Genomic DNA, 72,089 nt, shown 5'->3' on the forward strand with positions numbered 1-72,089 from the left:
CATAGTTTCTATTAATTAATTTAAAAAATAAAAGAAATTGCATGAAACAACTGTACAAAAATGACCACACATTTCCCCCAGGAGTTTCAGTTACATTCTTTGAAATCAGGTCTTAAGGGATGTTCCATGCTTATTCTTCCCTTTTAGAGTTAGCTGATGCCATTTGACAGAAACTGAGAACAAAGGGGTTAACCCAATTTCAAGTTTGTCTTTGATGCACTCCCAAATCTCCTCCTGTGAGAAATGAAAGTGAATTGCCTTAAGTGGTTAAAGAGTGGAAATAGATCAGAGCAGTCGATAGCTGGCCTTGGTAAGAGGATGGTTTAGCTTCTTTCTTCTTTAGAACAATGTGTCTTGGTTATTGTCAGTATCTTTTTGAAATAAAATGACCAGACTGATCTCTGAAGCAAGTTCATCTTTCAAGAAGTATAGTTTTTTCCAAGGAAAACTATTAATGGGAGATTATATGTTAATCACAATGCCATAAAGCTTTTAAGTTTACTTGAGAGGGTTCTTTTTATTTAGTACTTTCTGTTTCATGTGCTTCTTTAACACTAACAGAGGCTAGAAAAGGCAACAAAATTGTCAAATCAAATTAATTATGCAAAGTTATAATTGGAAAATACCCAAGAATATTTCACAGTTGAAAGAAAACTCCTGTTTTGCTTCTGAAAGTAATAAATATTGACTTCTCATAAAAACGGCTTCCTATTAGGTATAAACAAAAGTTTATTAAGATACCCAAAGAGTCCCTAAAGACCATTTAACTCAATCTCTTATAAATACAACCTCTCTTTATCACAAAAGAGGCTTAGATAGCATGATAGGTAATTATTTCCAGCAGGCGTATTTTGGTGCAAACTACAATGATGGGGGTTATGGCACACACTACTGCCCTATAAATCACTATCATACTGCCTGATTTTTCACATTTGTTCACATGGCAAATAACTTCAAAGACATGCAGCAATTGGAACAATTAATGTAAGTACTATCAACACTGATTTATTCAAAAAGCTTGAATGAAAATGTTTAAAGGCAACAATAATAGAGTAGTTACTACATTCCCCATTTCCCTTCAAAAAGTATAGTACAACCAAAACCATTAGGTAAAATCTACAACTAAACTGAGAACAAGGTATCTCCATGAACTCTAAAGCATGAGCGAAAGATGAAAAACCATTGGAAGTTACAATACCCCTATGGCAACGGTATCTGTTTAGAAGGAAACAAAGGTAAGGCAACTGGGCTACTGTTGGCTTGAAAACAGGATTTTAAGTTCCATACATTAAAACATTTATGGGGCGCTGGGTGGCTCAGTCAGTTAAGCATCTGTCTTTGCCTTGGGTTATGATTTCAGGGTCCTGGGATCAAGCCCCATATGGGGCTCCCTGCTTAGCAGGAAGCCTGCTTCTCCCTTTCCCTCTGCTGCTCACTCTACTTGTGCTCTCTCCCTCTCTCTCTCTCTCTCTAATAAATAAATAAAATCTTTTAAAAAATTAAACATTTAAAATATGTCTAGATTCCAGAGTTCTTAAGTCTACCTTAAAATGTTCAACCTTGAAAAAAACAAACAAACAAAAAATGTTCAACCTTGGAAAATGCTAGGGAACAACTTTGTTATTTTGAAAGGTAATAAGTAAATGTCAAAAAAATCTAGCATATTATTGTCTTCTCTTCATGAATTTTACTTCATGGAACCAGATGATGTGAGCTATTTCAATTCTTAAAAGTAGTGCAGCTAACAAAATAATACAGCATGACAGAATTATACCATCACCATTTTGCAACCACAATGAAGAAATGAATAATTATTACTATTTTAAAACATTGCAAAAGAAAAAAAAAACATTATTATTTGCTTTTTAAAATATATATCACCTATAAAGTATTCTTGACTTTCACTCCCCCCAGAAAACCATAGCCTTAATTTCATCAAAACTCTTTACAAAACATATAAGGAACTGAAGGAAATGCCTTTTGCCACTGAATAGATGCTATCAGAAATATCAAGACTATGAGTAGTTTTATAGGATAAATGATCTGGAAAACGTTCTGTAAAACTTCAATCTACAGATCCAAGAGGCTAAGGATACCCCAGCAGGATAAATCTAAACTGTGCATACCATAATTACACTGTCAAAATCAATAGCAAAATTTCTAGAGCAATCAGAGAGGTTAGAAACACATTATACACAAAGGAAAACAATTATAGGAATTATGGCTTACTACTCATAACCTTGGATGCCAGAGGCAAACAAAGGATATTTTTTAAAAGTTTATGAGTAGAGTTGGGGCGGGGGGGAAGAAAGAGGTAGTTAATTTCAGAATACTATTTATAATGAATCAATTAAAAAAAAATAAGGGTGAAACAAAGACATTTTATGATAAGAAAAGATAAGTGAATTCATTGCCAATAGATCTGCACTATAAGAAATGCTAAATCAAGTTCAAGAAAAAAATTACTAGATGGAAACACATCTATAGAAAAATGAAAAATTTCACAAATTATAAATATATGAATAAATTTCCATTTTCTTTTCTTCAGTTCATTAAAAGTAACTGAATCATTAAAAATAATTTGTACTGTGGGTACTTTACATATTTAGAAGTGAAATATATGACAATAATAGTATCAAGTATAGTAAGGGGTACATGAGAATTGCATTGCAATAGTTTGTGTGTGGGGGGAATATAAAGGCATTTTTTCTTGTGTCAAAAAAAATGGTATAGTATTGAAGTGGTATAGTATTAACTGTCAGTAGATTGTGACAAATTAAAGAAATATGTTTTAGTTTCTAAATCAGCCACTAAACAATATTTGAAAGGTCATTCTAAAAAGCAAATTGCAAAAAATAACATGGAATGCTCAAATAACTAAAGAAAAGAAAAGATGTAAAAGTAGAGCAAAAGAACAAAAGAAGCAGATGTAGAAAGAGGAAACAAATAGAAACAATTTTATTGAACATAAAGAACTTGAATTTAAAGTAAAACAATACCAGATAGGCCTATTACTTGCACAGATAGATGAAATGTAAAAAGAGGAAGAAAATAAAACAAAGAAAATGTAAGCACAAGAAATGTACTGACTTGGGATGCCCAGGTGGCTTAGTGGTTGAGTGCCTGCCTTCAACCCAGGACATGATCCTGGAGTCCTGGGATTAAGTCCCACATTGGGCTCCCTGCATGGAGTCTGCTTCTCTCTGCCTGTGTCTCTGCCTCTCTCTCTCTGTCTCTCATGAATAAATAAATAAAATCTTAAAAAAAAAAAAAAGAAAAGAAATGTATTGACTCTATTAATATCATCAAAGAGAAATATGGACTTTAAGACAAGGCCATAGATAAAAAGATGATGCCATGTATTAAAGAGTTGATTTTATCTTTAGGAAAACAATGCAAAATGAATATGTGCTTAATAATAGAATCCTAAAACATATGAACAAGTAATAGAACCAAAGAAAAAGAGAATACTATAATAAATTTAGAGGTTTTTTAACACTTCTCCTTCAGTAATTGATAAAACAATTCCATACACACAAAAAACTGAGAAATATTTATGTTTATAAACAATGCTATCAACATGAATTAAATTAAATTAAATTTATGACAATGCTCCCATTTATGCAGAACATACATTAGTTTCACACAAAAAAACCGAGAAATATTTATGTTTTTAAACAATGCTATCAACATGAATTAAATTAAATTAAATTTATAAGACAATGCTCCCATTTATGCAGAACATACATTAGTTTCTAGTGCATATGGAGCATTCACTAAACTACACCAAAATTGGGGGCGCAAAACTAGACTCAATTTCAAATAATGAAATCTTACAAACTATTGTCCTTTGTTGACAATGAGATTAAATTAAAAATCAATAATAATAATAATTTTACAAAGCATCAAGTATTTGAAAATTAAACAAAACACATATAAGTAACCTGTTTGTTTTTTTAAAAAAACACAAGAAAATTAGAAATTATTTTAAAATATAAATGAAAACTACACTTATCAAACTGGGTGAGATGCACTGACAAAGCAGTTAGAAGTAAATTTATCATTCAAATACTTATGTTAGAAAAAAAGAAAAGTTTAAAATCAATGAACTAACATCTATATTAGGAAGCTAAAAATTATTTGACCAACCTGAATATTTTAAGAAAAATCATTTGAAAAAAAATTCAACATCCAATAATGATAGAGCCATTCAGCCAAAAATAATTGAAGAAAATTTTCTCAAACTGAATAAAAGCACCTGTGAAAATAGCTAACATCATACTTAACAATGAAACATTTTCCTTCTGAGATAGGAAAAAAGGCAAAGATGTCTTCTCTCAAGGCTCCCATTCAACGCTGTCCTTTTTAGCACCAGAAAGTAAGACAAATAAATAAAGGGTATAATGACTGGAAAGGAGAAAAGAGAAGTGTTTTCCTACAGAAGGTATGATAGAGTGTGTGCATATATATATATATATACATATGTATATATATACACACTCTATGTAATTATATGAGATATATAAGTATCTGTAGAATTAAAAAATAAAGAGATTATAAGGTAGAACGTCTATAAAGAAAAATCTGTTGTATTTCTATATACTTGTGAAAATTAATAGGAAAATTAAATTTAAAAAATACCATTTATAATATCTAATACCCAGAAATATTTAGAAATTATTTTTAAAAGATGAGCAAGACCTCCACATTTAAAATTTCAAAATAGGTATACCTGAGTGGTTCAGTGATTGAGCATCTGCTTTCTGCTCATGTCTTGATCCCAGGGTCCTGGGATTGAATCCTGGATCGGGCTCCCAACAGGGTCCCTGCTTCTTCCTCTGCTTATGTCTTTGCCTCTCTCCCTGTGTCTCTCATGAATAAATAAATAAAATATTAAAAAAAGGTTTAAAATATTACTGAGAGAAATTAAGGAAGGAAAATGGATAATTACATACAGTAATTATCATAGACAGGAAGATGTATATAACATTGTTTAGATCTTAATTCTCTCAAAATAAAGCTACAGAGTCTACACAATCCCAACCAAAATAACAACATATTTTTGAAGAAACTGACAGACTGCTGTTAAAATGTATAAAAAAATCAAAAGGACGTAGAATAGCCAGATATCTTGACAGAAAAAAAAAAAATTAAGTTTTTTCCTGATTTTCTGACTTTCCATAAGGCTATAGTAATCAGGGAAATGTGTGACTGATATGAAAATTGACAACACAATTAATAGAATAGAATGGAGAATCAAGAAATTAGCCCACATATAACATCAATTAAACCTTGATAGAACCACCAGAGCAATTCAATCGGGAAAGAAGTATCTTTTTAAAACCTAATGCTATGGATGAACATTACAAAAAAGTAATCTTGATCCTTACTGCACAACATAACAAATACTAATTTGGAATTTCCACAGATCTAATGGTAAAAGTTTAAATATTAAATCTTCTAAAAGAAAATATACTAGAATATCTTTCCTAGCTTTTAGCCATCAGTGATTTCTTAGAAACTATAAAAAACGCTAACCATAAACACAAAAATATATAAATTTGGCATCAACAAAACTTAATTATTTTCTCATCAAATAATACCATTAAAAAAAAAAGCAAGCCACAAATTGGGAAAAAACATTTTCATATCTCTAGTAGGCATAATTCTTACAAGGTATTTGTATCCTAACATGTAACTTAATACAGAACATAGAAATATATATATATATATGTAATATCATATATTTAATATTGTATTATACTAGGCTATATTATGATATACATTATACTTTATATATTATACTTTATGGTATATTATAGTTCATATTATACTTTATATAATGTATAATACATTGTATTATATTAACAACTATATAGGTATGTATATATATATATAATCCTATTTTTATTATACCTTACTGTGTTATATATTTTACATTTTATGTTTAATATATTACATCTACATTTCTTTAATATATGCATTATATATTATGTATCATAGAAAATCAATACATAAGATATATGACCTATATATCAAAAATAAAAAGCCAAAAACCCAAATTAATTTGGCCATAATATGAAGGAAATGAGATGTTTATACATTGCTGATGAGAATAAAAAGTGAAAAATCCACATTGGCAGTTTAAGATTTCATTCATTTATTCATTTTAGACAGAGAGACAGAGGGAGAACACACAAATGGGGGCAGGGGCAGAAAAAAGAGGGAAAGAATCTCAAGCTGACTCTACACAATGTGACATAAGACTCGATCTCACAGCCCGAGATCATGACCTGAACCAAAATCAAGAGTCGGCACCAAACCAACTGAGCCACCCAGGTACCCCAACAGTTTTGTTTTTAAAGTCAAATTTTATGACCAAGCAATTCCAACTCTCTACCCAAGAGAAATGAAAGTGTAAGAACAAAAAAGTAACTTTACATGTAACATGTTTATAGAAGCTTTATTATAGTAAAACATCAAAAACAACTCAGATGCCCATCAACAGTAGAAAGGAAAACACTGTGAGACAAGTCATATAATGAAATATTACTCGCAATAAAAAACTGATAATATGGGAAAATGTAGCTGAAGTTCATAAACATTTTGTTTGGAGAAAATATCACAAAAGACAACATTATGCATGGTATCATATTATGAATTTCTACATGAGACAAATTCAAAGTATTGTAGAAAAATCAGAACAATGGGGTGATGGCAAGTGACTAGAAGAAGGCACGAAGAAAGTTTCTGGGGTCATGAAAACATCTATGTTGACTGGAGTATTGTTTACATGGATGTATACACTAGCCAAAACTCAAAAAACTGTGACATTTGTGCATTTTATGTATATATTACTTCATTTGAAAAAAAGAGAAGATAAACATTAGGAAGACATGCAATTGCAATATATGGTCCTTCTTTGTATTCAGATAAAGAAATTTTATAGTCACTTAATAGGACACTTGGAGAAATGTGAATATTGAGCAAAAATTGTGAAGTTATTGTTCATTTTTAGTGTGCAAGTGATATTGTGTTGTAACTTTTTTAAGTCTATATATTTTAGGAAAATATACTGACATATTTATAGTGTCTGATATTTGGGAAGACTCAGTGCATTGAATAAAAATAAACTATTTGCAAGGTATAAATATCAGCTGTCATGAGTGCATTATACTGTATAATTTTATGCTTAAAAAGTTGTATAACATTTTTAAAAGGTATTCCTTATTGATTACTTACATTTAGTTCAATGTTGTCATTACAGATATTTAGAAGGTCTAATTATTTTCAAAAAATTCATGATCTACATAAAACACCAAATAAAATTAAAGCCAACTGAAATGATTTCATAACAATTATTGCTGTATGATATGAGATTTTTGTGAGAAGACTAAAGATTCCTTATTAATTGAAATCTGAGCAAAAGAGAGAGCACATCTGGAGTTGAAACTGGATGGGATAAGGATGTTAGGGAGTATGAGCAGCACAGCCATAAATAAAGGGAAGTCAGACAAATGACAGGAAAGCCCAAGTTTCAAACTTCGTATTTTGCCTTAGCCTAGCCTTGCCAATAGGGAACCAGCTATGGGCAAGCCTTGCATTGTTCATGACTGCACACATTTTGTTCAGGATTCATGCTCCATAACATGACTTAATGAAAAAGAAACAACAGTATGGCCCTGGAAAAAAATGCATGAGAAAGCAAAGAATACTTTTTAATAGGAGAAGGCTATTTTATCCTATTTTTTTTAACAGGATTGGAAAGGCTACAGAAAAAAAACAAACAAACAAACAAAAAACAAAAAACAAAAAAAAAACCCCTCTATTATAAACAAATGGAGGAAATTTGGCCTTGGGAACAAAGAAAGGAGATCAGCCATTAGTAGTGAAGTCACTGTCTAGTTTTACCTTTGTCCTTATTCGGAGCTCTGTTTGCTCAGCAGATAGACATTAGCCCTGATACATTTCTAAGAAATAATTTCTCCTACCAATTTATTGTGATATGCTGAGAAACCATGAGTGAGTTACTGGTGTCCCAAGACTGCAAACCACTCTATCCATGGGATCATTCAACAAATCTCAAGTACTGTCATGTTCTATCTTGCCACAACATAAAACACACTGTGAAAGCATTTTTCTAATCTAAGGCATATAAAGAGTTCCAAAGGAGACCTGGACTACTACTTTATCTTTTGTACGCTAAAGAGAAGTATCAGAGGCACTCATGCAAGTGTGACCAAGAAAGAATCAGCTCAAGTCCTATTCAGTTTTATTCTCCTTTGACCAGATTTCTCAATTCAATTTTGGTTGCTGCAAATTAATGTAAATACTCCTTTACCAGCCTCTAGTTTTGTATCTAGTGCTGGTATTTGAGTGATTTCTCCAAAGAAACACAAAATATATAAAAATTTCATATTGGTAACAATTATGTATTGTGTGAGGGTATTCCTATTTTTCATATTCTCCTAAGTGTGCCAGTCTTTCAGCATATCAGTGAAGCAAAGCCAAGCAAATCACCAGCAGATTTCTGAATTCTTAATAACACTTTCTATAATACTATATAGAAAAGCACCATACAAAAGACATTCTAAGAAAACTGAACACATAATTATAGTTATTTAATCTTTTTCTTTTCTCTCTTGTATCACTTGTTTTTTAAGCAAAAACAGTGGGAGGCACTGTTGGTTGGCTGACTAATCCTATCTACAACCACGTTTTCCAAAGTTACCTTCTAAGCATTGGTCTAAGGGTACCCATGTAACTCTGTCCTGGCCAATGGGATATACAAAGATGTCATGGGGTAAGGCTTCTAGGAAGATTTAGAGGGGGCAAATAGGCCATAGAGATATCATGTCCTCTCATCCTTTATTTTTCTCCTGAAACAGGATGCCCTAAAAGATTCTGAAGGTGAGGCAGGCATCTTACAACCACAGGAAAGAAACCTATATTCAAAAATGACATAGAAAGAAATTGTAAGAGATCCCCAAGTACCTAATAGCACTTCCAAATATTTCATAAATTCCTCTACATATATACCTCAATCATAGGCAGGGATAATTTAAAACAGATAGAAAATGCATCATTTTATCTACTAAAAAATCTATCCAAATTGTATTTTAATAGTTCAAGGAATTTAATGAACTTTTTGTGCATGTTCTATATTTTCATCCTCAAAAAAGAGTAGAGTACTACCATTATCCATTACTTACCAAATACGTATCAGTATGTTTAATATAATGGTTGTTACAAGCGGTTTATGTCTTTATGTGTCTAACATTTCACTTTTTTATTGATTTTGTAAATGGGCTCATTCTCCCATTACTGCTATTACTGCTGTCATGATACCTTCAGGGTATGCATACCTTACAAATTACAAAATAAGGCTTTGAACTAGAGGAAGAATTTTCTTCCCAGCAATTGTTGATTCAGATGCTATTATACCAGGCAAAATTTTGAGTTAATGTATAGTTTAACTGTTTTTCAGTCCACTCTACTGAACTACATTGAAATCATATTTAACAGTTGAGATTATAACAATTTGCACATTCCCTTCAATAGAGCAAATGGATTAAAGGGCAAATAAATAAGGATAAATGGATTCATTTCTAATAGCAAGATGCATGCAGAAATGCACATTGTTTATGCTCTTATTTATTATTTAAAAAATGGAGATCTAATAAGGGCCAGGAAATATGTTCAGTTCAGGCAATGAAATGAAAAAGGAAAAATATCAAATATAATAAGAAATTGTTTCAGGGCTGTACATTTTTCCCCAGGTTCACAAGTGTTGCAAAATCTAACAACACAACGTAAAAAGTGTTAAGACAGAGGTATACATTTTGTGCCATGGAGGTACTTGATGACAAAGTATTAAATGTGCTGAAGCTAGGAGGAGAGGCAAGGGTAATGAGTTGTACCATTAAACAATTCTCTAAAGAAGTGACAAAAGCAACCTTGGCTTTTACTAGACTAAAACCGTCCTGAATTTATGGCTTAATATCTGTCTGTGTGTGCTCAACAAGGAAATTAAGAAGTAAAATAAATGTCACATACATCCATACAAACACAAAGAACCATTTTAAAAAATATGCAAGAACTAGAAGATATTGGGGTTTAGTTAAAACAACTTTTTTCACTAGTGACAATACTGTAGAATTTATCATATAGTACTGGGTAGCACCCAAGTTGCATCAAAGTTCAATTAAGTTGATTACCTTTGGTGATCACTGGTGTTTGTAACTTTCTTCCCATTATCCTGACATACTATTGCCAATAATACTATAAAATCTTTTGAAATAGCTGGGTTTAAACAGTATCACATTAAGGTACTCAAGTTCGAATATATCATTTCCTGTATTTCCTGGTTATTGCTATTTACTCCCTAGTATGAACCAGATTCTTGCTTCGTGATTTTTGACTTTATAGCAGCCATGGTTTAAGAGAAATCAGATGTACTACTACATGTTTTTTTGGCTTGACTTAAAGTTTTGTTTTTGTTTTGTTTTTTATAGTTCTGATTTCTCACAGAATATTTTATGACAGTGTATTTTCCTTAGCCAAAACCTAATAATTGAGACTTAAAATATATGATATTTTTATATAGTAAGAGAGGTAACACCCTTCTCAGTTAATGTCATATTTATTCATAAAGAACTCATAGATTCTAGAAGAATTTGAGATTGATCAAAGATAATCAAGTTCACTATTAATGTTAATGATTATAGTAAAACACCAGTAAGAACTGCAAAAATATTTCTGATAACAAACAGGTAACTTTGTTTGAAATGATTTAGGATTAACATTACTTTATATTCAAAACCTCTCATAGTGTAAAAATAGATTTTTATGGACTGATTGATTTTGAAATGTATGAAGTCCTTACTTTAGGTTCCCTGTTAAGACAAGAGAAGAAAGGAAACTTGGTTAAACCAAAGGGAATGTTAAAAACCATGGCTGGGTAAGTTTTATTTTGAAGATTTTTATAAAATATTTACCCACAAATAAATACAATAAAGGGATCACAGAGTTACAACACTCAGAACCTTCAGTTGCCAATCTCCATCAGAGTTGCCTTCTGCCTCTCAAGAGAAAGTTACACTTCAAAGAAAAGGTGATGAAGTTCTCATCAAACAGTTAAAAACCCTTGCAACTCTCCTTGACTTTCTTTTCTCAAGATGGTTTAGTAGTGATTGAAGTAGGTAACATCTGTCAAAATAGTGTTATCTGAAAGCAATATCTTAAGAAAACCTAGCCGCTACACGTAATTTTCCCTCATAGTTTCCATCAGCCTTTGTACATAGCACTATTTATTCAAGCAGGATTTATTGAATTATGAACATGTTTAATTGGCAAGGTTCCCTGTGAGTTATAATTTAAAAAACTATAGTATTTGTTATTAAAAAAATTCTGAAACCAAACCAGACCCATGTTAAATTTCAGATTTTTAAAAATATGTAATTTTCAATAATTGTCAGATAATTATTATTCATTATTTGCCTTCAAGAGTTTAGCATTAAGAAAAGAAACAAATGTTTCACTGCTTCAATTTTAATTTTTTGATATTTTCAAAGGCTAAAAAATAATGTATATTACATGGTTGACTGGCTATTTTATTCAAACACTCAAGGTATTTGTTTATCATACACACCTCCTCTATTAGTTCAGGAAGTTCGTACAGCTTTTCTCTTCCTGGAGAGAGATGCCAGTAGACTGTTGATTATGACAAACACATTTGTGTGGGAAATTAGGTATTATTCTTCTATTGAAAATTGTGTTTTTCTCCCCTAACTCTAGCTAAGTACTGATTTCTAAGATAGGTTTATTGTTGCTCTTGAGTTTGGAATAGAAGCTATAAGAGACTTAGAACTTTAAGCTTCACCTTTGTAATTTTTTGAATCTAGTTATTGTACTATCCTTACAGGATAAATAAAAGCAGCAAAACAGTCTATCTATTATGCTCTTACAATGCCTCTTTTCAAATATACTAGTTCTTTTTGTTATTATATCCAATTCTAGCATCCTCCTTTAAAATAAAATCCTCTATAGTGGCTCTTGAAAGAGAAACTCCATATACTGGGATTTTAGACTAGAACTTAAAATACATTCAGAATTACCTGAATAACATGTTGAATAGCATGTACTAATATCTCACTGCTGGCCTGAGTGTTATCTCAAAGAGAAATGCCTCTTTGAGAAGTAGATTTTCATGGTAGCAAACCCACACATTTTTTACCTTGGAGAACTGTGAAATCTGAAAATGCAAACTTTATTCATGTTGTAGTTCAGGAACAGATAAATGAAGACTCAAAATTTAATTTCTGATATCAATAGAAGTTTAAGAAGTAAAAAACTAATTATACCCTTAGAAGTAAAAATACCTTTATCAATTTTAGGATGATAACATCAATTAATAATGGGGGTTCAATTCTTTCAGCTACCCTCTAGAGGCACTGACAAAACTCTTACTAGGAAACCATGGGGGGAAAAAAGTGTATTTCCATCCACTCAAGAGATTTACTTGGCTGCTGCCAAGACTTTGTCCTAGGCTGTGTCAGAAGTTAATGAAAGAAGTTATTTCTATATACTGAAATTCAGTGTGTTACCTGGGCCTCATATTACTAGTCAATTGTTGATAGAGACTTGCAAGCATCTTATATATTGTGAGCAAACAAAGCTGAAGGCTAAGTTAAGATAAAGGTGATCCTTCCAAAAAATACAATTTTTTTTAAGTCACTGCCCCTAGTATTCCCTGTCAGTGCTATTTATATTCACTGTGGTTTCCTGTTCTCTTCCTTTCTCAGATCCTAGTGAGCATCTGGATTAATTTGCAAGATACAAGATCTCACTTAAGAAGATGTCTTACACAAGGAGCATGTCTCATTATTAGGTAATCTCCTTCCATGTCTTTCTCTCTTGACTCTGTGGTCTCCCTTTTCTGTTCAGTCTTATTTTCACATACTTTTCTCTAAGCAAGCCTTTCTGTAATAATCTTAGCTCCTGCTCAGTCATAATGATTTCTTCAGATAGATTTGAATTTTTATACCTCCAATTGTGGCTTTATTTATAAATGATCTTTAAATTTATTGAGTACTGATGATATTTACTTACATCTCCCAAACCACCTCAAACTCCAGGACAGCTCTCCCTCAGGAGTCAATGGTCTTCCAGTGTCTTGGTAACTTTTCTCTAAAGATAATGAGCACCTCATTCAGATTAATACATTAGATACCAACTCCACAATGTCTCACTTCTCTTTTTATTGAAGTCTCCACCAGAAATCCAACTTTTCAGGTCCTTCTGTAAAAATGAATTCTAAAGTCTATGAAGCTTTATAAGTGCCAAATATAGGTGATCATAAGCAACTCCAAGTAAGCTTATCCAGCTCTCTCAATGTTCATATTCTTTCACTAAGTAAATGAGTTTCTTTCTACTGAAAACACCATGTCTCTTTAGCTTTCTCAAATAGACACTTTTTTTTTTTTTTTCCCTCTCCTAATGTACTAGCGGATGTCTTAGTGGAGAGGAATACAGAACATACTATCCTAGGGCAATTATTGACTATCACAAAGACAATGGGGGTTTCAGATGTTTTAACTTGGGGCTATTCCTATCACTCCCTCCTTCTCCAACTCAATGGCTCAGTAGCTAATAGTCAGCAGCACTGCAGACAATGGAAAAGTCTGATCTCTTTTGGAGCTCCCTTAAAAAGCACCACACTCAGAACAGAGTTAATATTTTGTCCAGACTTGCAACTTTGTACAAAACCTCTATTCTCTATCTCTGATGATTTTAAAAAATTTAACTCAGCAAGTTGTGCTCAGTTGGGGAGTGGAGGCAGATCATTCAACAATAATAATTAGAGATTTCAATACTCCACTTTTAATAATGGAATAACTATGGAGAAGATCAACAGGGAAACACAAGACTTGAACAACATTTTTTAAAATATTATTTATTTATTTATTCATGAGAGACACAGAGCATGAGAGAGAGAGGCAGAGACACAGGCAGAGGGAGAAGCAGGCTCCCCATAGGGAGCCTGATGTGGGACTTGATCCTGGGTCTCCAGGATCACAACCCAGGCTGAAGGCAGCACTAAACTGCTGAGCCACCCGGGCTGCCCAAGACTTGAACAACATTATAAACCAACTATACCTAGCAGACATATATAGAACCCTCCAGGCTACAACGGCAGGGTATACATTCTTCTCAAGAATACATGATTATACAAATGTACCAAAAACAACAATAATCAAGGCTGTGTGGTACTGGCATAAGAAGAGATTAATAATTTATTTGTTTCACTTTATAAACTATTAAATTTGACATATAATTTAAAATACCATGCATCCATCTATTTTTCAGTATGCTTGTACTTTTTTTTTTTAACTTTATTTCTGCCTTGATTATTATTTTACCAGGCTGCAAACCATTACTGTTACTGGGCCTTATTTTATTATCATTAAACATAAAAAAAATCATATACATAAAATTAATACAACAAAGAAACCAACTTAAACATAATGATTACACTTCATGCATCTATTTATTGGTAGTATTGGAGGAACAAAATTTTTCACGTAAGTATATGCTTTTTTATATGCCATATTCCCTAGGAATCTTTGTTTTTGACTAAATATGAAAAAATCATTTCCAAACATTTCCCAAGAAGTACTTTTACTCTTGCTTACTCTTTTACATATCTGCAACAGGTTTGCAGTGATGCTTAGAGAAAATTATAAGACATGAATTGTATTCTTTCTGAATTAAGTGATCTCCTAATCACTTAATCCCCCCTAAACTAGAGCTCTAGTTTTTTTGTTATCTACAAAATCTCTATTGTTACAGGAACTTTAAAGGATAAAAGTTCCAGGTTATACCTACAGTGTTCTTTCTCTGACCAGCCTGATTGATTCCATGTGAGACTTCTGATCTACTGTCCCTCTAAGACAGCTATTCAATCAATAAATTTAATTTTATGAACAATTCTAAAATCCTATATATCTGAAAGGGAGTTCTGTTATTCTCCCTCCAAGTGTGTAAACTGTAGGGCAGACAGTGCCTTACCAGGCCACTTTCCTTTATTTCTGGACATGTACCTGAGCTATAAATACCAAATTTAAAGGCAATCTTGTATTTGGTGAAGTGGAAGACATACTTTTTTTTAATTAGCAAAATAAAAATAATACCCAAAAGGTATTTAAAATATGTAAAATATCATAATGATTTTAAAGGAGAAAATTAAGGCAGTACTAGGTGTTTTTCTGACTAATAATCTAGCACTTATGAAAATCCATGTCTTTGAGAACTTTGAATGAATAAAATGCAGAAATCCAAAATGATAATATAAATCAGATTCACATAAAATATATACAGAATGATATCTCACAAGTCTCTCATTTTTTTTAAGTCTCTCATTTTTAGAATAGGAAGTGAAAAAGCATTTTTGCTTGAGAAAAAAAAGCCAGAAAACAAACTTAGAGGAAAAAATATAAAGCTAGTTATAAGGAGATAATAATATATCCTTATATTATAATTATATTCCAATTATAGAAGTATTATATAATTATAATTATATTCCAATAATATAATTTCTTGGAATAACCACTGTGTTTAAGATAAACTATTTTAATTTTAAAATAAACAACAACAAAGAAAAAACTTAACACCTAGGAAGGAAAATATCTTAGTTACATAAATTTGAAAACTGCTGTAACCATAAGTACACCTAATGTGATTCCTTGAGTCAAAGTATTCTAAGATGATTCCCCTTAGTTTGATTGGAGGTACAATGAATCACTGAAAAAAAGTTTAAATACAAATTAATAGTCTTATTTTATACAAGAATCATATATTAAAAAAAATCTTAAGACCATATATTATCAATAACAATACTTTAAAAACAATTGATTCCATTAGAATTTTCAGTCGTTTTTTTCCTCTGTTTAAGTTTGTTTTGTGGGGGGGATGCCTAGGTGGCTCAGTGGGTTGAGCATCTGCTCAGGGCATTATCCCGGGTCTGGGGATCGAGTCCCACATTGGGCTTCCTGAATGGAGCCTGCTTCTCCCTCTGCCTATATCTCTTCCTCTCTGTGTGTCTCTTATGAATAAATAAACAAAATCTTAAAAAAAAAGTTTGTGTTTTGGTTTTATATATATATATATATATAAACCTCTGTGTGTATATATATATATACACACACACACACCAAACTAACTTGATTCTAAACTCTCTTAAATGGACATACATATGACTATTTTAAAGAATTTCTATTTTCCTAAAGGTACTTACCATTTGCAATCACCTATAAAAGTAGGCCATTGCCATCACTGATACCTAGGGTTCATTTAAGTTCTTAACTTGTCTTGCTATGCCAAACCTTCCTGAAATGTAAGTCAATTTTTTTCTTTCTGTCATTTTTCTTTGTCTTTTATTTTTTTGTCCTGTTATCAGTGACGATGAAGAACAGCTGCCACAATCCTTTTCTTAAAATGTATTTTTTAGCCTGAGAAGGGCCTTGGGAAATCATCGATCCTTTCCACTTATGGAGAAGGTGCAGGGTAACAGTGAAGGTCATCTGGCAAATCCATGGCGAAGCTTGCACTGAAGAAGCATTCTTGTGACAAGCCTGTGCTCTCTTCAGTCTTCAGTGCTTAAGCACATTATCAGATCACCACAGAGCTTTTTTCTTTCTAGTCTTAAGACAAAAACATATTTTATGATTTTCCTTAAAGCTAATTTATAGAACCCCTGGACAGACATGCAGAAAATAAGTCAATGTAGTCAAACTTCTTAAATTGGTAAAAAGAAAAGTTTAACCCTTTATAAGTTGGTTACCTCAGTTTAAGTCTAATAGGGAAATATAATTAAATATCATCTAAGAATTTCTTTCAGAATAAAGAGTTTGCATTGGTACTGTAGTTCATGTATATAAGGTTTATTGAAATAAAGCCATTATAAAATAAGTGATCAGGAAATTACTGAATCATTTGTGTACTTGGTGTGGGTTGGTGTTATAAGATAAGTCTTACCACTAGTAAAAGTATTTACTATTACTTAAACAGAGTTCCTAGAATTAAACAAAGATAAACATAATTAATGCATTTTTAGTAAGTGGGTATACTTAGAACCTTGCATTTATACTAAGCTACTAGATAGTAAGTAATTATGATAACAACAAAAATCACTAGTTTTATATATGGGCATATCTTGGTAATAATTGTGGTTCAGTTCTAGACCACCATAATAAAGTAAATATCAAAATAAAGTGAGTCAAATGAATTTTTGGCATCCCAGTGCATATAAAAGTTATGTTTATACTATACTGTAGTATGTTAAGCATGCAATAGCATTATGTCTAAAAAAATAATGTGCATACTTTAATTAAAAATGCTTTATTGCTAAAAAATGCTATCATCTGAACTTTCAAAGAGTCATAATCTTTTTTTGGTAGTGAAAGGCTTACCTCATTGCTGATGCCTGCTGACTGATCAAGGTGCTCTTTCAGGTGGCTGTGGGAAATTTCTTAAAATAAGACAATGAAGTTTGCTGGGACTCCTGGGTGGCTCAGTTGGTTAAGTGTCTGCCTCAGTTCAGGTCATGATTTCAGGGTCCTGCAATCAAACTCTGCATCAGGCTTCCTGCTCATCGGGGAGTCTGCTTCTCCCTCTTTCTCTCTCCCTTCTGCCAGCTCTTGCTCTCTCACTTGCTCTCTCTCTCAAATAAATAAATAAAATCTTAAAAAAAAAGAAGTTTCCAGATTGACTGACTTGCTTTCATGAATAAGTACTCTGTAGCATATGATGGTGTTTGATAGGATTTTACTCACAATAGAACCTCTTCCAAATTGGAGTCAGTCCTCTCAAACCCTGTCACTGCTTTAGCAATTAGGTTTATGTATTATTCTAAATCCTTTGTGTCATTTCAACAATCTTCCCAGTACCTTCACCAGTAGTAGATTCCATCTCACAAAACCACCTTCTTTGATTATCCATAAGCAACTCCTCATCCATTAGTTTCATCATGAGATTGTAAAAATTCACACACATCTTCAGACTCCACTTTCAACTTTAGTTTTCTTGGTAATTCCATATCAGTAGTGACTTCCTCCCATGAAGTCTTAAATCCCCCTAAGTCATTCTTGAAGGCTGGAATCAACTTCTTCCAAACTCCTCTTAATGTTGATGTTTTGACCAGTTCCCCAAATCACATGTTCTTAATGTCATCTAAAATGATGAATCCTTTCCATAGTTTTCAATAGACTCATCAGAGGAATCACTATCTATGGCAGTTACAGCCTTACAAAATGCATTTCTTAAATAATAAGGCTTGAAAATCAAAATTAATCCTTCATCTATAAACCGCAGAACAGATATTATGTTAGTGGACATGAAAGTAACACTAATCTCATTGTATATCTTCATCAGGACTCTCAGGTGACCAGATGCATTGTCAATAAACAGTAGTATCTTGAAAGGAATCTTTTTAAATTATCTAAGCTATGTTGTCTGGATAACTTGCTGCAGCTTCTACATCAGCACTTGTTGCTCCACTTTGCACTTTTATGTTATGGAGAGGGCTTCTTTTCTCAAACTCATGAACTAACTAACCTCTGCTAACTTCAAACTTTTCTTCTATAGCTTGCTCATCTCTCTCAGCCTTCATAGAATTGAAGAGAGTTAGGGCCTTGCTCTGGCTTTGGCTTTGGCTTAAGGAAATATCATAGCTGGTGTGCTCTCCCCCCCGGACTACTGAAATTTTCTCCATATCAGCAATATGGCTACTTCACTTACTTACTCATGTGAACAATTATAGCACTTTATAGCTCCTTTAAGAACTTTTCTTTTGCATTCACAACTTGGCTAACTGTTTGGCGTAAGTGGCCTAGCTTTCAGCTTATTTCAGCTTTTGTCTGACATGTCTTCTTCATCAAATTTAATCATTTCTAGCTTTTTTTTTTTTTTTAAGATTTTAAAGATTTATTCATGAAAGACACACAGAGAGAGAGGCAGAGACACAGGCAGAGGGAGAAGCAGGCTCCATGCAGGAAGCCTGATGCAGGACTCAATCCTGGGACTCCAGGATCATGCCCTGGGCCGAAGGCAGGCGTTAAACCTCTGAGCCACCCAGGGATTCCCTCATTTCTAGCTTTTGATTTAAAGTGAGAAACATGTAACTATTCCTTTCACTTGATTACTTAGAGGCCTTAAAAGGGTTATTAATTGGTCTTAATTTCAATATTGTTGTGTCTTAGGGAATAGAAAGGCCTGAGGAGAGGGAGAGAGATGGAAGAATTGTCAATCAGTTGAACAATCCAAAGAGTCCATTTATTGACTAAGTTTGCTGTGTTATAAGAGTGGTTTGTGCTCCAAAACAATTATGATAGTAATGTCAAAGATCACTGATCACAGATAACCATGACAAATATAATAATGATGAAAATGTCTGAAATACTATAAGAATTAACAAGGTAACATGAATACATAAAATGGGCATACTCTGTTAGAAAAACAGTGTTGATAGACTTACTCAACACAGGGATGGCACAAACTTTCAATTTGTAAAAAGCACAATATATAAGAAGTAAAATAAAGTGAAGTGCAATAAAATAAAGTAGACTTTTTTTTTTCCTTATGCTAAGACATATGTATTGAATCTGATTACTTAACACATTTTCTGGTTAGGGATTTATTTCAATGCTATGCACAATGCGATATTTTTAGATACATCTTCATTCATAATTTTTTCATAATTACAATAATTTATCACATTATGTACATTTGAGGTGATTTATCTGCAAATATTATATCAGTTAGACACCTGATCCTTCCAGAAGTTAACTATAAACCATAGGGAGAATATATCACCATCTAGATTTTCTTAAAACAGAACAACAAAATGATGCTAAGATCCATTGTTTTTTAATTAAAATAGTAATAGGTTAAAATTTTCAAGTCTACTAACAGAAATCTATAAAAGAATCATAGGTAAGATGAATAAGTAACACTTTGCTACATATAAAGAGTAGATTTAATTTAGTTGACTTTTTGGTTTTAAATTTATGAAATCTTCCTAGATTTCCATAACTCTCTCCTTCCTTTCTCACTCTCTCTCTTTCCTGACACATATAGACAATTTTAAATATGCATATATAATTATACACATACATACACAAATAGATAATACACATATACATATGTATACTTTGTAATATTCTTAATGTCCTGCTTATAAGGTTTTCTTGTGTGTCCCAATACTTATATCCTAGAAGAAACCAATCTGAACTGTGAAAATCCTCATTTCCACTGGGAATTTTATTTTTAGATTTTCACTCTCCATCCATCTGCCTTTGAGCAATTTTCTGTGCTTCAAGCATGAGCAAGCAGTATTAATCCAATTTCTAGTTTCTGTGAAGCACATTATGTTAGATCATATGCACTTCAGTGCTTCTTCTTAGAAACTTTGTGTTTACTTAACTATTTCACTATCAACCTTTATAGACAGACTTAACTATTTCACTATCAACCTTTATAGACAGGAGTAGAAAAGAAATATAAAATCTAGGTAAAAATGTTAATTTTATTTTCCATCTAAGAAAAGAATCCACTGATTCAAAAACAATGGAATCTTATGATATAAAAAATGCTGCCTGACACAGCAAAATTACACATTGACAGGTGAACAAATATCAATAAACTACAAAAAAATTGTTTATTGTTCTAATGGTCAGATACTCCAATTATGTTTGACAAAGCCTATGAAAACTTTTTCAGTATTAAGACAATATCATTTTATATGAATCCATTATGATTTATATGAATTTATTTCCTCGGCTTCAAAATTATTTTGAAATATCAGAAAATGCAGTACGTCCACTGAATATATGAATATATAAAATGAAATATGAATATATAAAATTAAATATATAAAATTATCATAGAAATTAGGTAATGTGAATTTAAAAGCCATATTAACTATCAAAAGTCAAATGAAAACATTGTGCAATTCATCCTTTGTTATTTTCCAAGTGTAGTCACTGCACTCCAAAACAGATTCATTATGTATGACTCAAAATTTTGAATAAACATTGAAAATTTGATTAAACATTAGATTGCATTGATGAAAAATTTACAATGAATGAACCTTTCAATATTCCCCCAAATTCCGGAGATATTAACAATACAAGGTTTCTTGTATTATCTAAAGAGAATACAATTTGAGCATATGGCATCAATCTATCAATATATTTAGTAGAGCTACATATAAACAGTTGGTCCTGAAAATTTCATGTTAGAAAGTATTAGAACATATGTTTTCCAACTGAAAACAAGCTGTAGAAAATTTAATTCAATTTCACACATTCTAGGTAACAAGTAATAGGCACTGTATTATAAGCTGTGTTAGTCAACGCTTTCAAAATTTAAAAAAAAAAATCACTGCATGGTAATAAAAAGATATTTTTTTAAATTAAAGCCTAATACAGGAGAGAATAAAATCAAATCAAATGCTCCTTTTCCCCACTTTATTGCTCTTTATACAAAAAAAAACTATATATATCTAGGCATGCAATTCATGTTTTGATATACATATGCGTTGTGAAATGAATACAACAATCAAACTAATTAATATCTATCATCTCATATAGTTATATTTGTCCCCTGTGGCAAGAATACTTAAGATCTACCCTCTTAGCAAGTGTGAAGTATACAATACAGTATTATTAACTATAGTTCCTGCTTTCTATATTAGATCTCCAAAACATATTCACCTTGCATAAATAAAACAGTATACTCTTTGACCAAGATCTTCTCATTTCTCCCTTCCCAGACCCTGGTAACCACCTTTCTAGTCTCTGCTTCTATGAATTTGACTATATTAGATCTCATATATAAGTGAGATCATACAGTATTTATCTTTCTGTGTCTGGCTTATTGTACTTAGCATAATGTCCTCCAGGTTCATTCATGTTATTGTAAAAGACAAAATTTCCTTCATTTTTAAGACTGAATAATATGATTTCATTGTGTATATATCTGTATACCGTTTCTCTTTATAAATTAATCTGTCATCAAACATTTGGGCTGTCCACATTTTGGCTATTGCAAATAATACAGCAATGAACACAGGATATCTCAGGTATCTGAGATACTGATTTCATTTCCTTTGGGTATAAACCAAGAACTGTAATTTCCCAATCATGTGGTACTTCTATTTAAATATTTTTGAGGAGCTTCCATATTGTTTTCCATAATAGGTATCCACATTCTTATCAATTCTGAACAAGGATTCCCTTTTCTTCACATTCTTACCAACATTTGTTATCACTTTTCTTTTTGATAACAGCCATTCTAACAGGCGTGCAGTAATATCTCATTATTATTTTGATTTGCATTTCTCTGATGATTAGTAATATTGGAGCTCTTTTCATATACTTGTTGGACATCTATATGTCTTCCTTTTAGAAATATCTATTCAGGTCCACTACCCATTTTTTTTAAATGGGGTTAATTGATTTTGTTTTGCTAATGAGCTGTATGAGTTCCTTATGTATTTTAGATATAATGCCCTTAAATATGTATGGTTTGCAAGTATTTTCTCCAATTCCATAGGCTGCTTTTTCATTCTTGATTTTTTTTCTTTGCTGGGTGGGCATAAGTTTTTTAGTTTCATATAATTCCATTTGTCTATTTTTGTTTTTCTTGCCTGTGTTTTTGAGGGTCATAACCAAAAACGTGTTGCCCAAACCAATGTCAAAAAGCCTCTGGCAGCCCGGGTGGCTCAGCGGTTTAGCGCTGCCTTCTGCCCAGGGCGTGATCCTGGAGACCCGGGATGAGTTCCCTATGGGGTTCCCTGCATGGAGCCTGCTTCTCCCTGGCCTGTGTGTGTCTCTGCCTCTGTCTCTGTATCTATCATGAATAAATAAATAAAATCTTTAAAAAAAAAAAAAGCCTCTAGCAGTGTAATGGTTTCAGGTCTTGCATTAAATTCTTTAATCCATTTTGAGTTGATGTTTTTTTATATGATGTTAGATAGGGATCCTATTTTATTCTTCTGTAAGTGAATACTACTAAATTTTCCTGGCACCATGAGTTGAAGAGATTATCCTTTCCCCATTGTGTGTTCTTGACACACTTCTTGAAGATCAGTTAAATGTAAATGTATAGATTTATTTCTGGGCTCTCTATTCTGTTCCACTGGTTTATATGTCTGCTTTGTTTTCTCAGTACCATACTGTTTTTATAACTTAGCTGTGTAATATATTTTGGAATCAGGAAGTGTGATGCCTCTCACTTCATTCTTCCTGCTCAAGATTGTTTTGGTTTTATGGAGTTGTTTGTGGTTCCATATGAATTTTAGAATTGTTTTCTCTATTTCTGTATTGAGATTTTGATAGAGATTGCACTGAGTCTGCAGATAGTTTTAGGTAGTATAGATGTTTTGACAATATTAATTATTCCAATCCATGAAATTGAGGTGTCTTCCATTTACCTATATCCTTTTTTTTATAATAAATTTATTTTTATTGGTGTTCAATTTACCAACAGACAGAATAATACCCAGTGCTCATCCCGTCAAGTGCCCCCCTCAGTGCCCGTCACCCATTCACCACCCCCCCCTCCCCTTCCACCACCCCTAGTTCGTTTCCCAGAGTTAGGAGTCTTTATGTTCTGTCTCCCTTTCTGATATTTCCCACACATTTCTTCTCCCTTCCCTTATATCGCTACCTATATGTTTTTTTTGTTTGTTTGTTTTTTTATTCATGACAGACACACACAGAGGCAGAGACACAGGCAGAGTACCTATATCTTTTTAATTCTTTCATCAAAGTCCATAATTTTCAGTTACAGGTCTTTCACTTCCATTAATTCTAAGTATTTTATTATTCTCATTGTGACTATGATTAGAATTATCTGCTTTTTCAGATTCTTCATTGTTTGTATACAGAACTGCCAAGTTTTTATAAGGTGATTTTATAGCTTACAACTTTACTGAATTCATTTATTAGTTCTAACAGTTTTTGTTGTTGAGTCTTTAGGACTTTCTAAAAATTCTCTTTAGTAATTAGAAACTACTTGCTTTCTCTTCACAACAACTTTAATCTGCTATGTATTATCCATTCAAAGTATACTCTGAATTAAGGTGATTAATCATTTTTGATGTCTTGGATCAATAAGTGCCTGTACTTGACATAAAGGCACAGGCCTTTACTAGATCTTTGCAATATGAAATAATTAAGGCCAGAGCTTAGCTCCAGTGCTGATCTTCCTTAAATTGCAGGCCTCTTCCCAGCACATCACTACTGCTAGTAGAAATATAAGAATATCATCTAGGAGGGAGTACTCTGATCTATTATCAGCTATTGTCACTCATTTTAATTCTGTGGTATATTAGTAAAACAGATAAGATTAAGATAATTTCTATAGAAAACCACTTTTAAAGTGGAAGAAGGAAGAGATGAAGAAGGACAAACTAGATACAGCATCCTTGACAACCAAGGATAGAGTATGAACTAGAGGTGCAAAACCCAGGGCGTTAAAACAAACTAATTTATAAGCATACAGAAAAAAAAATAATACTAATACCACCAAAACCAAGGGCATAATTTGAACTGGTGATATTCCTGGAAGGAAATAAAATTTGTCCCATATGGCTAATACAAAGAGACTACTGAGAATTGTAGACAGGACTAATGGAGCAAATAAGGTTTAGTGAGACATCCAGACACTAGTAATGTTGGGGAACAATTACCATCTGTACACTTGAGGGAAAAGACAAATATTATTAAATTCCTCAGTGATCCTTGAACTAGTAAGGAAGGACTACCCACCCCCTCACTGTGCAGAGAAGCCCCTGCAGACAAAAATGCATCCCCAAAGCAAAGGAGAATAGAGAAACTCTCTCTACCCCTGCCCTCTCATGCTGGTGCTTTCCATTCTTAAACCTAATCAGAAGCCAGCCAGCATGAAGTTCCTGGTAATACTTTCCATAGGGGTTGGCCCCTAATGTTTAAGGGGCAAGGAAACCAAAAATAGATTACCTAATCTATTAGGTAATATAATAGGCAAGTAAAAAGAACAATCACATAATTCATCTACTGCTCGCAGTCTAAAGGTTCACCCTGAAGAAAAAAACTAGCTGGCCTTTTACATTTTTATGAATTCACTTAAGTTACTGCAAGTGGTCAACAATGCCCATTTCTAGTTTGGTAAATCACTAGCGCTCCATGTCAAAAGTCCAGTCTATGGAAGACAGAATCACAGCACCAATGGCATTGTTGGTTGAAAACCAAAAATCACTATAATTTGGAGAATTTACATTGTCCCACTTTTCTCAGTTGGCATTTAATTTCATCTCTTAGTTCTTATTTCACTTAATATGGTAACTTATAGGCCCTACTTACCTTAGTAACTTACTAGTAAATACATTTTATTTTGTAAAACCTTTGCTTATAGATGAAAATTTTAAAGCAACTAAATATATATTTTTCTCCTTTGGGGAAGTTTACATATAACTTGAATTTTTAAAAATATGACTATTGCCTAAAAGGGAATAACTATCTGAACTCAGGAACAGATATTTCATTTTCTTAGCTACATAGTCAAATGTGTGTGTATGTTTAAACTCATAAAAAACCTTTAGATATAAAATGAGAAACTATCTCTTGAGAATGAAGGAAGCAGAGGACTGACTCCTTTCCAACTTCTGCCCTGTTGTTAATACATTTTAATTGGCATTATTTATTTAAGGGACTTAATTTAAACTATTTCTTGAGTCTCTTCTTTCAGTGACATCTGGCATTAATAACACACTCATCAAAATGTATATTAATTCATTTTTCAAATTTTTGAAAAATGTATATTAATTCTTTTTTCAAGTTTTAAAGTTAAATTAATGGTATGATAGAAATAGCATTCTATTTGAGAATAAGGCATATCTGAGCTCAAATCCCAACCATCCCTCTCTTTCAGCTCTCTCCCCACACTCACAAATAAACACATCCACATACTTATAGTTTTCCATTCCAACTGGATTTGTGCAATGATAACAATCACCTCCCTTCTGAGAGTAAAGCAAATATTGCTAATCCATGAGGATTCTTTCTTACTGATTAGAGATATAGCCAAAGGTTTTCTTTTTTCTCCACATCCGCACCAACACTTCTATCTACTCTTTTTGATAACAGTCTTTTAACATGTGTGGGGTGATATCTCATTGTGGTTGTTATTTGTATTTCCCTCATATTAATGATGTAGAGTATCTTTTTACATACTTATTGGCCATCTATATGTCTTTGGAAAAATGTCTATTCAGATCTACTGCACATTTTTAAAAAACATTTTAAAATAGTTGGGGTGTTTTTGTTTGTTTCTTTTGCTATTGAGTTGTAATAAATAGCTATTTTTGATGGTTTTGATGATGGCAGGGGGAGAAAGTAAGACCTAAACTAATGTTTATTAAGTGTGTATAAAATGTCAGACACTTTATATACACCATCATATGAAATATAAATAAATGATCTGAGATATAGGTATTTCAAAACACCACTGAAGAATCCAAAATTTGTGTACTATTGGCAAAAATACAAATTGGTGCAGCCACTATGAAAAACAATATGTGACGTTCCTCAAAAATTTTAAAATAAAACTACCATATAATTCAGCAAATCCACTTCTGGGTATTTATCTAAAGAAAATGAAAACACTAACTCTAACAGGCCAATAACCAGGGAGGAAATTGAAGCAGTCATCAAAAACCTCCCAAGACACAAGAGTCCAGGGCCAGATGGCTTCCCAGGGGAATTTTATCAAACGTTTAAAGAAGAAATCATACCTATTCTCCTAAAGCTGTTTGGAAAGATAGAAAGAGATGGAGTACTTCCAAATTCGTTCTATGAAGCCAGCATCACCTTAATTCCAAAGCCAGACAAAGACCCCGCCAAAAAGGAGAATTACAGACCAATATCCCTGATGAACATGGATGCAAAAATTCTCAACAAGATACTGGCCAATAGGATCCAACAGTACATTAAGAAAATTATTCACCATGACCAAGTAGGATTTATCCCTGGGACACAAGGCTGGTTCAACACCCGTAAAACAATCAATGTGATTCATCATATCAGCAAGAGAAAAACCAAGAACCATATGATCCTCTCATTGGATGCAGAGAAAGCATTTGACAAAATACAGCATCCATTCCTGATCAAAACTCTTCAAAGTGTAGGGATAGAGGGAACATTCCTCGACATCTTAAAAGCCATCTATGAAAAGCCCACAGCAAATATCATTCTCAATGGGGAAGCACTAGGAGCCTTTCCCCTAAGATCAGGAACAAGACAGGGATGTCCACTCTCACCACTGCTGTTCAACATAGTACTGGAAGTCCTAGCCTCAGCAATCAGACAACAAAAAGACATTAAAGGCATTCAAATTGGCAAAGAAGAAGTCAAACTCTCCCTCTTCGCCGATGACATGATACTCTACATAGAAAACCCAAAAGCCTCCACCCCAAGATTGCTAGAACTCATACAGCAATTCGGTAGCGTGGCAGGATACAAAATCAATGCCCAGAAGTCAGTGGCATTTCTATACACTAACAATGAGACTGAAGAAAGAGAAATTAAGGAGTCAATCCCATTTACAATTGCACCCAAAAGCATAAGATACCTAGGAATAAACCTCACCAAAGATGTAAAGGATCTATACCCTCAAAACTATAGAACACTTCTGAAAGAAATTGAGGAAGACACAAAGAGATGGAAAAATATTCCATGCTCATGGATTGGCAGAATTAATATTGTGAAAATGTCAATGTTACCCAGGGCAATATACACGTTTAATGCAATCCCTATCAAAATACCATGGACTTTCTTCAGAGAGTTAGAACAAATTATTTTAAGATTTGTGTGGAATCAGAAAAGACCCCGAATAGCCAGGGGAATTTTAAAAAAGAAAACCATATCTGGGGGCATCACAATGCCAGATTTCAGGTTGTACTACAAAGCTGTGGTCATCAAGACAGTGTGGTACTGGCACAAAAACAGACACATAGATCAGTGGAACAGAATAGAGAATCCAGAAGTGGACCCTGAACTTTATGGGCAACTAATATTCGATAAAGGAGGAAAGACTATCCATTGGAAGAAAGACAGTCTCTTCAATAAATGGTGCTGGGAAAATTGGACATCCACATGCAGAAGAATGAAACTAGACCACTCTCTTTCACCATACACCAAGATAAACTCAAAATGGATGAAAGATCTAAATGTGAGACAAGATTCCATCAAAATCCTAGAGAAGAACACAGGCAACACCCTTTTTGAACTCGGCCATAGTAACTTCTTGCAAGATACATCCACAAAGGCAAAAGAAACAAAAGCAAAAATGAACTATTGGGACTTCATCAAGATAAGAAGCTTTTGCACAGCAAAGGATACAGTCAACAAAACTCAAAGACAACCTACAGAATGGGAGAAGATATTTGCAAATGACATATCAGATAAAGGGCTAGTTTCCAAGATCTATAAAGAACTTATTAAACTCAACACCAAAGAAACAAACAATCCAATCATGAAATGGGCAAAAGACATGAACAGAAATCTCACAGAGGAAGACATAGACACGGCCAACATGCATATGAGAAAATGTTCTGCATCACTTGCCATCAGGGAAATACAAATCAAAACTACAATGAGATACCACCTCACACCAGTGAGAATGGGGAAAATTAACAAGGCAGGAAACAACAAATGTTGGAGAGGATGCGGAGAAAAGGGAACCCTCTTACACTGTTGGTGGGAATGTGAACTGGTGCAGCCACTCTGGAAAACTGTATGGAGGTTCCTCAAACAGTTAAAAATATACCTGCCCTACGACCCAGCAATTGCACTGTTGGGGATTTACCCCAAAGATACAAATGCAATGAAACGCCGGGACACCTGCACCCCGATGTTTATAGCAGCAATGGCCACGATAGCCAAACTGTGGAAGGAGCCTCGGTGTCCAACGAAAGATGAATGGATAAAGAAGATGTGGTTTATGTATACAATGGAATATTACTCAGCCATTAGAAATGACAAATACCCACCATTTGCTTCAACGTGGATGGAACTGGAGGGTATTATGCTGAGTGAAGTAAGTCAGTCGGAGAAGGACAAACATTATATGTTCTCATTCATTTGGGGAATATAAATAATAGTGAAAGGGAATATAAGGGAAGGGAGAAGAAATGTGTGGGAAATATCAGAAAGGGAGACAGAACGTAAAGACTGCTAACTCTGGGAAACGAACTAGGGGTGGTAGAAGGGGAGGAGGGCGGGGGGTGAGAGTGAATGGGTGACGGGCACTGGGTGTTATTCTGTATGTTAGTAAATTGAACACCAATAAAAAATAAATTAAAAAAATAAAATAAAATAAAATAAAATAAAAAGATAAAAAAAAAAAAAAAAAAGAAAACACTAACTCAGTAAGACATATCCCCCATGTTCACTAAAGTCTTAATTACAGCAGTCAAGATATGGAAACAATGTAAATGTTCTCTAACAGATGAATAAAGATTATATACGTGTGTGTGTGTATATATATGTATGTATGTACACAAACACACACATACACATATACACCATGAAATATTATTCAGCCATTAAAACAAAATGAAATTTTACCATTTGTGACAAAATGGATGTACCTCAAGAGCATTATGCTAAATGAAATAAATCAGAGAAAGACAATCTAATGATTTCTCTTACAAGTACAATCTACAATTAAGTAAATAAATAAATAAATAAATAAATAAATAACCATGGCCATAGATAGAGAGAAAGGAGTAGTGGTTGACAGAGGTAGAAGGTAAGGGGTTTGAGAAATGAATGAATTGTTCTTGTTTTTGTTTTAGTTAATTGAATAAAAACTAGCTATGAAAAAAAAAAGATAGCTACTTACACTATTTCATTAGTTCCTTATTGGGTTACTACATAATTTTTGTATATTTCATAGTAATGAATTCCATACTATCTATTTTTCATATTTATTTCATTTTACATAATTAAATTTATCTAAATTAATATAAAATTTAGTAAATGGCTAATTCACTGCATATACCTGTATGTTTAGTTCAACAATCAAGTCTGAAATATTTATAGAGTAATAACCATATAAACAATATCAGACTTCCCTGGAAGAGACAATGAAGTTAAGAGGACTAAGGCAAAATGTTTGCATTCCAAGAGTTCAAAAATTGAATGAGAAAAGAGACAAATATCTAAATTAAATATACTTCACATCTTTATTGATGTCCTCATTGTTTTTTTACACTGGTTTCTGCAAAAATTTCTCCTTCTCCAGTCAATCTATAGAGACTGATCTCATCTCAGATTAAATGTCACTACCTTAGTCATATTCAGGCTAGAATAACATGTGGGCCTTAACAGAATACTCAGGAATCTCCTATTTATCAGAGTTCCTTCATGTAACTCAGGAGTGGCCCTGAGCACTTTACTGTACCCTTCAGTTGTTTCCCAAAGGTCAGATGGTATCACAAACATTTTGTTCTTCCAATTTTCCAATTGTAATATGTTGAAAATTTCTGGGTATCTCTCTCTCATATGCATCCATATACATGTGCAGTCTTTTGGAAGAGTGCCAAATCTAAACAGAAAAAATAAACAATTTTCCACTTGCCTCATAACTCACAAATTCACATAGTTGTAATGGAGTTAGATGGTCTCATTATTATGCAGTGCTGTGATGCTTTCTTTCCTTCATCTTCCCATCCCCCTTTTTAAATGTGCTATTTCAGGTCTACCTGGAATAATAAATGAGCTAATGGTGACCCATATATCTCTTACAGCCTGCTAACTTAGCTACACTAAGACCAGGTAGAGCCTTTGAAATTACTTCTTATAGGTACTTGATTAAATTCTTAGCCAAGGGCCATTCTTCTCCCAAATCTCTCCATGGGGAAGAAATAGTCATTTTCTTCTTCCACTTATAAGAGCTTTTCAAGAAGGAACAAGTGGTCTGTGATTTTGATTGCCGTGGAGAGAACCAGTCGAGTAAGGACTTTAGAAGAGACCATTGAATTTGTTAATTAGTAGGTCATTGGTGAACTGATCTCGCAAAGACAGTAGTTTCAGCAAATTGGTAGGAGGAAGAATAACAAAGAGTAAGTTGAGACTGGAAGAAATGGTAGTGAAGGCAATAGTACTACTTCAAGAATTTTGACAGTGAACAAATTAAAAGAGAATAGATTGGGGAAATACTGGTTTTAAACAGTAACATTTTAACTTTCAAATTTGAGAATGTTTGGTATTCATAACTAGTAAAACATTATAGTTGTTTTAAAGCCTGAACTTCTAGAAAAACATAAACAGAGCAGTTTGTGGAGAAACCAACTTCTCTTCTGAGATAGTTAGATAACTGGTATATTTTTGTTGGAGCGTGTGTACAAAGTATTTTGAATGTTGGCCTGATTTTTTCTCAGGATTTGTTCCATGTCAAAACCATAATCAAACTCCTGGAACTGCTTGGGATATCTGCCATATCATTATTCCTTCACTCTTAAGGTTCGAAGAAGTATTCCTTAAGTATCTGTGAGTATACCAGGGTAGCACTGCAGAGGGCATGGAAAAATTAGAGCTTTCACAGTTCTGGCAATGTTCCAATAGCCTGAGAGCTGAGGCTGTTAAAAGGCCACCCCAAATCTCATAGAATGTGGACTTTATGTTCATCTTAATCTCTACCCTAGCTCCATTCCACATAACAAGAATCTTCATGGACAGGACATGGAAGCAAACTGGTAACCCAGGAGAGCTTCTTTTCCTCATATCAAGGATGGTGGCAGTGAATTAGGCAATAGGCATCTTCTCTCATCTCTTCAGTGGTTTTCCACCAGACTTGAACTTCTCTAAAACCTAACTCACTACCGAGGTCCTAAATCAATCATTCCTGCCTCTAAGCAAGGCTGCTGTGAAGCAACCCAGCCACTGTTCACCAGGGAATGTGGGCACTAGGGTCAGTTCACCTCAGTTCCAGTTCTGTTCTATTGATTACTAGAAAGCTACAGTCAAATCACCTAATCTATAGAATTTTAAGACTCCTCATCTAACAACATGAAGGTAATAGTGGGTGGCATCTTAGCCCAGGATTCTTAACAATAATAAATAAGATCATATAAGTGATGCACTTAACATGGCCAATAACACAGAATAAATATTCAATAAATTAAAATTTATTAATACTATTTGTCCTCAAACATAACAGAAATGGAGTTGTGCTCCTTTGAAAAGCACATATTAAGTAATCTAATTTTTTTTATTTTTTTTAAAGAATTTATTTATTTATTCATGAGAGACACACAGAGAGAGAGAGGCAGAGACACACAGAGGGAGAAGCAGGCTCTATGCATGGAGCCTGACGTGGGACTAGATACCGGGTCTCCAGGATCACACCCTGGGCTGAAGGTGGCGCTAAACCACTGAGCCACCTGGGCTGCTCTAAAAATTTTTTTTAAAAGGAACATGCTTAATTTTATCTAAAATTTCCCCCCAAATACTGAAATCTTACAATTCTAATGTTTTATACAATGTGCCGCATAAAATGCTGATGTAGTCTGAAACAGTATTTCTTATTCCATCTTTGACTTAGTTTGATCAATGTCTAAGTGTACAAAACCTATCCTCCTGCTGAAAGTTCACAAGGATGAAGAACTTGATAAAATTAGCAAATATAATGAAGAATAGGACAAAGAAAAAATCAGTCAAACTGTGCTTTGTGCAGGACAATAATCAGACCTATGGGGAAAAGCCAACTCGTTAAAAAGTCTTTCTTTCTTCTTTCTTCTTTCTTTCTTTCTTTCTTTCTTTCTTTCTTTCTTTCTTTCTTTCTTCTTTCTTTCTTTCTTTCTTTTCTTTCTTTCTTTCTTTCTTTCTTTCTTTCTTTCTTCTTTTCATAAAACACAAATATGCTCTGCCTCAGAAAATATTTCACTTTCTGTAAAATTTGTTTATACTTTTCACTCTTCCCACAATCTAAGAGAAGTGGGTTAGGCAGAGCCAAAGTGCTCAGCTAACTCTTACAGCTCTGACTCCTCAACCTTGGTGAAACTTAGCATCAGAGATGTTTCTCTGCTGTTATTACACTGCAATTTGATACTATGTTGAAAAAAATAAACCATTTGACTGTACTGTTTAGAAAATACTATTTCCAGGTAAAATTTCCTTTGATGGCTTCTATTCCACAGTGATTGAAACATTTACTATATCCATTTTAAGCCAAAGGCTGTTGGTCATGGTTTGGTACCAATTACAACCTTGAACTCCATATATGTTCTTCTTTCATCATTATGGTTTTTGAGATTGAAAGCATTTTTTGAGATTTCAATAAATTAAGGTTAAGTTTTATTTTCCTACTAGCATATCATCCTATAAAGGAGACTGTTTTAGGCTCCAACAAAAGGTAAATCTAGGTAGTTCTCTTTTTAAAAAGTAAGAGAAATTGGTTTATTTATACCATTATAGTATTCATTCTTCTACTGCTTTGTGGCAGTGTTAGCAAACTGAGTTTCAAAGACAAAAGGTATAAGGTTCCTATATTCTGGAATCTTACAGATTACTAAAGGAAACAGACCTTTAATCAAAATAATTCCAGTGAAAAATGTGAAGTACCATAGTAGGATAATGTGCCAAGTGCCAAATACTGTGGTAGTACAAAGGTTGAAATAAGTTATTCCCTTTAGTGTGGAAGGGGAGTAAAGAGTGGAATAGACCAGAGTTGACCTAAAACAATCTTTACAGAGGAGATTACTGAGGCTTTATTTATTTATTTAGGTTAACATATTTAGATATGGAGACTTAGAGGAATTGTTTCTATTTAATCCAAGAAACAGAAGGCAGAGTCATGTCTTAAGAGTAAGGACTCTACCAGAGTCCTCACAGTTTGAAAGAAGTACAGAAAATTAAAACAGATACTGTGAAAACTATGAGAGTGAGGAAAAATATGAATAATGTGTGACATTGCTGACATCTAGTTGAGATTGGTGATGATTATGGATCCTATGCTGCAAGTTATATTAATTACTCTCACCACTGCCAACCTGTCTGGGTGCCATCACAATAGCAGCTGATAACCAGATACGTATGATTTGGGAATTTCACCAATGAAATGTAACACAAGGAAAATCATGGGAGTAAGTTTAGGATATTAGAAAGAAAAGAATTGAAATGATTCACCATTGGTCTCAACATTTTAGAGGAGGTAATATTAGAAGTATTCAATAAGGAGAAAGTTGAGAGATCCACATATAGATGAGGCTAAGAAGGCCAAAGGACAGGTGAAAAGGGAGAGATTGAGCAGACAGGCTGGTCGCAGAAATTATTTATGAATTAGTAAATTAAGATACAGGAGTTTCTGATGAAAAAAGAAAGTTTGCTGAGTTCAGTAACTACTCACATTCCGCAACTCACTACCTACATGGAATTGAGCCATTTGCTTACTTTTTCTGACCTTTCTCCTTAACAGTACAATGGTAAAAACCAGTGTTTCTCAAAATTTAGTTTTTTAAGACTCACTAGATAACTTGTTAAGCCATATATTCGAGAGTTTCTAGCTTTTGCTTTGTTTAGCTTTTTGTGTTTTTCTTCAATTTGGGATGTGGCCTGAAAATATACATTTTCTACCAGTTTACAAAAATAACTGAGGTCACTATTTGAGTTACACTGCTAAGGGCAATGTGATCTCACAGAGATAATGAGATAATGTATATAAATGTTATGTGGTATACAGTATGCAGGCAATCAAATATCAGTTTTTCTCATCTCAATGAATATTTGCTTGTTGCTCACATCTGAACAACTGTAAAAGTGTGAGGTACCATACTAGAATTTTAGAAGGAATTCCAATTATCTGAGTAAGTTACCTTTGGGTCATTTTGAAATTCTAACATTTAACATTCCCTCTCCCTAAATCGAGTGATGAGAAAACAGATTAAGACAATAATGTGAAAGGAGACTCCATAAACATTTCTGAGAAGGGGCACACCAGGTGGCTCAGTGGTTTAGCACCGCCTTCAGCCCAGGATGTGATCCTGGAGACCCGGGATCGAGTCCCACGTCGGGCTCCCTGCATGGAGCCTGCTTCTCCCTCTGCCTGTGTCTCTGCCCCCCTCTCTCTCTGTCTCTCATGAATAAATAAATAAAATCTAAAAAAAAAAAAAAATTTCTGAGAAATTTTGATCTAAGCACTGATGTTACATATCATTAAAATGAGATGGTCTTTGTAATTATTCCCTGTAAATACCTAACAATTCATCTTGTGATTCCTTTACCAAATACCTATTCAGTCTGATAATTCCTATATAACCATTTTCACCAATAACTATATTATCCTTGTTCTGCCACCATGATCCCTACAGACTCACTTCAAAATTCTTTAGTTCATCAATTATTTCAACAAATATGCGCTAGTCTTTAAAGAAATAACAGAAGAGGCTGATTAATCTTTGTTTTCATTGAGCTAAGTGTATTGCTTCCATGTTGCTTCCTTCCAAAAAAGATCTGAGGGATGTTTAAAAATATGTTCAAACAATAAAACTGGTAATATAGAATGTTTATAATAACACTGTAAATAATGGGGAACCGTACATAACATCATATATATGAGTCATATATATGTATGAGCCTATATATATATATATATATATAGTCACTGTAACTGAGCATTCAGTTTAGCTGTCAATTTAGATACAGATAAAATGGTTTTATAATATTTTTATTGTGTAATAAAAGACAAAAATCAATTCCTCAGGATAATTAGTATTATTTCTTAAAATTAGTTTTTAAAAGGAATTTATCACTTGGGACCGTATTCAATGGATACTGAACAAAACAACAGACAATACAGTTAAAGTTACTTCTGCAGCTAAATAGAATTCAGTGGTCATATAATGTGATGAATTTTTAATTTAACTTGGGCTCTGTGCTACCAGACATTAGTGATGGTTAAGAACATCCCCTTCCACACTTTCTGTTCTAGAAAGAGCTAATGTCAAAAAACCCCCTTCATATAATTTACTGTCCATGGACTCCCATAAGATTTGAAGATAACTCCCTTGCTTATCTGTCTCTATAAAACCTCCACTTCCTTTTTTTTTCTTTGCTCATTAAAGAGCATTCTTCCTATGTAATAAGGCTGAACAAAATCATCCTCTTAATCATGCAGGGCATTTTATCTTTCACATTATTTTGATGCTGCATAGAAATTCAGGGGGACAACATTAAAGTATTTTTCTTTTCAAGGTCTCAACCTTTTTCACTTGGCTAACTTCTTTTCCCTATTAGAGAAAGTTTAGAAAATAGGTCAGACTCCCCATTCCCATTACTTATTTAAAAGTTTAATTTTTATACATTTATTTTGCAAGTCTCAAGGCTTTAAGCATTCCCAAGTCCTGATGTTTCTTTCCATACATACTTAGTGTTCTAAATCAGAGAGAATAGCAAAGTAATTTTTGTAAAGGTGAAGGGATAATGAGGTAAAATTGAAAGAAAAAAGAAAAAGGATAGCTTCAGGGTTTTATTCTCTTCAAGTCTTTAGTCTGACTTGCTAATTTTTTTCAGAATCTTCCATCTATGAGCTAAACATTTTACGGTGGCCATTTCCAAAGAAAAGAGTTCATTGTGACACATCTATTTGCATATCCTGGTTTACTGCCTGAACTGCCAGTCCTTTTCTGGTGATAATGAACCAAGAAGTTCTGCTTTTTACGTGTATAAATTTGGGCGTTGGCACTTTCTGTCCTAGAGTTTAATTTTCAATTCCCTTCTTTACTCATTGTTCAACTTACATATTTTAAAACTTTTCTTCTCTTCAGAAAATAACAAAGATTTTCTTCACTCTATTTTCCTTCCAATTTGAAACAGAACTATTCTAGAAAACAGAGGAAGTACTCTATTAACATGAGAACCATTTTAGCCTATTGTCTTAGCTGGAATTCTACTCTGGTGCCTTAATTAGGATTTCTGCAGACTCAATCCTAAATAGTCCACATGTTTTCTCAGAATTTGGCCTTCTAATCCAACTACTAAATATTTGATAAATGTTACATAAAATTTTACACAGTAACCATACAGGCTAAGTGATTGATGAACTATTCTGAGGCACCTGGGTGGCTCAGTTGGTTAATTATCTGCCTTCGGCTCAGGTGGTGAATTTAGAGAATCCTGGGATCTCTACTCAGCAGGAAGTCTGCTTCTCCCTCTCCCTCTGCCCCTACCCCCCCCACCTCACTCTTTGTCTCTTAAATAAATAAAATCTTTGAAAAAAAGAGTATGACCTGTTTCACTTGTTTACAGATACAGAAATTAATTTGTCACCAACACATAAAGCTGTTTGGTATAGAAGTCAGAACTTTTGTTTTTACTTCCTATATTAACTATTAATCATTATTATACACTCTTATTCTCATAACTTGTTGCATGGCAGCAGGTTTATTTCTTATAATAACCTTATAATAACCTAAATACAGTTGGTGAACTGTATTTACTAAGATCAAAGGAGACATGGCCTCTGTTTTATCCTAACACATTCTTTATCTGCCATAGTGTCTATAGTTATTGTAAGTGATCCTTAAACACAATTGAAACAAAAAAATACATTTTGAAATATCGTTTCCATTTACATTACAACTAGATCTCAAAAACACCATTTGTTGTGCCCAAGATTGCGAATCTGAGAAACCACCAAGGAGCCGAACACCTATGCAAACACAGGAGGGTTTATTTACAAGCTAAAGCTTGGGTCCAAGCATACCCTACACAGAGGAGCAGGGACTTGGACCCCGAGGTGAGTTCCAGCTTAGTTTTAAGGGCTGGTCTAGGGGACCTCCAGAAGGGATGGAGGAATTTCTCAAGTTCTGTTTACATTCTGATATGGGGCTTTCAAGGGCATTAAGCTGTAAGTTGTTTTTTTCTTATAACTGAAGTAATGTAAATTTGAGCTTTTATTCACAGGGGCCTGGGATAGCTGTACTTGTGCTAATGCTGAACTTAAAGTGGAATGGCCTTAATTTTCTCGGCCTCCACACATTCTCACCTTGCTTATATTATGAATGATGATGCAGAAAAAAGGAGACAAAAATTTCAGTAAAATATTTCAAATCAAGCACTTATAAAACTGCATATAAATATCCTCATGAAAATTGCTATATTTCACATAAACTTTTCAACAAAATGCTATTAGAAATATGAAAATAGTATCTCCATTCTAACTACGGGAATTTTTGTTAGCCACTTTACTAAAATGAACATAAACAGATATTCATTTTAGGTCTAATATTTACTTGTCAAGTTGATAACAAATAGAAATTACTCGAGTAAAATACATCATCATCTTACAAATATTTATTTAAGTTTGAGTTTATCATAGTCTTGATGTTCACACTGATGTAGGAAGAAGCACATGGAACATCAGATAGTTGCCAGTTATAGGTATTCCTTTAAATGTGAATTTTTACTGAAGTTAAATTAGATGCTTGTGCTGAGAACCTATTGTTCAAGGTGTTCATAGTTAATCTCCTTAGAAAATATTATTTGGGCTGCTAAAGTTTAAATTAAGAAAAAAAAAAAAGATATGTTATTAGTAAAATGGCCTAGAGGAAATAAGGACTATTATGAATAGAAATCTGTCATTAGGGAACTCTATTGATGATGGGCTTATTAGTTGCCTTAATTTTAGAACTCAAGAATTAAAAAAAGACCAAAAAATTAACTATTAAAACAGAGCACAGTATGTAAAAATAGTCTTATTTTACCCTTATTTTACCTAAAATTAAAAATAATTTTCTCCATGTATAACTTGGTTCAGATTTCACATAAGTTATTTTTGACTACAGAAAAATTAGTAAAAATGAATGTTCTCAATAAATTTTGAAAAATAATCATCAGTTGTTTATTGAATCTAGTAGACTACTTGGTAGTCATGAATGCATATTCCCTTTGACCAGTAATCCACTTTTCCTATAGAAATAAAACAAGCAGTTAGTAAGCATCTCATATTGTTTGTGATAATAAAAATAGGAAATGCTCCTAATACCCATCACTAAAGAGATTGTTAGATAAAATATATCTATGCTATAAAATACTTGGAACCATTTCAAAAGAATGATGTAGATTTATATGTACTAAAATGGAAATGGGAAGATGATGATTTAAGTGAAAAAACAAATGATATAAATATTATATTCAATATTTATAAGAAAAGTAAGTATATGTGTAGTATGAATACAAATTTCTACTTCGAACTCAAGTGTCCAAAAATATAACTTTTAAAATCTTTTCTAGGGATCCCTGGGTGGCGCAGCGGTTTGGCGCCTGCCTTTGGCCCAGGGCGTGATCCTGGAGACCTGGGATCGAATCCCACATCAGGCTCCCAGTGCATGGAGCCTGCTTCTCCCTCTGCCTGTGTCTCTGCCTCTCTCTCTCTCTCTGTGACTATCATAAATAAATAAAAAAAAATTTAAAAAAAAAAATAAAAAAAATAAATAAAATCTTTTCTATATTTCAATTTAATCTTTAAATTATCAGTTGGTGGAAATTTAATCATCTCAAGGATTTTAGTTCATCAGTCAATTTAGCATAAATTTTCTCTCCTCAGGGGTTCCATGTAATCCTGAGATCTTCCACAGTCCTGAGGCACTGATGAAGAGTGAACATCTAGCCATTGTTTCTTGGCATGTATACATGCTGGCATCTGCTAGCATTGATTCATCATTTATTTGATCTTTTGTTGTCACTACACACAGCTGGAATGTATGGTTCCCTTGACCAGTGAGAACAAAACTCTTATGAATAAACAGCTTTTAAGTAAGAAAGTTTAGGGATGCTTATGTAGTAAAGTTAACCATGGAAGATGTGTCCAGGTAGTCACTCTTCTCCCAGGATTAAGGAACAAACCAGAGTAGGGGATAAGATATAAAATTACTCTTCTGTACAACTTAATATCACCCAAAATTGGTTCAAGCCAACATGGGCTCAGAATAAAAATACAGACAATTCCATCTAAATTTGCTAGTGAAAAACCCTTTGTAATGAATACACCTTTTAACATAAGGCAGGATTTTTTTTTTTTTCCATTTAGAGCTCAAGACAAAATGTGAAAGGAATTCTTTCAAAGCATTTGCCAAATTTAAGTGGGAGCTGGAAAGTCCAGAAGAAAGTAGCTAATCATAGGCTAAGAATCTGAGCATAAATTTTGGCTGTCACAGATTATGGGCTACAGTGACAAAAATTAAAGAACATTGCAACCAGATTAAATAACAAAACCTGAATAGTCCTATATCTACTAAAATATAAATATGTAACTAATTTTTCTAAATTATCAAATCCCAGATGTCTTCTCTGCCAAATTATACACACCTGTATGTTTCTTTCCCACTTGGTTTTATGAGGTCAGCAAATTCTTGATTCCAAAATTTGACAAGGATATTAAGAGAATGACAGCAGGCAACCTCTTATTTTTTTTTTTTAAGATTTTATTTATTTATTCATGAGAGACACAGAGAGAGAGAGAGGCAGAGACACAGGCAGAGGGAGAAGAAGGCTCCACACAGGGGCCCAATATGGGACTTGATCCTGGGACCCCGGGAGATCATGCTCTGACCCAAAGCCAGACGCCCAACTGCTGAGCCACCCAGGTTGTACCCAGACAACCTCTTATAATCATAGATGAAAAATCCTAACCTATATCCTATGAAAAGAAAAATGTAAGTACCATGACCAAGTGAAGTTTTTTCCAAGAGAATGTAAGAGTCCAGATAATTCACCCCATAAACTGAAAATGAAACAAAAGATTATTTTGATACAGATAACTAACCTGATAAAATTTAACACTAAGTGATTAAATCTGTTAGCAAACTAGACTAAAACTAAGGACTCTTAAAAAAAAAAAAAAAAAAAAAAAAGGAGGTGTATGTATATTGGAACCAGAAATCTTAGGGCCATTTTAGAATTCTGCCTACCATGGGTAACTACCTGCAATTGTCAGCATTCAATATAATCAGTGTTAAAGTATTTGTTCCCTAAGACTGGAAAGGAAACAAAATGTCCATTCTCATAACTTCTATTCAAAACTAACTCTTATAAAGTGCAATAATGCAAGACTAAGTAATTGAGAACACAAAGATTAAAGAGGAAGAGATAAAAATGTGATTTTTGTAGACTCAAGAGAGTATATATAAAAATTTCAAAATAATTTCCCCAAAACAATTAGTATCAATAGCTGAATTTCTGAAGTGCGTTGAATGAATTGTCAATATACAAAATCCAAAGGTAGCTCAATATATCATTAAAAATAATTAAATATGAAATAAGTGAAACCATTTATTATAGCTTCAAAAATCTTCAATACCTATAAAAAAACCTAGTGAACATGTTTCAAACATTCAATTACCAAAACTACAAAATACTGAAAATAAGTGAAACCTAAGTGCTTTCACTATCCATGTTCATAGATTGGAATATTGAATGTTTATAAATGTCAATTCTTCTAAAATTTCTCTATAGATTTAAGGCATTCTCAAGATCTCAGATTTTTGTTTTGTTTTGTAATCTGGCACATAGATTCTAAAGTTCATATGGAAATCCAAACCTTTTGAAATCCAAGAAGCATCAGCAATGAAGGCAATATGAAACTGACACTTGAGAAAAAAAGAATATGTAAATATCCTTGAGAGATGAAAAAGTTGCTCAAACTCATTAGCCATCAAAAAATTCAATTAAAATCCCAGTAATAGCTGAGTGAAGTAAGCCAGTCGGAGAAGGACAAACATTATATGTTCTCATTCATTTGGGGAATATAAATAATAGTGAAAGGGAATATAAGGGAAGGGGGAAGAAATGTGTGGGAAATATCAGAAAGGGAGACAGAACGTAAAGACTGCTAACTCTGGGAAACGAACTGGGGGTGGCTGGAAGGGGAGGAGGGCGGGGGGTGGGAGTGAATGGGTGACGGGCACTGGGGGTTATTCTGTATGTTAGTAAATTGAACTCCAATAAAAAATAAATTAAAAAAAAAATCCCAGTAATAAACCACACCAAGAGAAATCACTAAAATTAAGAAGCCTAACAGATAAATTACAGAGATAGTGGTAATACTTATGCCAAACCTGGGGGCATTCTACATTTACACAAACATTATGAAAAACTATTTAGCAATGTCAATCTTAAATAAAACAAATGGTAATTAAATAATTAAACAATTATTATAAAGGGGAGTTTAATTAAATAAAGGGGAGTTTATTTAGGAATAGCACAGGAAGGGGCACGTGGGTCGCTCAGTGGTTGAGCATCTCAGGTCGTGGGATCAAGTCCTGGAATGGGCTCCCTGCAGGTAGCTTGCTTCTCTCGCTCTGCTTATGTCTCTGCTTCTCTCTGTGCGTCTCTCAAGAATAAATAAAATCTTTAAAATAAATAAATAAATTGCAAAGTTAGAATATTTAATGAAATATGAGAAGATGAACAAGATAAAGAAGATTAATGTTAGTGAAGGTCTGCCGTTAGCAGTGGGCAAGAGAAAAGCCAAACAGTTAATATACAGGAAGCCTTCTCTCTCTGACTATGTCTCTGCCTCCTTCTCTGTGTCTCTCATGAATAAATAATCTTAAAAAAAAAAAAAAAAAAAGGAAGAGCAGAGGAATTGCGATTTGGAACAAGCAAACTATGGCAAACCATAGGACAAGTTCAAAGGGACAAAGTAGATGCTAGATTTTATTAGGTTCTGGGAGGAAAGTATGGAGAGTTGTTTTGAACATGAGTTCATTGGAGGAGAACAAGAGTTTGATGTTACAGCAGCTTCTCACTGGCTGCAAGTGGTGGGCAGTTTGCTTACTGAGGCATGTAGTAATCTTCCATTTTCCTGCTGGTCATGTAAGTTCAAACAAGTGTTACCTGCATAAGACCTCTCCCTTCACGGCTTCTTGACTCCACTTTAAATCAAGACTCATTTACTCATTTTCATAGCAGTATCTTATAAATAGGATGATTTTTACCTTCTAGAACCAGTAGTTCCATGCCCTGACATGTATAAACTATATGTAAGTAAAAGTGTGACAAAATAATATATATGTATGTTTATAGAAGTGTTATTTGTTATAGCCCCAAGATGGATATGAGCACTCTCCTGCAATAGTAGAGCACATATACTCTGGTATGAGGACACAATGCAATATTATATAATAATATAAAGGAAAAAAGAAAACAAAACATGTTATAGACAGTAATGTGGTTAATCACACACACAATATTGTCTGAAAGAAGCCAGACAAAAAAAGTAAATACTGTAAAATTTCATATATGTAAGTTTCAAAAAAAAATAGTAAAAACTAACACATGTGCTAGAAATTAGGATAGTGATTACCTTTGGATATGAGTGTGGATACAACTGGGACAGACCCTGGGGGCCACCTGGGGTTCTTGATCACTGTGTTGATTATATGGACATGTTTACTTTGGAAAAATAAACTCCACACTTAGGATTTCTATAATTTTTAATTTTTTGTTCTTCAATTAAAAACTTAAAAATTCAGGTTATTGTTACCTAGACATCATCAGAATCCTCTTTCTACTTTTGAAGGTAAAGTTCAAATTTAATGTATTAGCTTTATTCTGCTACATCCTGTTACTTAAAAAATAGGCATCTGCCATTGAACACCTCCTATACTTGTATGACACCCAACCATACAGGTTCTCTGGGATCCCATGCAGGAGGAACAGTATTCCAGCTGTTCTCTGTCTGTCTGAAATCTATTCCTGAATAACTTTCAGCTGGCTTAAATGCAAATCTAATTTTACACAGGTAATGCTTAGAAGCAAACATTAAGGTCTTAAAATAGTGGTTGGTAGAGACACCCAACTAATAGAGGCTTACTTTACAAATCATCTACACTCAAATTAGTGACAATCTGGACATATATAACACAAATTGTTTTCAAGAGATTACAGCACTGTATCCGAGATGCTTATAATCAAATCTGCACTGTGATCAAAATCAAAAGACCTACACCTGTACTACATTGTTTGACATATTCATAATAACTCTCTCATAGTAATAAATTAAGGGCAGCAAAATGTTTGTAGGGATGGCGGCAATATACTCTGGAAGGAAGAATGTGTATACCAAAATTTCAGAACAATTTGCCAAGGACTATATTCACAGATAATTCCACCTCACCCCATTCTCCACACATCCAGTATTCCTAAGTCTATTGATTTTGTATATAAATCCCTCTCATTAATAAGCAATTATTTCACTGATTTCAAGTTGGTAGATGTTTCATCTCTAGGGTCAATTTTATCTGCGCACCAGTAAACAAAGCCTAAGGCCACAGATAACAGTTGACTGTAAATAAGCTGATTTTATATTTTTCATCTTTAACAGTGTATTAGAGGCCAGAGCAAGTAGCATATATATAGAGATGATTAAATAAATAGTTGATATAAATGCTAATGCCTTTTTATAGTTTTTACTTTCTCCCTGTCTTTCCCAAATGGGTGGAGACTGTATACTTCTGAGTTCTATTGCAAAATTTTTGACCCAACTTCCCTTCATGTTTGAGGATTATGTCATCTTGGTGTAGAACCTTCTCCAAACTTCTATCTTTGATCTATTATTCTCAACATAAGGAAAATGATTCATTCCTTTCCTAGTTGAAGATTTTCTTTGTGACTCTCTTTCCTTTGGCTATTCCCTGGGATTCCATCGACTATTCTGTAAGCAACCTTGTGGTAAACCAGGAGCCAGAAATAATTGTCCTCCAGGTAAACATATGTTTAAATATGTTTTAAAAATATATATTTTATTTGCTATTTACAAACACATGCCTCTGAAATTTCCTAAAAGGATGGGAAACCGAGTCAAGAGCAAATTCAATCCCACATGGCAGCTGTAGGCCATGGGCTGTGCAGAAGCTACCTTTTTTTCAGAAGGGCTCACAGCCCTAGTTAGAAGCATCGTTATTACTTCACAAGCATTTATTCCTGCCACACCTCATTTATTTATATTAAATCATAGTCAAATGGGCATTTGAACTGATAACCTCCATTAAAATTCCTAATGGGCTACCTAATAGCTCTTGTAATTTCCCTTGAAATTTAGAAATTTCTCTTGCCTCTAAAACTAACTCCTTACCAGGATAAATAATCACTATTAAAATCTGCTTCCAGTTTATTCTCCTTGTGGGGCTGAAGATGTGTCATCTGTCCCAGGTTTATTTTCCATGCTTCTCTCATTTGAGAGTTATTTGATAAAACTAAGCCATTGATTACTTTTTGTAACCTCTTTTCCTTTACTGAAACCTGTTATTAAGAATATTAACTTCAAAATTGTTGTGCCCAAGATTGCGAATCCGAGAAACCACCAAGGAGCCCACACCGATGCAAACATAGGAGGGTTTATTTACAAGCTCCAGCTTGGGTCCAAGTATACCTGACACAGAGGAGCAGGGACTTGGACCCTGAGGCTAAGAGGCGGAGCAGCTTTATAGGGGCCAGTGGCCAATGAGATTGTAACATACGCAGAAAGTTGCACAGTCATGTGGGTCCACACGCAGGTGGCCAACTGAACTACATCTTACCCTATAGTATCCTTTTGAACTGGCCTATTACTTTGGTCAGAATTGGCGCGCAGTTTTGGCGGGCACAAGGCGGGGTTACATTTTTATGAGCCGATTTCTGGTGAGGGTGTGCTCAGCGCCTTGACTAGGGCGGGGCAGCGCCTTGAGCAATAAGCAGGTCATGTGGGGGTCACGCAGGAGGTGGCGGGTGCAGCACAAAATGGAGTTAGTCCTGCTCTGCTTGTCCAGGGGTGGGGGATTTTTGTTAAATTTCCTGGGTCCCACAAAAATATCTTAGAAAGTTTTCTAGCCCAAAGACACATATATTGGTTTTCTACTGTGGCATAAAAATCACCAAAAATTCAGCAACTTGGAACAATATTTTCTTACCATTTCAGAGGGTCTGGCAGGGCTTTCCAGTCACGCTCTGCTTAGGGTCTCGCACAGCTGTAACCAAGGTGTCCCCCCGAGCATGGCTTGACCGGACGGGCCCACCCCCAGGCTGATGGACAACGACTGTGGGCAGAACTATTTCCTTGCGGTTGGTGGGCTGAGGGCCCCAATTTCTTGCTGGCTACTGGCTGGAGGCCACTCGCTGCTGGAGGCCACCTGTAGCTCCTCATGACGCCCCCGTTCCCGGGCCAGGGTCTCTCCCAGCATGGCCGCCTGTTTCACCAAGGCCAGCAAAGGTTCCCTGGAGCGGCCTGCTAGCAAGAGAGTCTCGCGGGATACCTCACATCACTGCGGCACGTCCTCTTGGAGGAGAAGAGAGCCAGCAGCCATCATGAACTACGTCGAGCCCCGGCGCGACCGACTCCTCAGACTGAAGGAGGCTCCATCCCGGGCACCGGCAGGGACAGCCTCTGGGTCTGAACCCTGAGAAGCAGCCGACCGGCGCGCCCAGCGGGTGCTGCTCCCAGCGGCGGCGTCCTGCTGGCGGCGCCCTCGGGCCTCCGTCCCCCGGCTCTGCAGCGCCCACCACCACACACCCCGCCTGCCGGGCTGACACCGCGCGGCGCTGAGGTGGAGCCGAGCGCTCCTGACACGAGCAGGCGGGCGGGCCGGCGGCGGAGCGTCTGCGGGAGCGAGAGCGCGCCCCGCCCCCGCCCCCGCCCCCGCCCCCGCCTCGGCCTCAGCCTCGCGGCCTCTGAGGGCAATCGGCCTTGGGCCGGGGGCTGCGGGGTCCCTCCCAGCGACGGGGCGTGGGGCTCAGTGTTCTCACGGACACCCGAAATCTATCGTCGTCCCTTAAAGGATGGAGAAGTGCATCCAAAAACTTCATATAAAGTAAAAAAAAAGAAAAAGAAAAAAAAAAGAAAACTGCAAACCACCAATTCGGGGCAAAGGAACGAGCCACCGCGTCTGAGCAAGGAAAAATACCGCCTAAGAAAGCAAGCTGTAGCCTCAGGCTTGGCCTTAAGGGCCGTCGAGGAGAAGGGATTACACAATGGAGACCAGGAACCTGAGAAGCTCCTGGAGACACTTGTCCTAGGATATGGAGGATTTCCCCAGCTTTGCTGAGATACACTCAACAAATATTGTACCTAAGGTGTACAACCTGATGTTTCCATGTACTTGTCCATTGTGAACTGATTACCACAATCCACCTAATTAATACGTCTGCCACTTCACATAGGTGTGTGTGTGGGGGGGGGGGGGGTGTGTGGTGACAACACTTAAGGTGAACTTTTAAAGCAGCCCAGGTGGCTCAGCGGTTTAGCGCCGCCTTCAGCCCAGGCTGTGATCCTAGAGACCCGGGATCGAGTCCCGTGTCAGGCTCCCTTCATGGAGCCTGCTTCTCCCTCTGCCTATATCTCTCCCTCTCTGTGTCTCTCATGAATAAATAAATAAATAAAATCTTAAAAAAAAAAAAAAAGATGAGCTTTTAATAAATTTCATGTATACAATACAGTATACCGCACTCGATGTGTTTCGTGATCTCTTCCTTTCTAGCATTAAAATTAACTGTCACTGCATTGGTTACATTGGCTTCCCACAATGTTGAAGAAACAAAATTAATGAGCTTTAAAATATCTATTTGATGTAAACTATGAAATTTCTTAACACACACACACACACAAACACACACACTTTTTTTTAAGACTTTATTTATTTATTCATGAGAGACACAGAGAGAGAGGCAGAGACACAGGCAGTAGGAGATGCAGGCTCCTTACAGGGAGCCCGATGTGAGATTTGATTCAGGACCCTGGAATCACACTCTGAGCCAAAGGCAGGCACTCAACTACTAAGCCACCCAGGCATTCATCCCTTTCCTTTTTAAATAAAAACCAGAGATTCCAACTTAGGGCATGATCTTCTAGATAAATGAACTGGAAAACTATTTTCCACATATAATATGCCAACATTTATTTGTGTAAATAGTAAAATCAGTCATTGAAAATAATGACTGACTTAGACACCATTACAGAAGATACAAAATGCCTACCAGTCTTTCGCACAGATGACTAACTGCAAATATATAATTTATAATTAGTAGAGTCAAGAGAGTCAAATAAGGAAAAACTGAAGCTTAAAGATAGAGTCATTAAAAAATAAAGAATTGGACAATGTATATCCAGTCTGGATTTATGCATAGAAATTCAGAATGCTTCAAAGAAGGAGTTTTTGGTAGTAGATTTTTATCATTGAATTTTTATAAATAACCAAAATCTATAATAATAAACAATATATAAAAACCACAAGTTAAATACTTTCAAGTACATAAAATAGTCTTTTAGATTCTAAAAGAAAATCATTCGGTGTGTATGTGAGTTTTGAGGGGTAGGTGGCCAGCATGGGGAGAGCTGCCAACCCCTCTATCAGAGCTGCAATTCAGCCTAATATGAGTTTTAACTTAGTGAGTGTTCAAGTCTTTTATTTTTCTCTCTCCCTAATAAAATATATTGTAGTGGATAATAATGTAGCCTCTCAATTCAAACTTAACAACTCTAAATCTTCACTTTAAAATATATTACATGAGGATTTGATAATTAATGAGATAATAGACCTGTTATGCTGTATAACAATACCTGGAAAATACAAACTGCCAGATACATCATGGCTATTTTTATCAGGGAAAAAGATACATACTATATACATTCATATGGATGCTGTTGTGTATTATACACCTAGATATGAATGTACATAAAACATACATGCTATCATATAAATATTAATATAATATGCAAAGAAACTAATTTTCTTCCACATAAAAATTAATGAAAAATGAAAGGCTTCAGCATTTCATAGTAACACAAAATGTTGAATTAAGTGTTTAAACAACAGTGGGACTTAACAGTTTTCAAAAGTCAGAGTAGAAGAGAAAAATATCACTGGGGGAAACCATACTGTGGACTGCTTAATCCACTTTGACTATTAGGTAAAGAATTCTTAAGTTTTCAAGAGTAAAAATTGTCAAATGTTTACCTCACTTCATGTTGTTTATATAGCACTATAACTCCCCTAGCCAATCAGATTTGTTATTTCCTTTAGTATTAGCGCCTAACTTGGTATTCTTCAATATTTGAGACTATTCAATTATATTATAAACTTTCTAAATAACAGCAATCTTATTTGTTCTAATGCAGTTCTGCAAATTCTGTCTGGGTACTGTCAATTATGTTAAAAGCATACACAGCAACACATTATAATATAAAGAATAACACTTTCTTCCATTTCACTTTATAGCATATTTTACTTGCAAATTTTGGTATTTTAAATTTATCATTTATATAAGCATCAACTCTAATAATATTTTGTAAATGCACTGTAAATATAACCTCATGGAATGAGGCTAATTACTCCATCATAAAACGTCATGTGTCAACAAATGTTGGAACAGATACAGAGAAATGATTTCTCATCAACTGGTGGTGAAAATTTAAAAAGGTACAACCACTCTAGCAAATGGTGGGGTTTTTTTTAGGTTTCTTAGACAACAGCAACAATGATACCCTTCCCATATGACTCAGCAATCTCAATGGCAGCCATATATCCCAGAGGAAAGGAAACTTATGTTGATACAAAAACATACATGTGATATTTAATTTGTGATAGTCCCAAATTGAAAACAACCCAAATATCCTTCAAAAAGTTAGTGGTTAAACAAATGGTGATGTATTCATTTCATAGAACACTGCTCAAAAATGGACAGTAATGAACTATAAATGCAACAATTTGAATTAATCTCAATGGAATTACACTGAAAGAAAAAAGCCCATCTCAAAAGAAAAGCATACTGCATTATGGTGTTTACCTACATTCTTCAAATGACAGAACTACAGGGATGGTGTTGGGAGGAGGTGTGGGGAAAAGGTGTAACTATATATAGGGGTAGCAAGAAGGATCTTATGGTGATGGAATAGGTATCTATTTCTTGGAAGTGGTTGTATGGCTCTAGATGTGATTAAATTGCATAAAACCACACACACACACACACACACACACACGAGTGCCAATAAAAAGTCTGGTAAAATCTGAATAAGGCCTGTGAATTACACCAATGTCATTATACTGGCTTTGATATTAACTATGTCAAAGATACAGTCAGACACTAGTGAAAAAGGTAAGGACAGATTTTTTAATTATTATGTACTATTGCAATGGGGAAAAGAGTCCAGCATTAACTCAACTGAACTTCAGTTTTTTCAGAGGTGATTGGGTGTTTTAAAGGAAAAATGAAAGATTAGTAAATGAGATGAGCAGGGACTCAGTAAGTCAGAAAAGTAAAAAAAAAAAAAAAAAAAATCACAAAAAGGATGGTCTATCAGAAATCCACCTGGGTTTGCAAAGCAGGCATTTATCAAACTTAGGCTCCTATCCCCATCCCCACTACCATAAGACCAGGAAACAAAGGCCTTATCTTCAAGTGTTGACTGGAATAGTAAATTCTTTTAGCAACCCTGAGCTTTCCCAGGAGGCACTTTAAAGAGGCTAGCTTCTTCCTAGGGATGAGGCCTTTACCTGTTAGAAACTATGCTACTGTTTGTTCAAGTATTTAAAGGCCAAGGTTGGGGCCTAGTACAGAAGAGGGCTCAAAGGAGTCCCAAAGGTTTTGGTTAAGGATAGGTGTGCCTGGATGGCTCAGTTAGTTAAGTGTCTGCCTTCAGCTCAGCTCATAATCTCAGAGACCTTGAAATGGAACCTCCTGTCAGGCTCCCTGCTCAGAGGTGGTCTGCTTCTCCCTCTCCTGCCCCTCTGCTTATGTGTTATCTCTCCCTCTCTCTGTCTCTCTCTCAAATAAATAAATAGAATCTTTAAAAAAAGATTTTGGTTTAGGATAATCTCTGTCAGCTATAGTTAGTTATATAAGGGAAAACTGAATTAATGGTACACAGATCTTGTCTGTACTATCTTTGCAAATTTCTGTGAATCTACAATTATTTCAAAATAAAAATGTAAAAATATGCAATGTTTTATGTTATCATAATTTAAGGTTGTTAATTTTTGAGTGTTTAGAATTTACCATAATCATTAGCAGTATATGGGATAGAGAATTTCTTAATCAACTAATATTCATTTTAGGATCCATAAAAAGTCTTTTTCTTATCAATATAGCCTCAGTATAGTGTGTCTTCACATTTTGGATGCTTAGCTAATTTTGTATAATAAATGAGTATATGGATGCTCAGCTTGTATGTATTTATGAGGACTGTCCAATTCTCTTTATTTTTTTTTAATTTTTTTATTTATTTATGATAGTCACAGAGAGAGAGAGAGAGAGGCAGAGACACAGGCAGAGGGAGAAGCAGGCTCCCTGCACGGGAGCCTGATGTGGGATTCGATCCCGGGTCTCCAGGATCGCGCCCTGGGCCAAAGGCAGGCGCCAAACCGCTGCGCCACCCAGGGATCCCTGTCCAATTCTCTTTAATCTGACTCTACATTCACCAAATTTATTACATTTATTTGGTAAGAAGCAGAAATGTTGTCTTATACCTTAAGAGAGGATATTTTTTTTAAATCATAGTCTAAGAAAATAATGTTTCCTACCCTGGATTTGCTATTTTTCAAACATATATATTGATTCATTTATTTTTTTTCGTTATAAATCAATAAATTAGTACTTGGTGTCATTCAGTGGTCAGCTTTGAATTATAATATAGCAAATTTGCTTTCTAGATTGGGTTTCTACATTAATGGAATCAGCATTCCAGCAAGAAAGTTAAAAGTCTTATTTTATGCTAATGGTAATCCTTTGAAGACATGAAAGAAGCTCCTTATCTTATTTTTGAAAAATAAATGTACATAATTTTTATTAACATTTTTTACATTGAATAACCTTATTTTAAGAAATTAATAGGAGAACTGAAGCAATGTTGCCTAAAAAAGTGCTCAATAATCAATATCTTGACATCTGATGACAATAAGTTTAAAAAATGTGGTTCTTCTCAAAAATGCCCTATTTTTAACTCCCTTTAAGCTCTAGAAATGCAATTCAGTAAATGAAAGGAACTTAAGAATGATCCCTGGGTGGCGCAGCGGTTTGGCACCTGCCTTTGGCTCAGGGCGCGATCCTGGAGACCCGGGATCGAATCCCACGTCGGGCTCCCGGTGCATGGAGCCTGCTTCTCTCTCTGCCTGTGTCTCTGCCTCTCTCTCTCTCTCTCTCTGTGTGACTATCGTAAATAAATAAATAAATAAATTTAAAAAAAAAAAAAAAAGAATGAACATGGATGCAAAAATTCTCAACAAGATACTAGTCAATAGGATACAACAATACATTAAGAAGATTATTCACCATGACCAAGTAGGATTTATCCCTGGGATACAGGCTGGTTCAACACTCGTAAAACAATCAATGTGATTCATCACATCAGCAAGAGAAAAAACAAGAACCATATGATCCTCTCAATAGATGCAGACAAAGCATTTGACAAAATACAGCATCCATTCCTGATCAAAGCTCTTCAGAGTGTAGGGATAGAGGGAACATTCCTCGACATCTTAAAAGCCATCTACGAAAAGCCCACAGCAAATATCTTTCTCAATGGGGAAGCCCTGGGAGCCTTTCCCCTAAGATCAGGAACAAGACAGGGATGTCCACTCTCACCACTGCTGTTCAACATAGTACTAGAAGTCCTAGCCTCAGCAATTAGACAACAAAAAGAAATAAAAGGCATTCAAATTGGCAAAGAAGAAGTCAAACTCTCCCTCTTTGCCAATGACATGATACTCTACATAGAAAACTCAAAACACTCCACCCCAAGATTGCTAGAACTCATACAGCAATTTGGCAGTGTGGCAGGATACAAAATCAATGCCCAGAAGTCAGTGGCATTTCTATACACTAACAATGAGACTGAAGGAAGAGAAATTAAGGAGTCCATCCCATTTACAATTGCACCCAAAAACATAAGATACCTAGGAATAAAGCTAACCAAAGACATAAAGGATCTATACCTTAAAAACTCCAGAACACTTCTGAAAGAAATTGAGGAAGACACAAAGAGATGGAAAAATATTCCATCCCCATGGATTGGAAGAATTAATATTGTGAAAATGTCAATGTTACCCAGGGCAATTTACATTTTTAATGCAATCCTTATCAAAATACCATGACTTTCTTCAGAGAGTTGGAACAAATTATTTTAAGATTTGTGTGGAATCAGAAAGGACCCCGAATAGCCAGAGGAATATTAAAAAAGAAAATCATAGCTGGGGCATCACAATGCCAGATTTCAGGTTGTACTACAAAGCTGTGGTCATCAAGACAGTGTGGTACTGGCACAAAAACAGACACATAGATCAATGGAACAGGATAGAGAATCCAGACGTGGACCCTCAACTTTATGGTCAACTAATATTTGACAAAGGATGAAAGACTATCCATTGGAAAAAAAAGTCTCTTCAATAAATGGTGCTGGGAAAATTGGACATCCACATGCAAAAGAATGAAACTAGACCATTCTCTTGCACCATTCACAAAGATAAACTCAACATGGATGAAAGATCTAAACGTGAGACAAGATTCCATCAAAATCTTAGAGAACACAGGCAACACCCTTTTTGAACTCGGCCACAGTAACTTCTTGCAAGATACATCATGAAGGCAAGAGAAACAAAAGCAAAAATGAACTATTGGGACTTCATCAAGATAAGAAGCTTTTGCACAGCAAAGGATACAGTCAACAAAATTCAAAGACAACCTACAGAATGAGAGAAGATATTTGCAAATGACATATCAGATAAAGGGCTAGTTTCCAAGATCTATAAAGAACTTATTAAACTCAACAGCAAAGAAACAAACAATCCAATCATGAAATGGGCAAAAGACATGAACAGAAATTTCATAGAGGAAGACATAGACATGGCCAACAGGCACATGAGAAAATGTTCTGCATCACTGGCCCTCAGGGAAATACAAATCAAAACCACAATGAGATACCACCTCACACCAGTGAGAATGGGGAAAATTAACAAAGCAGGAAACCACAAATGTTGGAGAGGATGTTGGGAAAGGGGAACCCTCCTGCACTGTTGGTGGGAATGTGAACTGGTGCAGCCACTCTGGAAAACTGTGTGGAGGTTCCTCAAAGAGTTAAAAATAGACCTGCCCCACAACCCAGCAATTGCACTGCTGGGGATTTACCCCAAAGATACAGATGCAGTGAAACGCCGGGACACCCTGCACCCCGAAGTTTCTAGCAGCAATGTCCACAATAGCCAAACTGTGGAAGGAGCCTCAGTGTCCATCGAAAGATGAATGGATAAAGAAATGTGGTCTATGTATACAATAGAATATTACTCAGCTATTAGAAATGACAAATACCCACCATTTACTTCAGCGAGGATGGAACTGGAGGGTATTATGCTGAGTGAAATAAGTCAATCGGAGGACAAACATTATATGGTCTCATTCATTTGGGGAATATAAATAATAGTGAAAGGGAATAAAGGGGAAAGGAGGAAAAATAAGTGGGAAATATCAGAAAGGGAGACAGAACATGAGAGACTCCTAACTCTGGGAAATGAATCTAGGGGTGGTGGAAGGGGAGGTGGGCGGAGGGTCGGGGTGACTGGGTGATGGGCACTGAGGGGGGCACCTGATAGGATGAGCACTAGGTGTTATTCTATATGTTGGCAAATTGAACACTAATAAAAAATAAGTTTATAAAAAAAAAAGACAGGAACTCAAGAAATGTTGAAACTTAAGAAAAATGTTAAAGGAATTTTTTCTATTTGAATCTTATGATTACTACTGGCCTAGTTTTTATCATATCCTAAGCTGTTTCATAAAAGTTTTTATATCTTTCTTCTTCTCAAACATTATCTTCTCAGACATTAAATAATAATCAATAGAAGCATTTAAGCAAAATATTTTGAAGCTGATAACCAGTGCACACACATCTTAATAATTAGTAAATACACATTTCCTTCCGAATGTCAGAGAATCACTTGATTTATTTCTTCTGAAGTAAAATAATGATTAGTGGAAATCAAACCTCTTTTCCATTGTCAAGTAACATGGCATTGGAGTATCAGAGATTGAACAAATATATAGAGGAGGAAAAGGTGACATTAGGTGGGCCTGGGTGGTTCAGTCAGTGTAAGCGCCTGACTTTGGCTCAGGTCATGATCCCCAGGGCCTGGAATATAGCCCTGCGTCTGGCTCCTTATTCAGTGGGAGTCAGCTTGTTACTCTGCCTCTGCCCCTCTCCTTGCTCATGCTTGCACACTCTGTCTCTCTCAAATAAATAAATAAATAAATAAATAAATAAATAAATAAATCTTTAAAGAAAAAAAGGCAACATTACTGCATTTAAGCTATTTAAATATGATAACACTTCCTTTCCTTCTATAGCAATGGTCTCAACCAAGATGGATTTTGTCTTCAGGGAGCATTTGACAATATCTGGGTACATTTTTGATCAATACATTTTGGTTTTCACTGCTACTGAAATTTGGTACAAGAGGCCAGGGATTCTGTTAAACATCCTATCATGTCCAGGACAGTCCCTAAAACAAAGAATTGTTTGACTCTAAATATCAATAGTATCAAGGTTGGAGAACCCTATTCCACAGCCAACTGCATGTATTTAATACTTTTAATCAAGATCGTCAAATATGTAAAGTTGACGTAGACAGAATAGATATGAAAAAGAAGGTCACTTGTCACAATTCATTTAATCCAAGTTCCATACTGGGAATTTAGATTATGTCTAGTTATGATAACTTGCCCAAGGTCATTAAGCCCATTCTGATTATCTGTAAACTAATCACTAGACAAAAACTCAGATCTGATCTGATTTTTAGGCTACCACACACTTTTTTAAAAATATTTCAGAATTCAGGTCATTGCACCCAGAGCTAATATCCCTCTATAAAAAGATAATAATCAAATTGTATTCTGAAATTCTTGATTTTGATGATGGTAGTCACTTCAGTAATTTTTTAAAAATCCCATTTTGAAATGGAATTCAATTTGTAGGGATGAACATATCACTTTAATAAGGTTAAACATTGTCAAAAGAAGTAGTTTTAAAAGTAGTTAAATGAAGCCACTTTGCATGATGCTTTTCAAAAGAGATATTTATTGTATGTTTTCATAGTGCAAATGCTAGCATATTTTAAAATAATTTGACATTAATTACAGCTAAGTATGTACAGTTAGTATGACTTCTATCCTTTAGTTTTTGCCAACCTAATCTTTATTGCCAATAAGGATCCCAGTAATCCTTAGTGTTAGGCTGGCAATTTTGTCCTTTTTAAAAATTTCATCTTTAAAGCTCATTACAATTTTGAATAGTGAAAATGTGTTTGTTATAGACCATACTGCATAAAATACTTTATAAATGACTTATTTTTTCCTTGTTTTTGGTCCATGTTACTCTCTAGGAACCTGTGATTACCACAGTAAAAAGTGAGATGTTTCTTAAGAGTTTTAAATCAATCTTTCTCTGGCTTAATAACTGCATTTAAGGTGAACTGTGGTGGGAAATCACATCCAGTCTGCATGCTGCTGAAGTGGGGCAGGCAGTCAAAGTAAGCCAACAGAGGAGGAGGAGAGGGAGATGAAGGAAAAACATATCACCAAGAATTGTACTGAAATCAGACTTGACCTCATGTCATTCAAATAGGAGACTAACATACAATCAAATCTCTAGTCTGCTACGAAAAATTCCTGAATAAAGGTTACAATATAACTGATTTTCTCTATCACATTTTTTTTTCTTTTGCAATGTACACACACACAATAGCATAGTGTCCCAGCCCCTCGCAGGCAGACCTATATGTATAGCCCAATATTTGTACCTTGGCTCAACTCCATGTCAGCACACTGTCAAAATAAGTAACGATGTAGAAATCTATACACTGTGCCAACAATGGCATATAAACTACCTGGATTTCATCCAGTTCTGCATAGAGGGCACCTTCATGGAGCAAGCCCAGAATATTCTTATGATGTCATGTTAGTGAAGGACACTATCAAGGATAGGGATTTGTGGATTTTTTTTTCAGTGATAGATGGCAAATTCTTCCAATTTTCTATATTCTGTATGTCTTTGGTGTTATAAAAATAAATATTTGGGGTATGTTCCATAGTTTATTCATATGACTGAATTGAATACAATTTAAACTCATAATGCATAGAGATACATTATGGAATATGTCAGAGATATTAAAAAACACTTGATATAGGTGAAAGCCAGGCTTATGTAAATGGAAATTGATGATCACAAATCGATGATCATAAAATTAAGAAAATAAAGAATGACTTGAGAGGGAACAAAAGATAGAATCAGTCAGACTCAGGTGCATCCTGGTTTTACTACACTCAGAATGTATCTACAATCTTGAGTTACTAGAAACTATCATTTCAGAAATTTCTACTCCTTACTTGAAAGTATTTCATTAAAAACATAAATTGATGTAACCATGAGAAGATGAGTTCTCTATCAAGGATTGGGTCTGGTAGCACCTGAGAATTGATAGCAACTCAAATATTGCAGAAAGCTGGATAGAGAAGTTAATGATACAGCTGATCAGAGTTGACCTCTGTAACTACAGTTGTGACATGAGGCTTTCCATACTGTAATAAAACCTGATAGCACTTCTGCATATGACAGATAGCTACTTGCCTCAGCAGTGGTCTCTGGAGGGCGGTGGGGGGGAGAGTGGAGGAGAAAGGTGAATGGAAGTGATAGAACCGCACATAATAAGGAGCAAAAGTGAAAGTTTATGCTCAAAAAGATAGAAAAAACTTTAATAGTGAGTTGCTACTGGTGGTAAGAAAATCAAGAGAGAGCTTCCTGTATGAAATGTCCCTTGTCTTTTCCTCATAATCACTTCCTTTGTAACTGAGTCTGAGACAAATTCAAAATACTAGAGCTGCTGATTCCTTAAAACCATTTTTAAAAAATGAACAACAATGTTGGGTTATTTTAACCCTATTCATAATGTCTAGAAGAATTTTCCTTTTTGATATTTTAAGAACAGAGCTTGAAGGAAGGCAGGTTTGCATATATTTTGAATATGAAAAGGGAGATGTTATATATCTAAAAATGCACACTTTATAACATATAGTAAAATGTCACACCTCATGATATATTCCATTTCCAATTATATAATCACTAATAGAAACAAATAGAACAATCATACCATTTCAGTCATTGCCATTAGAATGTAAATTGTTTAGATCCATTCTCTGTCTAATATAAAAAGTGTTCTACACTTTGCCCTAACTTAAGAAAACTCCATTCACTGCTTTACTGTATATATAGAACCATATCAGGTAAAGTGTCTTTTTTGGATTTAACTTTAAAAACTTCCTGTGTAGATTTTTAAAGTTAAAATTCATTTTATAGCACTATGATTCATGTCAGAAAGGGATGTTTACTCTATGCCCCTATTGTCTCACAGAAAAAGAGAGTTCTATAATAAAAACTGAGCTTATTTATTTATTTACTAGTAGGACCCTACTGTTACAGTATTAACTGCAATGAGATGATTTTATAGCTGATGGAATTTGATGCCAAGCTTTTAGCTTGATGCCTCTGGCTAGATTTATATACACCATACAATTTTATTCAGTAAGCGTAGTGATTCATTTCTAAAACTACCTTTCAAAAGTTCTCTTACTAAGGAAAATTAGGCATGTTCCTTTGCATCAGCTACTAACATGTCTCTATTACTGACAATAGTTTTATCTAATTTGCCATATCATAATAAAGACACACTAGCTTTCCTATGCTTAGTTTTACATAAGTCTGTTTCCATCAGTTAATTTTCAAACGGTCTGTGTCTTTATATTTATTTCACTGTTTCATCTTTTATATTTTTATCTTGAAACAATCTCAAACTTATAAGAAAATTGCAAGCACATTATAAAGAAATTGTTTTCATTAACCATGTTTTCAGGCCTGAACCAGTTCTTTTGTACTATTGCTATCAAATCACTCCTACAATGACCTTGCAGTATGATCACATAAGCAACTCGTTATCCAAGAGCTGAATGCCCTTCATTTCTTTCCTTCCTGGGTATGGTCCCTCTGCAGACCCTCCAAAAGGTAATTTCTGCATCATGTTTGGAGTTTACTAACTACAAGAGGGCCATTCCAGTAAAAACTAATGTGTTTTTTACTATAACCAGATAAATTTCATTTTAAAACCAGCAATCTTACAAGCAAAAGAATAATTCTAATATAGAAGTCAAGTTCTACACATTTATCACACTTAATGAGAAAGTTAGAAAAAAAATTTTTAAGATTTTATTTATTTATTAATGAGAGACACAGAGAGAGAGAGAGAGAGCATGACAGAGACACAGGCAGAGGGAGAAGCAGGCTCCATGCAGGGAGCCCGACATGGGACTCGATCCCGGGTCTCCAGGATAAGGTCTTGGGCTGAAAGCGGTGCTAAACCACTGAGCCACCCGGGGTTGCCCAGAAAGTTAGAAATTGATAGCTTAACTTTCGACATGAAAATAATTTGATTCAATGAGTATAATCATGAGAATTTTGGCAAAAATGACAATTTCAAATACTAGAGTTGATTACATATGTAAGAGTCAGTAAAAATAAGCAGAGAAGGAAAAAAGCCAGGTAGGGAGAAATGAGTATCACTACCTTTTAAATTTTCATTAAACAAAGTGGAAAAAAAGCAATGTCTTCCAAAAATATTTATCCCACAGTAGCACTTTTTATACATTATTTTCATTAATCCTCAAAAGAGCTAAGGCATCTTTAAAATAACTACTACCATTATAGATTTTATAGAAAAAATAATCTGAGTTTCAGAGAGTTAAAATGACTGATTTGAGATCTCAAACTTACTTATTCAGGAAAACAGGATTTGAATCCTTAATTTTCTAAATCCAGTGGCCACAAAGCCTTAACACTTAATTTGGTAAGACTTAAAAAATTAAGATAGACAAAAAAGATAAGTTCCCTTTTGATTGGAGCAGTGAAAGGTTTACTAATTTTCAATGGAAAATATGTTCCTATGTATCCTTCAAAAGGTATGAAATTATTTTCTTCCCCAATTTACTTTTCTTCATTTGTTTCCTTAAAATTTTCTTCCTAAAATGATGGTTAGCTAAAGGCATATAGCTATATTGAAACATGATTTCTGTAGTGTAAAATTACTAATATTCAGCATTTCTGAGTGAAGGTTGGTACCTTAAAACTAAAAATAAATTATTTTTCACATAATCAGATTCGTCACAGTCACTATAGAAATATTAGAAAACAGTGACAAAGAGAAATAAAATGAAAACATCCGTCATCACACCATGAAGAGGCAGTAATTGTTCACAATTTTTCTATAGCTTTCTTTCAACTAATGTCTTTAAATTTTTTTACCCTTTCAGAAACACACTTCTGTTAGGTACATTATGCTTTTATGTCAACAATAATTAAGGTCTATTATTTTTTGAAGTTGTTTATGATTGCATTTTTAATCTTTTAAGGCATATGATTCTAATGAACGAAATTATGTTAACAAAATGAATAATGCATGCTTTACTGTAATTTGAGAGTTTCTGCTTTATTTAAAAAGATTTATTTATTTATTTGAGCGAGTGAGCAAGCAAGTGAGCAAGAGAGAGGAAGAAGGGGCAGAAGAAGAGAGGGATCCTGAAACAGACTCCCTGCTGAGCTTGGAGAAGCACACAGGGCTCAGTCCCAGGACACTGAAGTCATGACCTGAGCTGAAATCAAGAATCAGCCACTTAACCAACTGAGCCATCCAGGTGCTCTGGGAATTTCTGCTTTGCAAGCAGCTTTTTGGTGCCTCTTGGTGAAAAAGGTATAGAAACTAGAGTATAAAGAAGAGGTTTAATGGTGTTTTTTCCTTGTATTCATTTTATTTTTATTCTTTAAAAAATGTTTATTTCTTTGTTTTAGAGAGACAGAGCACATACACACGTGGGAAGGGCAGAGGGAGAAAAGAGAATCTCTATCAGACTCCACGCTGAGAGCCAAGCTTGATGCAGGTCTTGATCTTACTACACTGAGAACATGATCTGAGCCTAAATCAACTGTTGGATGTTTAGCCAACTGCACCACCAAGGTACCCCTATTTTATTTGAATTTTTTAAACAATCTTTTTTTTTATTATGCCTTGCTGTTTATTAGTTTATTAATTATTGATCCAAGATGATAATGAGGTACTGCAATTTGAGAGGTTAAGCAGATAATTTTCTTTTGGTTGGGTCTAGTTTTCATAAATTTGTTATAGATAGATATAATACTATGGAAATGGAGACAGATGTTTCTATTATCACCAAAGGTAAGTAAATATTCATTAATGTATTTCATTGTTTTTACTTTTCATAAATTTTGGTTTTGTACTCATTTATTTCAAATTATTCAAGTTGTACCTATTTCAAATTCTTTGCAATAACTGATATTTTTGACAAATTTACATGAATCACAAAACTAGAATGTGCTTGGGGGGCGAGGCAAGATGGCGGGGGAGTAGAGTCCCCAAGTCATCTGTCCCCACCAACTTACCTAGATAACTTTCAAATCATCCTGAAAACCTACAAAATCAGAGTTTTAAAGAGAGAACAGCTGGAACGTTACAGAGAGCTGAGTTTCTGCTTCTAACAAGGTAGGAAGGCAGGAAAAATAAAAAATAAAAAGAATCAAGTGGAGGAGGGGCCCCAAGAGGAGCTGGTCTAAGGCCGGGCAGCAAAAGCCTCCCAGGACAGGAAAGCCCAGCCCCGGAGAAACAGGAAATTTAAAAATCCACACCAGATTCTTCCTATATGGAAAGGCGCTTAGCAGGGAAATTGGGCAGAATCACAGGAGGGACAATGGAGCTTCCAGGCCGGAGTCACTAACAGAGGAGGTGCGCCCGGGCAAGAGCATGCCAGACTGTGGGCCAATCTTGGCAAAAGGCTGGAGCCCACCCAACGGGGCCTCAGGGAGAAGCTGGTAGGTCAGGCGGGGGCTCCGGGCAGAGGGGGCTGCACCCAGCTGCCTTTGGGAGCCGCAGCCCTGGGAGCAAGATTCCAGCGGCACAGGCCCGGAGCCCAGGGCGCGGGGGACACAGCACAGGATCCTGCTCTCCCACTCGGTCAAGCCGAGGTGGGGAGGGCACAGGACAGCGAGGACTCTCCTGCCACAGGGCACCCTCAAGCTGCGCAGATCAATGCCCCCTGACCCCAGAGCATCTAGGCCAGTGCAGACAGGGAGCCTGCAGTAATTACTGCAGGAGCTGACTCCAGAGCTGGAGAGCTGGCCGCCGCCAGTATTGTTGTTCCTCCTGGTGTCACCCTGTGCCTGGGATGCAGTGGGCCACCAAGGAACAGGGGCCTCACAGGATATACATTTCCCACTGAGCCGTGCACCTGGCAGAGTATAGGGCAGTGCCACCAGGTGCACACACCTGAGAATCAAAACAGCAGGCCCCTCCCCCAGAAGACCAGCTGAAAGGACAGAGGAAGAGCAAGTTCTTGACCAAGCAGTGCTGGAAAACTCCAGGAGAAGTTCAGGAATTTACAGTATATAGAACCAGAAGATACCCCTCCTTTTTTTTTTCCCTTTTATTTTCATTTTTTCTCTTCCTTTTTCCAGTACATTTCATTTTTAGCCACTCTGCACTGAGCAAAATGACTAGAGAGAAGAACTCCCCACAAAAGAAAGAATCAGAAACAGTACTCTCTCCCACAGAGTTACAGAATTTGGATTACAATTCAATGTCAGAAAGCCAATTCAGAAGCACAATTATAAAGCTACTGGTGGCTCTGGAAAAAAGCATAAAGGATTCAAGAGACTTCATGACTGCAGAATTTAGATCTAATCAGGCCAAAATTAAAAATCAATTAAATGAGATGCCTTCCAAACTGGAAGTCCTAACGACAAGGGTTAATGAGGTAGAAGAAAGAGTCAGTGACATAGAAGACAAGTTGATGGCAAGTAAGGAAGCAGAGGAAAAAAAGAAAAAAAACAAAAGACCATAAGGAAAGGTTAAGGGAAATAAATGACAGCCTCAGAAGGAAAAATCTACATTTAATTGGGGTTCCAGAGGGCACCGAGAGGGCCGGAGGGCCAGAAAGTATATTTGAACAAATCATAGCTGAGAACTTCCCTAATTTGGGGAGGGAAACAGGCATTCAGATCCAGGAGATAGAGAGTTCCCCCCTTGAAAATAATAAAAACTGTTCAACACCTAGACATTTAATAGTGAAACTTGCAAATTACAAAGAGAAAGAGAAAATCCTTAAAGCAGCACGAGTCAAGAGATCCCTAATTTATAAGGGGAGAAATATTAGATTAACACAGAGACCTGGCAGGCCAGAAAGGGCTGGCAGGATATATTCAGGATCCTAAATGAGAAGAACATGCAGCCAAGAATACTCTGTCCAGCAAAGCTCTCATGCAGAATAGAAGGAGAGATAAAGAGCTTCCAAGATAGGCAGAAACTGAAAGAATATGTGACCACCAAACCAGCTGTGCAAGAAATTTTAAGGGGGACTCTGTAAAAGAATGAGGAAGTCCAATGGAACAATCCACAAAAACAAGGACTGAATAGGTATTATGATGACACTAAATTCATATCTTTCAATAGTAACTCTGAATGTGAATGGGCTTAATGATGCCATCAAAAGACTCAGGTTTTCAGACTGGATTAAAAAGCAAGACTCATCTATTTGCTGTCTACAAGAGATTCATTTTAGATCTAAGGACACCTCCAGCCTGAAAATGAAAGGTTGGAGAACGATTTACCATTCAAATGGTCCTCAAAAGACAGCAAGGGGTAGCAATCCTCATATCAGATAAATTAATGTTTATCCAAAGACAGTAAGAGGTGAAGAGGGACACTATATCACACTTAAAGGATCTATCCAACAAGAGGACCCAACAATCATGAATATTTATGCCCCTAATGTGGAAGCTGCCAAGTATATCAATCAATGAATAATGAAAGTAAAGACATAATAGATAATAATACACTAATATTGGGAGACTTCAACACAGTGCTTTCTGCAAATGACAGATATTCTAAGCACAACATCTCCAAAGAAACAAGAGCTTTAAATGATACACTGTATCAGATGGATTTCACAGATATTTACAGAATTTTACATCCAAATGCAACTGAATACACATTCTTCTCAAGTGCACAGGGAACTTTCTCCAGAATACACCACATACTGGGTCACAAATCAGGTCTCAACCAATACTAAAAGATTGGGATTGTCCCCATCATGTTTGCAGATTATAATGTTGAAACTTGAACTCAATCACAAGAAGAAATTTGGAAGAAACTCAAACACATGGAGGTTAAAGAACATCCTGCTAAAAGATGAAAGGGTCAACCAGGATATTAGAGAAGAATTAAAAAGATTGATGGAACTAATGAAAATGAAGACACAATAGTTCAAAATCTTTGGGATACAGCAAAAGCACTCCTAAGAGGGAAATACATCACAGTACCAGCATCCCTCAAAAAATTGGGAAAAACTCAAATGCACAAGCTAACCTTGCACGTAAAGGAACTGGAGAAAGAACAACACATAAAACCTATACCAAGAGAAGAAGAGAGTTAATAAACATTCGAGCAGAACTCAATGAAATAGAGACCAGAACTGTAGAACAGATCAACAAAACCAGGAGTTGGTCTTTGAAATAATTAATAAGATAGATAAACCATTAGCCAGCCTTATTAAAAACAAAAGAGAAAAGACTCAAATTAATAAAATCACGAATGAAAAAGGAGAGATCACAACCAATACCAAGGAAATGCAAACAATTTTAAAAACATATTATGAGCAGATATATGCCAATAAATTAGGCAATTTAGAAGAAATGGACACATATCTGGAAAACCAAATAGTTTTGGTTTGGCAAACCAAACTACCAAAATTGGAACAGGAAGAAATAGAAAACCTGAACAGGCCAATAACCAGGAAGGAAATTGAAGCAATCAAAAACCTCCCAGGACACAAAATTCCAAGGTGAGATAGCTTCCCAGTGGAATTCTATCAAACATTTAAAGAAGAAACAATACCTATTCTACTAAAGCTGTTCCAAAAGATAGAAAGGCATGGAATACTTCCGAATTCATTTTATGAGGCCAGCATCATCTTAATTCCAAAATCAGACAAAGACCCCACCAAAAAGGAGAATTATAGACCAATATCCCTGAAGAACACAGATGCAAAAATTCTCAACAAGATACTAGCCAATAGGATCCAACAATACATTAAGAAGATTATTCACCATGACCAAGTGGGATTTATCCCCAGGATGCAAAGCTGGTTCAACACTCATAAAACAATCAATGTGATAAGTCATATCAACAGGAGAAAAAACAAGAAAACATTGAATAGCCTATTGATAAATTTTTAAAAAGCAAAACTTTAAAACTAGTATTATTTTCAGAGAACTAATCAGATATAGGATTTTCTAAAATATCCTTAAACGTTTTGCCCTAGGCCAAAATAAACTAAATCATTTTAATCTAGCACAGAACAGAATATAAAAACAAAGTCAGCTTATAAAATAGTTTCTCTAAGGAACAAACAGCCTTATTTTCTTATGAAAATAAGATTCAATTGGGTGCCAAGTTCTGATGCAATTACCTATTCCTTCACACAAAGGCTTGCATTTCCACACAACCAATTGAAATTCTTGGCATATCAAATGTAAAACCATATGATCCTCTAAATAGATGCAGAGAAAGCATTTGACAAAATACAGCCCATTCCTGATCAAAACTCTTCAGAGTGTAGGGATACAGGGAACATTCTCCAGCATCTTAAAAGCCATCTACAAGAAGCCCAGAGCAAATATCATTCTCAATGGGGAAACACTGGGAGCCTTTCCCCTAAGATCAGGAACATGACAGGGATGTTCACTCTCACCACTGCTATTCAACATAGTACTAGAAGTCCTAGCCTTAGCAATCAGACAACAAAAAGAAATAAAAGGCATTCAAATTGGCAAAGATGTCAAACTCTCCCTCTTTGCAGATGACATGACACTGTACATAGGAACCTCATATAGCAATTTGGCAGTGTGGCAGGATACAAAATCAATGCCCAGAAATAAGTGGCATTTCTATACACTAACAATGAGTCTGAGGAAAGAGAAATTAAAGAGTCCATCCCATTTACAATTGCACCCAAAAACATAAGATACCTAGGAATAAAGCTAACCAAAGACATAAAGGATCTATACCTTAAAAACTCCAGAACACTTCTGAAAGAAATTGAGGAAGACACAAAGAGATGGAAAAATATTCCATACTCATGGATTGGAAGAATTAATATTGTGAAAATATCAATGCTACCCAAGGCAATTTACACATTCAATGCAATCCCTATCAAAATACCATGGACTTTCTTCAGAGAGTTGGAACAAATCATCTTAAGATTTGTGTGGAATCAGAAAAGACCCCGAATAGCCAGGGGAATACTGAAAAAGAAAAACAGAGTCGGGGGCATCACAATGGCAGATTTCAAGTTGTGCTACAAAGCTGTGATCATCAAAACAGTATGGTACTGGCACAAAAACAGACATATAGATCAATGGAACAGAACAGAGAACCAGAAATGGGCCCTCAACTCTATGGTCAACTAATATTTGACAAAGCAGGAAAGATTATCTACTAGAAAAAGGACAGTCTCTTCCATAAATGGTGCTGGGGTAATTGGACAGCTACGTGCACAAGAATGAAACTAAACCATTCTGTTACACCATACACAAAGATAAACTCAAAATGGACAAAAGATCTAAATGTGAGACAAGAATCCATCAAAATCCTAGAGGAGAACACAGGCAACACCCTTTGTGAACTTGGCCACAGCAGCTTCTTGCAAGATACATCCATGAAGGCAAGGGAAACAAAAGCAAAAATAAACTATTGGGACTTCATCAAGTAAAAAGCTTCTGCACAGCAAAAGAAACAGTCAATAAAACTAAAAGACAACCTATAGAATGGGAGAAGATATTTGCAAATGACATATCAGAAAAAGGGCTAGTATCCAAGATTTATAAAGAACTTATTAAACTCAACAGCAAAGAAACAAACAATCCAATCACGAAATGGGCAAAAGACATGAACAGAAATTTCACAGAGGAAGATATAGACATAGCCAACAAGCACATGGGAAAATGCTCTGCATCACTTGCTGTCAGGGAAATACAAATTAAAACCACAATGAGATACCCCCTTATGCCAGTAAGAATGGCAAAAATTAACAAGACAGGAAACAACAAATGTTGGAGAGGATGTTGGGAAAGGGGAACCCTCTTGCACTGTTAGTGGGAATGTGAACTGGTGCAGCCACTCTGGAAAACTGTGTGGAGGTTCCTCAAAGAGTTAAAAATAGATCTGCCCCACAACCCAGCAATTGCACTGCTGGGGATTTACCCCAAAGATACAGATGCAGTGAAACAGCAGGATACCTGCACCCCAATGTCTATAGCAGCAATGTCCACAATAGTCAAACTGTGGAAGAAGCTTCAGTGTCCATCGAAAGATGAATGGATAAAGAAGATGTGGTCTATGTATACAATGGAATATTACTCAGCCATTAGAAACAACAAATACCCACCATTTGCTTCAACGTGGATAGAACTGGAGGGTATTATGCTGAGTGAAGTAAGTCAACTAGAGAAGGACAAACATTGTATGGTCTCATTCATTTGGGAATATAAAAAATATTGAAAGGGAATAAAGGAGAAAGGAGAGGAAATTAGTGGGAAACATCAGTGAGGGTGACAGAACATGAGAGTCACCTAACTCTGGGAAACGAACAAGGGATAATAGAAAGGGAGATGGTCAGGGGGTGGGGTGATGGGCACTGAGGGGGGCCCTTGATGGGATGAGCACTGGGTGTTATGCTATATGCTGCCATATCGAACTCCAATAAAAAATGCACACACAAAAAAACTAGAATGTGCTTAAAAGTATTGGAATACTTGCATATTATATAGGGAATTTTGATAACACATCTTCCAAATTTGAGATATAACTAGAGTTACAGAAAAGTATATACAAGAATACTAATATGTACCACTTCTATAAAGTTTTGCAAAATGTTACTACTGTTGTTATATTTAAAAATGAGTATTGGGGTGCCTGGGTGAGTCAGTTGGTTAAGGGTTTTACTCTTGATTTTGTCTCAAGTCATAATCTCAGGGTCATGAAATCAAGCATTGAGTCAAGGCCCACATCAAACCCCATCTTGGGCTCTGTTCTCTGCACAGAGCCTGCTTGAGATGATCTCTCCCTGTGCCCCTCCCCCAGCTCCCACATACTAAATAAATAAATAAATAAATAAATAAATAAATACAATCTTTTTAAAAATTTAAAAATGCTTTTTATTGAGATGCCTGGGTGGCTCAGGGGTTCAGTGTCTCCCTTTAGCTCAGGGAGTGATCCTGTAGTCCCAGGATTGAGTCCCACATTGGACTCCTAGCAAGGAGCCTGCTTCTGCCTCTGTCTATGTCTCTGCTGCTCCCTCTGTGTCTCTCATGAATAAATAAATAAAATCTTTTAAAAAAATGCATATTATTAAAGGGCTCTGTATGCATATGAATAATTTAAAAACCATCTAGAAAATTAATAATGAGATTTAATTTATCAAAATCTTTTCATGTAATTTTAACAGATTACAACTACTATGTGAAGGAAAATATATAAAGCCATGACCATACTCCCTTTACTTAGCTATTTGCTTTATAGTTGTAGAAGTGTAAACCTCAGTAATAAATTAAGAAGTCTATGATTTTAGACTCATAGCATCTCAGTTGTCTAATGAAAGTAATTTAATCTCATCACTTTACAAGTGAAAAGAAAAATAAAGATTAAAAACAATTTCAATAGGATAAAGTAACTTGCTTATCCAGCAACTTAGTGAGGTCAAAGGCTATAGAAAGATATATGATTCATAGATTTTCTAAAATGTATTTATTTTTTATTCTTTATATGTGTAATATTGGGATAAAGTATTTAAACAACTTAAATTGTTAAATGGCAAAAACTTAACTTCATGAATTCAATTGCATCATCTAGAAAATATTCTTTTAATGAAACGTTTATAAGAAAGAAATAAAACTAAACCATGGTTCATTTTGATGTGTCCCTGGTAATTTTTTAGATAAGGAAATAAAGAACCATTTAGTGCCATTATATATTTTATCTATCCATTTTTGTTATTCTATTTTCTACATATTCATGAATTATAGTATATTTAAAGATTTAAAATAAATACTATAAGTATCACAGTGCATACTATTTATACAATTACAGTTTAAAATCTGATGACAATATTATTCTTTAAAGAACTGTCATGTTTAAAATTGTTATATTCTCTCAATTTGAAGACAAAAAGCTATAATATATACTTGTTCACATTGTCATGTGAAATTACTGAGGGTTTTTCAGCATATCCAGAAGTCTTACAAATATTTCTTATTAAGCTTTTCCATAGCTAAAGCTTCTTGGTGTAAAGCACCAGTTTCACTTCAAAAAAGTTATTTTTCTATTCTTTCTAAAATTGAAAAGAATAATTTGCCTTATAAATTGAAAATTATTTTTCTCTGAGTTTAAATGAGGCTTCTTCCACAATCAAGATTTTGCATTCTGTGAAACATTTAGATGTGTTACATGAAAAGCATTTTTAACTTAAAAAGAGCTACTGAACTGTTTAGTTCATAAACAAGCAATTTGTACATTTACTTTAAATATTTAAAAACCAACTTATGTATTAATCATAAAATGAAGAGAGAGGTGCAATCTCATTACATGCTTGAAGAAATACTGATCATCTATCTCAAGAAAATTTATGTTTAAATTGTATTTTTATCTATGCAATTCAAATAAATGGTCTTCTTAAATTTCACAAAAGTATTTATATATATTCTTAAAATCTACATTAAGCAAACAAAATATTCTTCTTTTGATTCCATGGCTATTGAACTGTAAGGTACAAATAACAGACTCATTATTGCACTTCAATTTGTTTTTAAGAACTATTATAACGTAATGGAGTGAAGAGTCAGTAAAGGAATAACGTGTCACCACAAAATGTAGCATAGAATATTTAGGTTGTAAACAGAAGAATATAAATGATAGGTTACCACTGTTCTTTTTAGTTTATTCTTATCTCAAGAAAACTTTCATGTGTAATTTCAAACTCTATAAGTTCCCACAATTTATTACTTATGGATTCAGCCCAGAAAACGTTCCACATTCTGTTAAATAATTGGAATTTCCTTCTAACAACTATTAAGTACACAACACCATGCTTTACAGTTAAATGAACTAAATAAAGATTTATTGTTATGTTGACTTTGCCTGAGGCTAAAAACTGGGAATAGATGAAACAAAATTATTTTCCTAGTGTAAAATTTTATCCTTCTGATTAAAATTGTTTCTTTTCTTCATTACAGTAGCATAAAGTAAGAGAAGAGAGCATTTATTAAGCACCAATTCCTTTCCAGATCCTCTACTTGGCATTTTTATTTATGACTTTTCAATTTCTATTAATAAAAACAATCATTTATTATAATGTACGTTCATTTCTATTTCCTTTGCTCAATATAATATAGCTAATAGGCAGCATAGGTTTCACATTTTTACTTCAGAAAGGAGATTCTGTCCAATATAACAGAGTATGTTTTGGGACACAGTTACACAATCTAGAAAAATTTAAGCATTGCAGGAAGCTAATCTTCGTGTGGTAAATTAGTAGAGATTATAACTCTTTAAATGCACTTTTAATTTTTAACTAGAATTAAGGAATTTTAAATGTAATAGGAAATACACAATAAAGTCCCTAATCAAGCATCATTACCCATAAACTTTGTTATAAACTTCAAATGTCATTTTGCACCCATTAAGTACATCTTAATAGACAGAATTTTTTGACAATTCTTTTAAAATAATAGGCACTAGCATTAGGTATAGTTTTACTTTTAATTTAAGTAGAAATATAAAAGCAAAAAATTCTCTTTTGTAGAAAATACTGTACTACTTTATCTAGTTGTACATTATCATTAGAAGGATAAGCCACAATTGGCCTTACAAAGTCTTCATGACAAAGAATCTCATCTACAACTATTCACTTCACGCCAGAGAATAGTAATCCCCACGAAATTTGAAGATATGCATCATATTTGATATAAATCAAAAACAGTTTTAAAAATGGGGACATAGGGGATCCCTGGGTAGCTCAGCGGTTTAGCGCCTGCCTTAGGCCCAGGGTGTGATCCTGGAGACCCAGGATCGGGTCCCACATCGGGCTCCCTGCATGGAGCCTGCTTCTCTCACTGCCCCCCACCCCTCTGTCTCTCATGAGTAAATAAAATATTTTTTTAAAAATGGGGACATAGTGTGTAGTTAGCAGCCCTTAACAAGTTTTGGGCAAATAACCACATCTATGACAACTCAGAGAAAAGCTGTATTTCATAAAACACATTAAAGAGTTACTAACAATAAATTAAAAGAATGTCAGAACCTGAGAGTTTACTGAGCAATACTCAGAAATGACTATAGCTATTTTCAAAATCTTAAATATTAGCTCCTAAAATATTGGGCCTTAGTAGAGTTGCAGTTTTCTTTTTCAGAAAGAAATAAAGAGATCTTAACACCTCTAAGGGACTCAATTTCTATACCAATCAGGACACTGGGCAGGCAGATCTCTCCTACAGACACAGTCTATTCGGATACTCTGTTCCCTTTCTCCCTCAATGGCTCTCCTTGGATAACTAGGATTTTTGTTTGAGGACTAACTCTAGAACACACGCAGTGTCAATCATTTAGCCTATCTTCTGTTCCTTCATGATCTCATGCCTAATTCTCCAGGGGAAAAAAAAAGACCACACATCAACAAAACAATTTTAAAAATAAGTAAGCATACACCACACAAACCTATAGAGAGATCTCTTTCACAATTTATATTGAAGAAACAATGAGCCTCTCCAATAAGTGTCTTCACAACAAATCACTAGATGGCATTTTGCAAAAGATCTGCAGTGCAATCAATCTAAAATCCCTTTTTAATAAATGGCAGAATAAGGGGTCTCAGAGA

The 72,089-nt window shown here is 34.8% G+C and overlaps 1 long non-coding RNA gene across 1 annotated transcript; it reads right to left on the bottom strand.

Annotated features, from left to right (window-relative positions):
* Positions 1-15,527: 15,527 nt before the first annotated feature.
* LOC111091676 lies at positions 15,528-46,596 on the bottom strand. The gene is made up of 4 exons (XR_005376455.1): positions 45,989-46,596; positions 17,469-17,616; positions 16,295-16,700; positions 15,528-15,801 (listed from the first exon to the last, which is right to left on the bottom strand). It is a non-coding gene; the product is annotated as an uncharacterized LOC111091676 (long non-coding RNA).
* Between the last annotated feature and the right edge of the window lie 25,493 nt (positions 46,597-72,089).

This window comes from Canis lupus, chromosome 22 (assembly GCF_011100685.1).
Source record: "Canis lupus familiaris isolate Mischka breed German Shepherd chromosome 22, alternate assembly UU_Cfam_GSD_1.0, whole genome shotgun sequence".
NCBI classification, from domain to species: Eukaryota; Metazoa; Chordata; class Mammalia; order Carnivora; family Canidae; genus Canis; species Canis lupus.